This window comes from Pseudophryne corroboree, chromosome 5 (genome assembly GCF_028390025.1).
Source record: "Pseudophryne corroboree isolate aPseCor3 chromosome 5, aPseCor3.hap2, whole genome shotgun sequence".
NCBI classification, from domain to species: Eukaryota; Metazoa; Chordata; class Amphibia; order Anura; family Myobatrachidae; genus Pseudophryne; species Pseudophryne corroboree.
This window is the reverse complement of record NC_086448.1, coordinates 236,433,888-236,505,976: the sequence shown is the minus strand read 5'-3', so window position 1 is coordinate 236,505,976 and position 72,089 is coordinate 236,433,888. Positions and strand designations below refer to the sequence as shown.

General features: G+C 43.6%; 4 pseudogenes; 2 read left to right on the top strand and 2 right to left on the bottom strand.

Annotated features, from left to right (window-relative positions):
• Positions 1 to 17,522: 17,522 nt before the first annotated feature.
• On the bottom strand, positions 17,523 to 17,640 carry LOC134930890 (5S ribosomal RNA; annotated as a pseudogene).
• A 145-nt stretch (positions 17,641 to 17,785) lies between these two features.
• Positions 17,786 to 17,903, bottom strand: LOC134929826 (5S ribosomal RNA; annotated as a pseudogene).
• A 1,927-nt stretch (positions 17,904 to 19,830) lies between these two features.
• On the top strand, positions 19,831 to 19,948 carry LOC134930302 (5S ribosomal RNA; annotated as a pseudogene).
• A 145-nt stretch (positions 19,949 to 20,093) lies between these two features.
• LOC134930345 (5S ribosomal RNA) lies at positions 20,094 to 20,211 on the top strand (annotated as a pseudogene).
• Positions 20,212 to 72,089: the final 51,878 nt, after the last annotated feature.

The window sequence follows — 72,089 nt, the reverse complement described above, 5'->3', positions numbered from 1 at the left end:
CTAGGAGAGTGATGACCGGTAGTGAACAATAAACTGTTCCTGTCTGTGTCTTTCCTGAACAGTGTAGTACACAGACAGTTTTCTCTTTTATATATTGTGACATCAATGAAATCAATATTTAACCTATAAAACGTGGCTGATAATTTCAACGGTGTTTAAAGCACATTCAAGGTTGCTATCATCTGCCAGAATTCAATATCAGCACCACTCCACAACAAAAATATACTGTCAATAAATCTGTGGTACTGGACTATCTTATCACAAAATCTAGATAGTATGTGTGTGCTCTCAAAACAATGCATGTAGATATTTGCATAAGCAGGTGCCAGGTTCGACCCCATAGCAGTCCCTGACACCTGCTTAGAAAACCTTCCTGCATAAATTTTTTTATTTTCTTTTAGTACCAACCCCAACAGTTCTAAAATGAACTCTATTGAGGGTCCTGAATGGCCAAATAGTATGAGTGCCTCACATACTGCCTTCATCCCTGCTTCATGGGGAATCACCGTATACAGTGAAGTAACATCTAATGAGGCTAGAAAAATGTCATCATAATTAATCAACACATTTTGCTTCAACTTCTCAAGAAAATCACCTATATCCCTCAGGTAACTCGGGAATCTTCAATACAACAGGTTGCAAAAATGTATCAATAGATTTTGCTATAGGCTATAATAACGACCCTTGGGCCAAAATTAAAGGTTGGCCTGGTGGATCAACCAGCGTCTTGCGAACCTTTGGGAGTGTATAAATCTATGGACACCTTGGGTGATCCACACTCAAAAATTCTGCACTCTTGGGATCTATCCATCCATTTTGTATACCTTGTGCAATACATGCATCAATCCTAATCTCTCCCATAGGATTAATATCACATAACTTGTAAGTAGCCACATCTGACATTTGTCTTTTGATTTCTTTATCATATGTGGACCAATTTTATAACACAATCACCCCGCCCTTATCTGTCGGGTGTATAACAACATTTTTTTAATTCTCCCTCAGTGATTTCAAGGTGGTTCTCTGACCCTTAGGTAGATTATCATATCTATCAGGTACAGCATCCATGTTCACTTCAGTTTCCATAACTCTAGAGAAAGCCTTAATGCTGGAATTCATTGACGGGGGATCACATAGGCCTGGATGCTTAACTTTAACATTGGAGATATATATATATATATATATATATATATATATTTATATATGCACATCTTTTATATATATATATATATATATATATATTAGAGATAAGTGGGTTCGGTTCTCTGAGAACCGAACCCACCCGAACTGCACATCCCAAGCCCGGATCAGAGACCGGCTTGGGACTTCCCACCAGACTCGGAAACCAGAGCGAGTCAAAACGTCATCATCCTGCTGTCGGATTCTCGCAGGTTTGGATTCCATATAAGGAGCCGAACGTCGCAGCCATTTGCACTCCAGTCCTGGAGATTGTAGCGAGAGGACGTGTCTCGCTCCTCAGTGTCTGTCTGTGCGGGAAAGTGGTGTGGCGACCTGCTCTGTCTTATTTGCCATTCCAGTGCTGTCTTGTGCTGCATCAGTCCAGTCACAGTGGTGGTGTCCTCTGCTGCCATATGTCCAGTGATGTTGTATAAGTACAGTCCAGTGCAGTGGTGCTGTGTTGTCCTGCATCAGTCCAGTGGTGATGTCCCTGTGCTGCATCAGTCCAGTCACATTGGTGGTGTCCTCTGCTGCCATATGTCCAGTGCTGCTGTATAAGTCCAGTCCAGTGCAGTGCTACTGTGTTGTCATTCATAAGTCCACTGGGGCTGTCCCTGTGCTGCCATAAGTCCAGTGATACTGCTGTATAAGTCCAGTTGTACTGCCATATAAGTCCAGTGATACTGCCATATGTCCAGTGATACTGCCATACAAGCACAGTGATACTGCCGTACATGTCCAGTGATACTGCCAAATAAGTCCAGCAGTACTGCCGTGGAAGTCCAGTGGTACTGCCATAGAAGTCCAATGGTACTGTCGTATAAGTCCAGTAATACTGCCGTATAAGTCTAGTGATACTGCAATATAAGTCCAGTGGTACTGCCATATAAGTCAAGTGAAATTGTCGTATAAGTCCAGTGATACTGCCGTACAAGTCCAGTGATACTGCCAAATAAGTCCAGCGGTACTGCCGCGGAAGTCCAGTGGTACTGCCATAGAAGTCCAATGGTAATGCCGCATAAGTCCAGTAATACTGCCGTATAAGTCTAGTGGTACTGCAATATAAGTCCAGTGGTACTGCCATATAAGTCAAGTGATACTGCCGTATAAGTCAAGTGGTACTGCCGTATAAGTCCAGTGGTACTGCCATATAAGTCCAGTGATACTGCCATACTAGTCCAGTAATACTGCCGTAAAAGTCCAGTGGTACTGTATCTTAAGTCCTGTGATACTGCCGCATAAGTCCAGTTGTACTGCCGTATAGGTCCAGTCCAGTGGTGCAGCCGTGTAAGTTCAGGGGTTCTGCTGTATAATTCAGTGATACTGCCATATAAGTCCAGTGACACTGCCATATAAGTCTAGTGATACTGCCATATAAGTCCTTTGATACTGCCGCATAAGTCCAGTGGTACTGCCGTATAAGTCCAGTAGTACTGCCATATAAGTCCAGTCCAGTGGTGCAGCCTTGTAAGTTCAGTGGTACTGCTGTGTAAGTCCAGTGATACTGCTGTATAAGTCCAGTGGTACTGCCGTAGAAGTCCAATGGTACTGCCGCATAAATCCATTGATACTGCCATATAAGTAAAGTGATACTACCGTATAAGTCCAGTGATACTACCGTATAAGTCCAGTGGTACTGCAGTATAAGTCCAGTGGTACTGCAGTATAAGTCCAGTGGTACTGCAGTATAAGTCCAGTGGTACTGCCGTATAAGTCCAGTGATATTGCCAAATAAGTCCAGTGATACTGCCGTATAAGTTCAGTGGAACTGCCGTACAGGGGCGGATTGGGAACAAAAAGCGGCCCTGGAAAAATTTGTACTAGTGTCCCCACATGGGCAGCACCAGAGGTGTAATGTCTGGCCATGGGCCATGGCAGCAGCACCCTCCCCCCAAGACTTTCCAGATAGTGGGCATGTCCAGCTTCAAGGGGGAAGTTAAAAATAAATAAAATTAAATATTATGAGCACATTATATGATACACCTTCAGAATTTAGGAAACTATATCATTCTTTAGAAAAATATATTTTCTTGCTTATTACACCAACCGTATCCCAATCACTATTCACTCAATCTTATATGTCAGCCAAGCAGGCAGACAGAGCATACACTAGATCATCTGCAATCACAGGCTAAATGGCAAAGTAATTTTCATATATGTAAATTATTTTGCATCTTATTAATTATGTCTATAAAAAGCACCACATGTCCTCAAACAAAACAGGCCCCACGGGTGCGTCGGCCCACCGGGGATCTTCCCTGTAAACCCTATGGCCAATCCGCCTCTGCTGCGTATAAGTCGAGTGATACTGCAATATAATTCCATTGATACTGCCGTATAAGTCCCGTGGTACTGCCGCTTAAGTCCTGTGATACTGATGCATAAGTCCAGTGGTACTGCCATATAAGTCTAGTGGTACTGCCGTATAAGTCCAGTCCAGTGGTGCAGCCTTGTAAGTCCAGTGATACTGCCGTGTAAGTCCAGTGATTCTGCCGTATAAGTCCAGTGATACTGCCGTATAAGTCCAGTGATACTGCCGTATAAGTCCAGTGATACTGCCGTATAAGTCCAATGACACTGCCATATAAGTCCAGTGACACTGCCATATAAGTCCAGTGATACTGCCATATAAGTCCTTTGATACTGCCGCATAAGTCCAGTGGTACTGCCATATAAGTCCAGTCCAGTGGTGCAGCCTTGTAAGTTCAGTGGTACTGCTGTGTAAGTCCAGTGATACTGCCGTATAAGTCCAGTGACACTGCCATATAAGTCCAGTGATACTGCTATATAAGTCCTGTGATACTGCCGCATAAGTCCAGTGGTACTGACGTATAAGTCCAGTAGTACTGCCATATAAGTTCAGTCCAGTGGTGCAGCCATGTAAGTTCAGGGGTACTGCCGTATAAGTCCAGTGATACTGCCATATAAGTCCAGTGATACTGCCGTAGAAGTCCAGTGGTACTGCCGTATAAATCCAGTGATACTGCAATATAAGTACAGTGGTATCACTGCCATATAAGTCCCGTGATACTGCCGTATAAGTCCCGTGATACTGCCGTATAAGTACAGTGATACTGCCATATAAGTACAGTGGTACTGCCATATAAGTCCAGTGGTACTGCCGTATAAGTCCAGTCCAGTGGTGCAGCCATGTAAGTTCAGGGGTACTGCTGTATAAGTCCAATAGTACTGCCATAGAAGTCCAGTGGTACTGCCGTAGAAGTCCAATGGTGCAGCCGTGTATGTTCAGAGGTACTGCCGTGTAAGTCCAGTGATACTGCCATATAAGTCCAGTGGTACTGCCGTATAAGTCCAGTGGTACTGCTGCTTATGTCCTGTGATACTTCCGCATAAGTCCAGTGGTACTGCCGTATAAGTTCAGTCCAGTGGTGCAGCCGTGTAAGTTCAGGGGTACTGCTGTATAAGTCCAGTGATACTGCCGTATAAGTCCAGTGGTATTGCCGTATAAGTCAAATGGTACTGCCGTATAAGTCCAGTGGTACGGCAATATAAGTTTATTGGTACTGCCGTATAAGTCCAGTGGTACTGCCGTATAAGTCCAGTCCAGTGGTGCAGCCATGTACGTTCAGGGGTACTGCCATGTAAATCCAGTGGTACTGCCGTATAAGTCCAGTGATACTGCTGTATAAATCCAGTGGTACTGCCATATAAGTTCAGTGATACTGCCGTATAAGTCCAGTGGTACTGCTGTATACGTCCAGTGGTACTGCCGTGTAAGTCCAGTGGTATTATTGCCATATAAGTCCAGTGATACTGCCGTATAAGTCCAGTGATACTGCCGTATAAGTCCAGTGATACTGCCGTATAAGTCCAGTGATACTGCCATATGTCAGGTGATACTGGTGTATAAGTCCAATAGTACTGCCATATAAGTCCAGTGGTACTGCTGTATAAGTCCAGTGGTATTACTGCTGTATAAATTCAGTGATAATGCCATATAAATCCAGTGGTACTGCTGTAAAAGTCTAGTGGTACTGCCGTATAAGTCCAGTACAGTGGTGCAGCCGTATAAGTTCAGGGGTACTGCTGTATAAGTCCAGTGGTGCTGTCCTGTGCTGTATATTATTTGCTCCAAATAAAGGAGTTATTAATATTTAATCCAAATAATTTTTACAAGGTTTGCCCTGTGGGGTTAAGGGGTACGCTCTTCTGTGCCGCATATTGTAATATAACTCAGTCCAAATAAAAGGGTTATTATTAGACAAATTATTTTTACAAGCTTTGCTGTGTGTGTGTGTGTGTGTGTGTGTGTGTGTGTGTGTGTGTGTGTGTGGTTTAGGGTTACACTATCCTGTCACACCAACATTGTGCGTGTATTACATCTTGGCAAATTCCAGCACGTCCCAAGTTCTGCACATACAATTAATTTGGTAGTGCAGTATTTTTTGAGAAATGACAGGGGTGTGCAGGAGATGCTTATGGTGGCCTGAAAAATTGTGGCCCATTTTCGACATTCAGCCACTGCATGCCACTCCTAGATGGGCCAGGTGTTTGTGCCGCACACTTGCGCCGCTTAGCTTAGCCATCCAGCGACCTTGGTGCACCTCTTTTTTTCTTTGCATCATGTGCTGTTTGTGGACTAGTTTTTTAAAGTACCATCCTCTCTGCCATTGCAGTGCCACTCCTAGATGGGCCAGGTGTTTGTGCCTCACACTTGTGTCGCTTAGATTAGTCATAGAACTACCTCATTGCACCTCTTTTTCTTCTTTGCATGATGTGCTGTTTGGGGCCTAGATTTTGAATAGTGCCATTACTGTCTGCCACAGCAGTGCCACTCCTAGATAGGCCAGGTGTTTGTGCCGCACACTTGTGTCACTTAGCTTAGTCATCCAGCTACATCATTGCACCTCTTTTACTTCTTTGCATGATGTGCTATTTGGGGTCTAGTTTTTTTCAGTACAATCCTGTCTGCCACTGCAGTGCCACTCCTAGATGAGCCAGGTGTTTGTGCCGCACACTTGTGTTGCTTTGCTTAGTCATACAACTACCTCATTGCACCTCTTTTACTTCTTTGCATGATGTGCTGTTTGGGGCCTAGTTTTTTGGAAAGTGCCATCCTGTCTGCGCTGCAGTGCTACTCCTAGATGGGCCAGGTGTTTGTGCCGCACACTTGTGTCGCTTTGATTAGTCATCCAGCTACCTCATTGCACCTCTTTTACTTCTTTACATGATGTGCTGTTTGGGGCCTAGTTTTTTAAAAGTGCCATCCTGTCTGCCAATGCAGTGCTGCTCCTAAATGGGCCAGGTGTTTGTGCCGCACACTTGTGTCGCTTAGCTTAGTCATCCAACGACCTCGGTGCAACTTTTCAGCATAAAAATCATATTGTTATGTGTGAGGTGTTCAGAATAGACTGGAAATGAGAGGAAATGAATGTTATTGAGGTTAATAATACCGTAGGATCAAAATTAACCCCCAAATTCTGTGATTTTAGCTATTTTTATGTTTTTTTCATAAATCATCCAGATCCAAAACCAAAACCCAAAAGGGTGGTTTTGGCAAAACCTATCCAGATCCAAAACATGAGCGGGGATCACGATTCAAAACCAAAAACAAAACACGAAAAGTACCCACCGTACATCTCTAAAGTAAATAATATATATATATGATATGTTTGCGGCCAGGGCACTTTTGTTTAAATAATCTGCCCCATGTGAACTATGGTCAATAATGTATGATATAATCGTGTGATTTGTGGTCAGTAACATGTGGCATAACTATGTAAGCTGGGCACATTACAGTCTGGCATAATAATGTAAAATGTATGTCATAACCAAGTGAACTGGGAACAGTTTCTGCCCCCCCCCCCCATTGCCATTTGAAAAGGAAAGAATTTGTGCGAGCCTCCAAAAGGGGTGCGTGGCTTCACTGCAAGGAGCATGGCCTCACTGGAAGGGCATGGAGTTGCAGGAAAAGACAACCTTATACCCCAGTTTTGCAACCTGCATGCCCAGACATTGTAGAACAAATCCTGATTTATGCCCCTTACTTTATTTCAAATTTTCTTCTTATATTAATGCCCCTTACACACTATTCCACACATCATAATGCCCCTTAACATTATACCACACACCATAATGCCCCTTACACATTATGCCACACAATAATGGCCATTACACATTATACCATACACCATAATACCCCAAACACATTATGCCACACACCGTGATGCCCATTACACATTATGACACACACCATAATGCTTATGACACATTATGCCACACACCACAATGCCCTGACACATCATGCCACACTCCACAATGCCCGTAATACATTATGCCACACATTGTAATGCCTGTGACACATTATGCAACACACCACAATGCTCCTGACATATTATGCCCCACAGTAAGGCTTCTAATTACTTTTAAATTACCTGCTTGTTGCCAGGGGTTTCATGCTCTGGGTGTCATGCTCATTGCAAGGGGTGTAATTCTCATTGCAGGGGTTTTATGTTCTGGGTGCCATGCTAGTTGCCAGAGGTGATATGATTATTGCCAGGGGTTTCATGCTCTAGGTGTCATTCTCATTGCCAGGGGTGTAAAGCTCTTCAATTGTCATGCTCATTGCAGTGGTGTAATGCTCATTGCCAGGGGTTTCATGGTCTAGGTGTAATGCTTGTTGCCAAGGATGTAATGCTCTTGGTGTGTCATGCTAGTTGCCAGGGGTGTAATGCTCTGGGGATGTCATGCTTGTTGCCAGGGGGTAAGTGTTGGCACCACCGCTGAGCACTTCCAGCACGGTGGTGTTTATATACCCTTCGCTGAAAGACCCTGGTCCTTATGGTGAAGTGTCTATTTTTCAAACACGGAAAGGACCTTATTAAAATCCTACTAGTCAGGTTCTTACGGTGAAGGGAAAGCAGCTCTATTAATATATAGCTGGCTAGTTCCCCTTCACCATAAGGACCTTTGTACTGTGCTAGTTGTCAGTTCCTTATGGCGAATGGGGCCAATCCAGCTAATATAGAAATAAAACACTACAGACCCATCAAATCACCTGTACTGTGTCTTCAGCACTACACCTCCCATCATATCACCTGTACTGTGTCTTCAGCACTACACCTCCCAACATATCACCAGTACTGTGTACCCGGCACTACACCCCCCATCATATCACCCATACTGTGTCCCAGAACTGCACCCCTCCATCATATCACTGGTACTGTGTCTCTAACACTATACTCCCTCCATCACATCACCTGTTTCAGCTCCCTGCAGCTCTCCTTGTCCCTGCACATTGCCTTTTGCAGCTTAATGCAGTTTCCCTTGTCCATCCATGGGCAGACCATGCATCGCCATCACCAACACTATACTCCCGCCATCAGATTGCCTGTTGCAGCTCCCCGCAGCTCCCCATATCAATCCACATCACCTGTTGCAGCTCATGCAGCTCCCCTCATCCCTCCATTGGCAGACCATGCACCCCCATTCCCAACACTATACCCCCTCCATCACATCGCCTGTTGCAGCTACCTGCAGCTCCCTTTGTCCCTCCATGGGCAGACCATGCACCCGCATTCCCAACACTATACCCCCTCAGAGCCGGCCTTAACCAATTTGGTGCCCTAGGCAAGATTTTGTCTGGTGCCTCCTAGCAGATAATCCCACCACCAAGTGTTCAGCAGAAATTCTATAGCAGCAGCAAGCTGTGTACAGACACCCCACATTGTATAGATTCACAGTAGGCATCATTCAGGTGACCATTGGTGCAAAGTACCAATTTTCGGTACTTTGCGCATGCGCAAGACCTGTTCTGCACATGCGCAAATGGATCCTGCAGCATATTACGCTGTTCGGCATCAGACTGGTGACAGTCTGATGCCGTTTCATGGGTGGGAAGGAGCCAGCAATGGGCTCCCTTTGGAAAAATGGAGGCGTGTCTCCACCATTTAGGGGCTGGGAGGAGGCCAGGGATCTCTGTCGAAGGACTAAGATTTCCTGTCCTCTACAATGGCTGGCTTTTGTGGCACCAGATGGTGGGTGCTTTGGTCCAATTCTGCTTCCTAGGATGCAGCTTAGATCACTAGTGCACCAGGGTTTGTTCCTGGTCACATAAGTGTATAGTATACATACAGCAAACTCACTCCCCTGCTCCCCCAGCAGTACTGAGCTGGTGTCCGCCTTTGCCTTGGGATATTTACCTGGATTCAGGCTTCACTGGCACTCCACTCCCCTCAGCAGGGGTGCCAATCTCTGCTGCCGGGTATGTATGTGTGTGTGTGTGTGTGTATATATATATATATATATATATACATATGAAACGAAATAGAGGAGATGGCGCCAAGGGAGTTATATCAACGCCCTACCTAAAAAAGGACCCTTACAGTACTCTCCGGATAAATTACGTCAGATAACAAATACTAACATAAAAATTTATTAAAACAACATATAAACCCGACACAGATGTTCATAATATGTTCTGAAATGAAGAGATTTTACCCCTGATGAAGTCTTGGAACAAGACGAAACGCGTTGGTTTATTTATCTATCTATTATCTGATGTTACCTCCGAATCTACAATAAGGAGAAGGAGGAAATCGTAGTGATATATATACGCTTTTTCCTCATCACTACAAACTGATTGTTCAAATTGTGCGACAAATGTAAATGTATCAACTCTGTATACTTATGAACATTTGTGTCGGGTTTATATGTTGTTTTAATAAATTTTTATGTTAGTATTTGTTATCTGACGTAATTTATCCGGAGAGTACTGTAAGGGTCCGTTTTTAGATAGGGCGTTGATATAACTCCCTTGGCGCCATCTCCTCTATTTCGTTTCATATTTTCACACATTTAGTTCCTCCTAACAGGGAACTTAGAGGATACAGGCAGCCATATAATTAATTAATTTTAGTGTTTTATTTGAAATAGCGCAGTGGGAGAGTAATTCTTGTCATATATATATATATAAGAGATGTGCAGCGGACACTTTTTCCGGTCTTGTGTTTTAGTTTTGAATCCGGATACCCGCTCGTGTTTTAGATCTGGATAGGTTTTGCCAAAACCACCCTTTCAAGTCTTGGTTTTGTATCTGGATGATTTAAAAAACAACAACATATAAACAGCTAAAATCACAGAATTTGGGGGTAATTTTTAATCCTACGGTATTATTAACCTCAATAACATTAATTTCCACTCATTTTCAGTCTAGTCTAAACACCTCACACCTCACAATATTGGTGGTCATTCCGAGTTGTTCGTTAGCTGTTTTCGTTCACAGCGCAGCGATTAGGTAAAAAAGCGGCACTTCTGCGCATGCGTATGCGGCGCAATGCGCACGCACAATGTCCTTTCACAAAAGCGATGCAGTTTCACACAAGGTCTAGAGACGCTTTTCAGTCGCACTGCTGGCCGTAGAGTGATTGACCGGAAGTGGGTGTTTCTGGGAGGTAACTGACCGTTTTCGGGGAGTGTGTGGAAAAACGCAGGCGTGTCAGATACAAACGCAGGCGTGCCTGGAGAAACGCAGGTGTGGCTGGCCGAACGCAGGGCGTGTTTGTGACGTTAAAACAGGAACTAAATAGTCTGAAGTGATCGCAAGCTAGGAGTAGGTCTGTAGCTGCTCAGAAACTACACAATCTTTTTCTGCAGCAGCGCTGCGATCCTTTGGTTCGCACTTCTGCTAAGCTAAGATACACTCCTAGAGGGCGGCGGCTTAGCATTTGCACTTGGAATGAGGGCCTTTGTTTTTAGGCCAAAAGGTTGCATCGAGGTAGCTGGGTGACTAAGCTAAGCGACAAAACTGGGTGGCATAAACACTTGGCACATCTAGGAGTGGCACTGCAGTGGCAGACAGGATGGCAGTTTTAAAAACTAGGCCCAGAAAAGCACATAATGCTAAGAAAAAAAAGAGGTGCAAGATGGAATTGTCTTGGAATTATGTTATGTTATGTTGTTTAAACAGGACATGCACAGTTTAATAAACCCATCATTTCAGAGACAGGTGGTCTCCCTGGAAACAGCTTGCCAAGTTCTCAGAATCATAGCTAGCTACAATCATACCACCTCCATATTTGATGACTTTTCACATTATGAGAAGAGACAAAAGGAAGAGGACAGTGTCAAGAAGGTGATTAAAAAATAGAGAGGCACATGTAATCAGGAACAACACACAGGCTTTTACCTCCTTTCCTACATTGGTGTGGAACAGAAAGGACATTTACCAAGCAAATATATAATTATTAATTACCACATTACTAGACAAATTGAAAAACTAGGGGCCAAAGCCCCCAAAATTGTACACCATTCTCCATTTTCAGGGATTAAGATAATCTCAGATTTAATGCTGGGATGCAAATAAACTGGTGTATATGGGTGTGGTATAGCACATAGACAGTTAAAAGATAGTCATTAGGTAGATACGGTATGGTTGACAGTCAAAAGTCAGATAGGGTCAAAAGTCAGACAGGGTCAAAAGTCAGACAGGCCAATTGAGAAGAACCACTCTCTAATGCTCCGGCAGAAAATCTCACTTTTACCTTTCCAGCAGTTGCGCTGGATTATGATTCAGTCTCTTCTGAATCACACTGACTTTGGCCACAAATGTGGTCTCTCCCCACTTTATTTAAAAACACTTTTGCAATTTCCATTTCCACCTTTGCAGCTAGTTTTCACAAGTCTGTTTGTGACGTTGAAGCTTGTTTCATATCTGCTCTAGGCTTTCATTTAATCCTAGGATCAAGTACAGCAGCACCACTGGATTTATACAGCATAGGCAGCACCCCTGGAGAATTACACAGCACAGCAGATGGGCAACATCACTTCTAAAACAGCAGTAGGGCAGTACCCCTGGACTGATAGGGCAGAGGGGCAGCACCCAATATAGGGCAGCACCCCTGGAATGACGTGGCAAAGAAAAGACATGCAAGATGGAATTGTCCTTATGTTGTATAAACAGGACATGCACACTTTAACAAACCAATCATTTCAGCAACAGGCTCTGCCACACGACTGTGGCTAAAATTATTGGTTTGTTTGAGCTCCCACCAAAAAAACCCAATTAATCTCTCCTTGTACAAACTGGCTCTACAGAGGCAAGATGTCGTCCTCATCTTCAGATCCCCCCCCCCTTCAGTGTTTACATCCTCATCCTCACAGAGAAATAATATTCAAACAAAACCACATCATTTAGGTGTCAGTAGATTGCTTACGCTATTACCGAAAGTTTTTGAACTTGACAATGACTTATGATGAATGTGCTGCAGGTGACATATAAGGGAGGATGTTCATAGATGGTTAACTTCCTTACCCCTACTTATTATGGAATGAGAAAGGCAACAGATGGCTTGACACCTGTTGTCCGGATTTGTGGATAAATAATTCCACACCGAAGAGGTGGCTTTTTTGGTATTTTGCCCAGGTAAGACAATGGGCTTTTTCATCCTATGGCCAACAACTGTCTCCACTTGTGCCTTACTCAAACAAACCACATCACCATCAGAATCCTCATCATCAACTTCCTCCTCAGCTAATGGTGGTTGGAGCCTCCTCTTCCCATACAGTGTTGTGAAGGTCAGGCCTACACATTGCAAACGCGAACAGTGCCAGCACCCCTGTATTTTCACAACACCCCTGTAATTTTACAGCATACAAGGCCAGTTTACATTTATTTTCACTGCACCCTTGTATTTTTACAGCATACAGGGCCAGTGTACATTTATTTTCACTGCACCCCTAAATTTTTACTCCATACAAGACATGGCCAGTGAACATCGATTTTCACTGCACCCTAGAATTATTACAGCATACAAGACAGGGCCAGTGTACATTTATTTTCACTGCACCCTAGAATTATTACAGCATACAAGACAGGGCCATTGTACATTTATTTTACTGCACCCTAGAATTATTACAGCATGCAAGACAGGGCCAGTGTACATTTATTTTACTGTACCCCTGAAATTTGACAGCATACAGGGCCAGTGTAATGTTATTTTAACAGCAGCACCCCTATATTTTACAGCATACATGAGCAGTGTGCTTTTAATTTTTAACAACTGCACCCCTGAATTTTTATAGCATACAGGTCCAGTGTAATGTTATTTTAACAGCAGCACCCCTGTATTTTTACAGCATACAGGAGTAGTATGCTTTTAATTTTTAACAACTGTACCCATTAATTTTTATAGCATACAGGGCCAGTGTAATGTTATTTTAACAGCAGCACCCCTGAATTTTTACAACATACAGGGTCAGCAGCACCCCTATATTTTACAGCAAACAGGAGGAGGACAGTGCCCCTGCACTCTGTAGAACACAGTGACAGCCAGGACAGCAACACCCATGTACAGCTGCAGCACCCGGCCATAACAGGACATGAAACACCAGTGACAGCCAGGACAGCACCCCTAACACAACACAGGTACACCACAGTGACTGCAGCAGCACCCCTGCAGAGCACACACTAACCCACAGAAGCCACCACCCACAGAGAGAAACAGAGGTCTGTCTCCCTCACTCTCCAAGTCCGGAGTGAAAATGGCGGTGATGCGTGGCTGTTTATATGGAATCCAAAACCCACAAGATTCCGACAGCGGGATGATGACATTTTGCTACATTCTGGTTTCCGAGTTTGGTGGGAAGTCCCGAGCCGGACTAGGATCCGGGCTCGGATTGTGACATTCGGGGGGGTTAGTTTCTCTGGGAACCGAACCCGCTCATCTCTAATATATATATATATATATATATATATATATATACACACACATGGTGTACTAGGAACCCACAGTAAAATAATAACATCGATAAATACTGTGTATCAATTATATTAATATTAATAATATTCACAACAAAGAAATACAAAAAAACAACAACTATGTGTGGCTGGCTAATTAGTATGATTTTCAACACAATAACAGTTATGGAAAATTTGATATTTTTATAGATTTAACAGCATTTAGCATTATAGTGTCACTCTCAGTCAGTATGCTCTTCTCTTGCACAGGAGCTCTGCTCCTAATTCTTCTGACTGCATAGAAAACATAACGCCACCGCAACCTGCTTATCCCTCCCAGTCCACAGACCCTGGAGAAGACAGAGATTTATGGGATGATAACATCATCATCCCGTGAGATCTGAAGCTCCGCAGTGGCGCGTCTCCACAAGTAGGTAGGAGGCAAAGTTACTTGCACATTGTACTTCACCCTACCAGCACTTCCCTGTAGGGACAGGGGAGTCATTGTGTAGATCACCCTTCCAGCACTTCCCTGCAGGGACAGGGGAGTCAGATGATAGCGGTCAAGTATGTCTCCTCCAAGGTGGCGGGACATTAGCAGATTTACATGCAGATGGCTGCTGCATCCCCCAAGCCTCGCACCTCCAAGCCCCCGTAATGGCTGTGGGGGCTGTAGTAACACCATTGTGGGAACATCAAATATTGCTTTCATACTGATACTGAAGGGTAGAAATAAAATTTTCCTGTAAATACCTTTAAAAGAAGAGGAAGAAACATGGAAAAAAAGACAAAGGTAATATAATTAAATGTTATAGACCATGCGTCTATGCTATTTCATCTAAATGTATGTAATACACTTTGTTCACGTATACTGTACTTCTCTTTTTTCTTCAGATGCACTTCTTAAATATTTAAGCAACCCCACTCCTGCAGATCGTTTACCACAGCAGACAACTCCTGCTTAGCTAAGCCAAGCATCAAGCTGTACATTATACATATGTTACATTATATTGCACTGGACATTTATTATATTCTCTACAGTGCATTGCACCGAACTATGCTGAATTTCGTACAGTGCATTGCTGTTATTACTCTAGTATATTACTATGCATTAGCAGTATATATATATATATATATATATAAACAGGAGGGGGTGCACTCACCAGACTTGTAGAAAGACTGAAATTTTCAAACATAGGCATGTTCACAGTATATCGATGTTTCGGTCCCCACACGGACCTTTGTCAAGATGTCTTGACAAATTCTGTGTGGGGACCGAAACGTAGATATTCTATGAACATGCCTATGTTTGATTTAAAATTTTCAGCCTTTCTACAAGTCTGGTGAGTGCACCCCTTTCTGTTTTTTGTATATGGATCTCATGATGAATTTCTAATATGGGTAGCTACCCCAGCTGCTGTATATGTATATTTTTATAAAAGGGCCCATACCATAAATTATCTCATGGTTACCAAATCCTCTGTGGAGTTTGGCCACATTACCTCTGGGGGCTGAACACATCCCTAAGCACTAAGTATGGGTTCCTATCACTGCATGTCCATGATGGGTCCTTCATGCCCCAATCCAACACTGCCTTTACCTGCTTCCTTAGCACTGACCAGCACTTCAACATCAAGTTACCTTGTCATCACCTCCTCAGCACTGCCCAGCACTTCAACTACAAGTGACCTTGTCATTGCCTCCTCAGCACTGCCCAGCACTTCAACATCAAGTGCCGTTGTCATCGCCTATGTACTGCACAGCACTTTAACATCAAGTGATCTTGTCATCGCCTCCTCAGCACTGCCCAGAACTTAAATACCACTAGCCTTTGTCATTGCCACTTCAACACTGCCCAGCACTCCAATATCAAGTGCCTCTCTCATTGTCTCTTCAGCACTGCCCAGCACTTCAACATCAAGTGACCTTTTCATCGCCTCCTCAGCTTTGACCTGCAGTTCAATATCAAGTGCGATTGTCATTGCCTCCTCATTGGGCATTCCACTTCTTTTGAATCTCTATAGGCTTCTCTAATAGACCCTGCTGATGATAACATGAGAACATACTTAGTCATCAGACGACCATATAAGATCAAAGTAACTTTTACACCAGGTGGGAAAGCAGGATCAAAAGCATTGAGGCAGTAAGATACCAGGTTGAGCAAGTCAGAAAAGCTCTTCTGGAGTTGAAGGTGACTACTACAGACCCTGTGGTAAAAGTCAAAGCCCAGTATTTGGCTGGGGAGATTGGATCATATAGGTTTCTATTTGCACTGTGATATGAGAGGGCAGGAGCTGGTTCAAATTACCCATGCCCAGGCTGATGGAGTTGCCCGGTGGGGGGACCAGGTCCGTTTTACCCCGGTATACCTGTAGTGTGGCCTACGGTGATGGTGACATCTTCCCTGTTATATCTTTGGTAAAATGGTGCTGCACATAGAAAGCAAAGACTCCGGCACTGTGCCAGAGTCTTTGCTATCTAGTGGCCAGCATCATCTTCCCAAATATCACTGGGAAGAGTCGCTGGCCAAGGAGGAGTGACCCACTTCCTGTTCAGGTAAGTTAGCCCCCCTGCCCACACTGTGTTAAAAATGGACCCCTATTTATTATTTAAATATCTTTTTGGAACAAGCATCATCATGGCCCCTTTTTAAAGCCATGACCCCCTTTATCGGGGCCCGGCATGGCTTTCCACTCCTCTGGGAATGACATTCTCAACAATATCCAGCATGTGAGTAAACCAATGCAGTCAACCTCTATGCAGCTAGATTTGGATGTAAACTTGCTGAAGAGGACAAGATATTTCCTCACATTATACAGAAACATAGGGAGTAATTCCAAGTTGATCACAGCAGGAATTTTTTTAGCAGTTGGGCAAAACCATATGCACTGCAGGGGGGGGGGGGGCAGATATAACATTTGCAGAGAGAGTTAGATTTGGGTGGGTTATTTTGTTTCTGTGCAGGGTAAATACTGGCTGCTTTATTTTTACACTGCAATTTAGATTGCAGATTGAACTCACCACACCCAAATCTATCTCACTCTGCACATGTTATATCTGCCTCCCCTGCAGTGCACATGGTTTTGCCCAACTGCTAAAATATTTCCTGCTGCGATCAACTTGGAATTACCCCCATAGTTTTTTCTGATGTACAGACAAGTGCAAAGGAGATGTGCGAGGACATGAATATGGAGTCAGTGCTTAAACAAAAGCAAGTGAAAATAACTTAAAGGCACTTTGACTAAAGGAAAAGACAGGAGAGAAAGACAAAAAACCCTTGTTTGGGAGCACTCATTTGTTATGATAGGAATAGTATGTATAATGAAAAATATTAAAACATAACCTTTAATTAATCCTTGAATAAAAAAACGTATGGACAAGAAAATGGGACTCGTGTATAATGTTATCTGTTTGAGTAAAAAATCTTATTTAACCTTTTTAGCAAATGAGGTACAAGATAATTAGGAAGGTAAAAATATCAGAGGGATGGTGAAGGATACCAAATGGTTTCTTAGGATTCAGGGTATCCAAAAGATCACTGTGCATGCCTGAATTAAGGATATCAATGGTAGAACAATATAAGCAAGATTCTAAGGTTAGTCAAGGTAGAACTCAAGAGGAATGTGAGAAGGGTGGGGCATGCGGGGGCCCACTGCACCTGGTATTCTCAGGAGGTTTCCCGTCCTAGTACTGACCAGGCCATGCCTGCTTAGCTTCCGAGATCGGACAAGATCGGGCGTATTCAGGGTAATATGGCAGTGGGCCGTTAATGGAGGGAAAAGAGAGGTAGAAACACTTCTATTTTCTGTACTCTAATAAATCGGTACCATGATAGTCTGAGATGGTTTTTCCAGATGAGAGAGTGTATGGGGGTTTGTGGGGTATAGGGCAGGTTTTTTCCTTAAAAATGGCCCACTGCACCTGGTATTCTCAGGAGGTTCCCCTTCCTAATACTGACCAGGCCATACCTGCTTAGCTTCCGAAATCGGACAAGATCGGGCGTATTCAGGGTAGTATGGCCGTGGGCCTTCAATAAAGAAGAAGGAGAGGTCACACTCTGCTTACTGTACTTTACATGAATCAGGACTAGAATGGTCTGAAAAGGTATTTCCAGAAAAGAGTGTGTGTGGGGAATAAATGAAAATAGAAAAAAAAATAGAAAGAAAAAGGGAAATATCAATACACTGGAGAGGTATTGATTGTATATGTCTCCAAATGGGAGATCTGGTAGTAATAAGAGAACAACTCCAAAAATTTAAGGAATCGCTATGTCATGTTGTGGAAGATATACTGACAAAAATTCTATAGTATGTTCACAGAGAAAATATGTATGATTAAATGGCTAGATTATGCTCTTCAGATGCAGGGTTGCTTGCTTACTAGGAGAGACCCACACGGTAAATTAAGAGCTCAAGGCTGGCTCACAAAAAAAGTTAGAACACAAAAATGTGCATTATTGCTTGCTCCATAGAAACAAAAACCGATTAATGAATGAAAAGATATAGGTTTAGAGCTCAGGGCTGACTCACAATAGATGCATTAAACCTTATTTCATCCTCTTGAGGACCTACATAACATTAGAGAATAATAGAAAATAATTTACACTCAATTGCTGCTGTTAGTAAAAGATATGCAAATAGAAAAATACATTAATGTAAGGGATAAATAGCATAACTCTGATTGATATCCATTGGGGCATGAGCGGGGAAGTAGTAAGGTATAAATTGTAAATAGTCCTATAAGTACTACATACAATGCTCCTGTTGCTATACAATACTGCTGCAGGAGCAGGTTGTTTGGGGGAGAGGGAATGATCAAGTCCTGGTGGTCTGGAGTATATTACCACAACCGCAATGTGTGCGGACAGTTTTGTCCAGGAATCCCCCGGCGTTCACCCGCTGGCAGTGATGGACGCGGGGGATTCCTGGACAACACTGGCCACACACATTGCGGTTGTGGTAATATACTCCAGACCACCAGGACTTGATCATTCCCTCTCCCCCAAACAACCTGCTCCTGTAGCAGTATTGTATAGCAACAGGAGCATTGTATGTAGTACTTATAGGACTATTTACAATTTATACCTTACTACTTCCCCGCTCATGCCCCAATGGATATCAATCAGAGTTATGCTATTTATCCCTTACATTAATGTATTTTTCTATTTGCATGTCTTTTACTAACAGCAGCAATTGAGTGTAAATTATTTTCTATTATTCTCTAATGTTATGTAGGTCCTCAAGAGGATGAAATAAGGTTTAATGCATCTATTGTGAGCCAGCCCTGAGCTCTAAACCTATATCTTTTCATTCATTAATCGGTTTTTGTTTCTATGGAGCAAGCAATAATGCACATTTTTGTGTTCTAACTTTTTTTGTGAGCCAGCCTTGAGCTCTTAATTTACCGTGTGGGTCTCTCCTAGTAAGCAAGCAACCCTGCATCTGAAGAGCATAATCTAGCCATTTAATCATACATATTTTCTCTGTGAACATACTATAGAATTTTTGTCAGTATATCTTCCACAACATGACATAGCGATTCCTTAAATTTTTGGAGGTGTTCTCTTATTACTACCAGATCTCCCATTTGGAGACATATACAATCAACACCTCTCCAGTGTATTGATATTTCCCTTTTTCTTTCTATTTTTCTTTCTATTTTCATTTATTCCCCACACACACTGGGGTAAATTTACTAAGGTGGGAGATTTTTAGAACTGGTGATGTTGCCCATGGCAACCAATCAGATTCTACTTACCATTTATTTAGCTGCTTCTAGCAGATAATAGATATAATCTGATTGGTTGCTATGGGCAACATCACCAGTTCTAAAAATCTCCCACCTTAGTAAATTTACCCCACTCTTTTCTGGAAATACCATTTCAGACCATTCTAGTCCTGATTCATGTAAAGTACAGTAAGCAGAGTGTGACCTCTCCTTCTTCTTTATTAAAGGCCCACGGCCATACTACCCTGAATACGCCCAATCTTGTCCGATCTCGGAAGCTAAGCAGGTATGGCCTGGTCAGTATTAGGAAGGAGAACCTCCTGAGAATACCAGGTGCAGTGGGCCATTTTTAAGGAAAAAACCTGCCCTATACCCCACAAACCCCCATACACTCTCTCATCTGGAAAAACCATCCCAGACTATCATGGTACCGATTTATTAGAGTACAGAAAATAGAAGTGTTTCTTCCTCTCTTTTCCCTCCATTAACGGCCCAATACCAATCTACCCTGAATACGCCCGATCTTGTCCGATCTCGGAAGCTAAGCAGGCATGGCCTGGTCAGTACTAGGACGGGAAACCTCCTGAGAATACCAGGTGCAGTGGGCCCCCGCATGCTCCACCCTTCTCACATTCCTCTTGAGTTCTACCTTGACTAACCTTAGAATCTTGCTTATATTGTTCTACCATTGATATCCTTAATTCAGGCATGCACAGTAATCTTTTGGATACCCTGGATCCTAAGAAACCATTTGGTATCCTTCACCATCCCTCTGATATTTTCACCTTCCCAATTATCTTGTACCTCATTTGCTAAAAAGGTTAAATAAGATTTTTTACTCAAACAGATAACATTATACACGAGTCCCATTTTCTTGTCCATAAGTTTTTTTATTCAAGGATTAATTAAAGGTTATGTTTTAATATTTTTCATTATACATACTATTCCTATCATAACAAATGAGTGCTCCCAAACAAGGGTTTTTTGTCTTTCTCTCCTGTCTTTTCCAATTGTAGTATAACCTACAAAATTCCTGGGAGCACCGCCAATCATTAGCAGTTTAAGATTCACTTGATAACTGTATGCATATTGGTATTTCATCGTAACAATTATTTTGGTACTCTAGTAAAATTGTTTGACTAGTGCGGTTCCACACAAAACACTTTTCTACTTTGACTAAAGGCCCATATACACGGGATAGATGTGTGCTGAGCGGTTCGCTCAGCACACATCTCTCACGCCGCTCAGCACAGCGCGATGTGTGCTGAGCGATGCGGGGGAGGATGTGGGACCGCTCATTTCACCCAGCGGGTGAAATGAGCGACGTGCTAGATTGAGCCTGCATGCAGGCCAATCTAGCACAGGCGATAGCGATGTGCGGGGCCGCACATCGCTAACGCTGAGGGGGGTACACACGAGTAATCTGTGCTTAAAATCTAAGCAATCTAGTCAGCTTGCTTAGATTTTAAGCATGGATCTCTTTGTGAGTACCCCCCTTTAGAGGCTCCAGATGAGCCTATTGGTGATGTGCTGAGGAAAATGGAAATTGCTCTTTTAATGCCTTAGTGGATGAAACTCTCTCTCCACTTGATGAGAGATTCCAGACCTTGGGAGCAGTTAATGAAAAATTTGGAGTGCTTGTAAACGTTCCCCATTTGATGAAAACAGATGTTTTCGAGCAGTGTCAAGCATTCAGCACTGCTTTAAGTCTTGATGGACAACCAGATATTGGGCCTAATTCAGTAAGGATAGCGGTGCCTCCCCGTCCTTGATGAAGCAGAAATTGCAATCGCATCACAATTTCTGCTTCATCGTAGAAATTAGTGATGGCTCCTGCCAGCACAGCTTAGCTGCGCCCGCAGGAGCTCCGCTGCCATGTTCAAGATCGCGGCGGCTGCATGTGAGATCACGCAGTTGCCATGATCACACCCCCGACATGCCCCCGTTTGGGCGCCTTCCATTTGTGACGCACCGCCCTCGCAGCGCTCAGTCTCCTCCCTGGAAACAGAGTGTTGCCCCCCCATCCCGGCGACAGCCTCTGCCTGATTGCCAGGCAGAGGCAATCAGATTTTCTGCAGCCCCCCCCCCCAGAAAGTGCGGGCACATGCACAGGAAGGGCACTGCGCATGCGCCCATGGGGCGATCAAAAAAATTCCGGTTAGATCGCGATTTGTGATCCAACCTGATTTAGCCCCATTGTTTGCAACGGACTTGCTGGAGAAATGCAGAGCTTCCAAAATTTTCCATTACAAAGTATGTTGAGTTTGGAAATACTGGTCAATGGATGGTCAGAGGACTTCATCATAAGTATAAATCATGTAGTCTCACAAAAACTATCATATGGTGATGTAATATATGACTTTAGTGCTAGAAAGTCAAGGCAAGTACGGATGTAAAACAACACTACTGTACATTTAATCAGCATTATTTTTCTCAAGTTTTGCACTACGTTTATTTAACTTTTTGATTGAAGGTTACACAATTCTTTTATTTATAGTGTATAGTTTGTTCTGTGGTATTTATATTGCTCTGTTTGGTTCCTTTATATTTATACTGTAGTTGTATATTTTGTATGTTGAGCAAGTGTATCTTAAAGAATAAAAGTAAGCCATAAATCAATGTGTTATTTTTGGTATCCATGTACTGTATAAACGCTAAAGCTGGGTACACACTTGGCGATAATTCATCCGTTCACATAGTCCAGTGTGTATTCAGTATATCGTTAACAATGCACGACTTCAACTTGAAATCTAAAGATACTGTGCAAGACGGTGTGCACTTGGATTAGAGATGAGCAGGTTCGGTTCGTCGAGATCTGAACACCCCGAACTTCACCTATTTTACACGGTTCCGAGGCAGCCTCGGATCTTCCCGCCTTGCTCGGTTAACCCGAATGAGGCCGTACGTCATCATCCCGCTGTCGGATTCTCGCGCGATTCGTATTCTATATAAAGAGCATTGGAGATTGAACGGAGAGGACGTGGCTACGTTCTCTGCCTGAAAAGCTCCATATCTGTGCTCAGTGTGCTGCAAATATCTGTGCTCAGTGTGCTGCAAATATCTACGTTCTCTGCCTGAAAAGCTCCATATCTGTGCTCAGTCTGCTGCAAATATCTACGTTCTCTGCCTGAAAAGCTCCATATCTGTGCTCAGTGTGCTGCATTGTGGGGAACACCAGTATATAATTATAGTAGTACAGTACAGTAGGCCATTGCTGTATCTTGCAGCTCCATGTCAGACTCAGTTCTATACAGTATCCTGATCATCAGTGCTCAATATCTGCTGCATTGTTGTGTGACCAGTATATACTATATATATTATATATAGTAGTACAGTGCAGCATTTTGGTGACCAACAGTATATAGTTGTACAGTACAGTAGGCCATTGCTGTATCTTGCAGCTCTGTGTCACTGCAAGTATCCATTCCATATCTGTGCTGCATTTTTGTGAGCAGTATATATAGTAGTACAGTGCAGCATTTTGGTGACCAACAGTATATAGTTGTACAGCACAGTAGGCCATTGCTGTATCTTTCAGCTCCGTGTCACTGCAATTATCCATTCCATATCTGTGCTGCATTTTTGTGAGCAGTATATATAGTAGTACAGTGCAGCATTTTGGTGACCAACAGTATATAGTTGTACAGTACAGTAGGCCATTGCTGTATCTTGCAGCTCCGTGTCACTGCAAGTATCCATTCCATATCTGTGCTGCATTTTTGTGAGCAGTATATATAGTAGTACAGTGCAGCATTTTGGTGACCAACAGTATATAGTTGTACAGTACAGTAGGCCATTGCTGTATCTTGCAGCTCCGTGTCACTGCAAGTATCCATTCCATATCTGTGCTGCATTTTTGTGAGCAGTATATATAGTAGTACAGTGCAGTATTTTGGTGACCAACAGTATATAGTTGTACAGTACAGTAGGCCATTGCTGTATCTTGCAGCTCCGTGTCACTGCAAGTATACATTCCATATTTGTGCTGCATTTTTGTGAGCAGTATATATAGTAGTACAGTGCAACATTTTGGTGACCAACAGTATATAGTTGTACAGTACAGTACAGTAGGCCATTGCTATTGATATAATAATATTACTGGCATATAATTAATTAATTATACACATTAAAAAATGGAGAACAAAAATGTGGAGGGTAAAATAGGGAAAGATCAAGATCCACTTCCACCTAGTGCTGAAGCTGCTGCCACTAGTCATGGCAGAGATGATGAAATGCCATCAACGTCGTCTGCCAAGGCCGATGCCCAATGTCATAGTAGAGAGCGTGTAAAATCCAAAAAGCAAAAGTTCAGTAAAATGATGACCCAAAAATCTAAATTAAAAGCGTCTGAGGAGAAGCGTAAACTTGCCAATGTGACATTTATGACACGAAGTGGCAAGGAACGGCTGAGGCCCTGGCCTGCATTCATGGCTAGTGGTTCAGATTCACATGAGGATGGAAGCACTTATACTCCCGCTAGAAAAATGAAGAGAGTTAAGCTGGCAAAAGCACAGCAAAGAACTGTGCGTTCTTCTAAATCACAAATCCCCAAGGAGAGTCTAATTGTGTCGGTTGCAATGCCTGACCTTCCCAACACTGGACGGGAAGGGGTGGCTCCTTCCACCATTTGCACGCCCCCTGGAAGTGCTCGAATGAGCACCCACAGTCCAGTTCCTGATAGTCAAATTGAAGATGTCACTGTTGAAGTACACCAGGATGAGGATATGGGTGTTGCCAGCACTGAGGAGGAAATTGACAAGGAGGTATCAGATGGTGAGATGGTTTGTTTAAGTCAGGCACCCGGGGAGACACCTGTTGTCCGTGTGATGAATAAGGCCATTGACATGCCTGGTCAAAATACAAAAAAAATCACCTCTTCGGTGTGGAATTATTTTAACAGAAATGCAGACAACTGGTGTCAAGCCATGTGTTGCCTTTGTCAAGCTGTAATAAGTAGGGGTAAGGATGTTAACCACCTAGGAACATCCTCCCTTATACGTCACTTGGAGCGCATTCATCAGAAGTCATTGATAAGTTCAAAAACTGTGGGTGACAGTGGAAGCAGTCCACTGAAAACTAAATCCCTTCCTCTTGTACCCAAGCTCCTGCAAACCATACCACCAACTCCCTCAGTGTGAATTTCCTCCTTAGACAGGAAAGCCAATAGTCCTGCAGGCCATGTCATTGGCAAGTCTGACGAGTCCTCTCCTGACTGGGATTCCTCCGATGGATCCTTGAGTGTAACATCTACTGCTGCTGGCGCTGCTGTTGTTGCTGCTGGGAGTCGATCGTCATCCCAGAGGGGTAGACGGAAGACCACTTGTACTACTTCCAGTAAGCAATTGACTGTCCAACAATCCTTTGCAAACAAGATGAAATATCACAGCAGTCATCCTGTTGCAAAGCGGATAACTCAGGCCTTGGCAGCTATGTTGGTGTTAGACGTGCGTCCGGTATCCGGCGTTAGTTCACAGGGACTTGGAGAATTTCTTGAGGTAGTGTGTCCCCGGTACCAAGGCAGGCGATACTGAGAATGTACACAGATGTCAGAAAAAGACTCACCAAGTGTCCTAAAAAATGCAGTTCTACCCAATGTCCACTTAACCACGGACATGTGGACAAGTGAAGCAGGGCAGACTCAGGACTATATTACTGTGACAGCCCACTGGGTAGATGTATTGCCTCCCGCAGCAAGAACAGCAGCTGCGGCACCAGTAGCAGCATCTCGCAAACGCCAACTCATTCCTAGGCAGGCTACGCTTTGTATCACCCCTTTCCATAAGAGGCACACAGCTGACAACCTCTTACGGACACTGAGGAACATCATCACAGATTGGCTTACCCCAATTGGACTCTCCTGGGGATTTGTGACATCGGACAATGCCACCAATATTGTGCGTGCATTACATCTGGGCAAATTCCAGCACGTCCCATGTTTTGCACATACATTGAATTTGGTGGTGCAGAATTTTTTAAAAAATGACAGGGACATGCAAGAGATGTTGTCGGTGGCCCAAAGAATTGCAGGCCACTTTTGGCATTAAGCCACCGCGTGCCGAAGACTGGAGCACCAGCAAACACTCCTGAAACTGCCCCGCCATCAGCTGAAGCAAGAGGTGGTAACGAGGTGGAATTCAACCCTCTATATGCTTCAGAGGATGGAGGAGCAGCAAAAGGCCATTAAAGCCTATACATCTGCCTACGATATAGGCAAAGGAGGAAGAATGCACCCAGGGCCGGTTCCGGGGCTTCTTGCGCCCCGGGCGGCATTAGGGGGCGTGGCTTCATACAGGGGGCATGGTCAGTTACGCCCCCTGTACTGTAGTAGGATGTGCGGTGCGCAATGATGTCATCGCGCACCGCACAGCAAAGGTCCTCTCCACGAAGGAAAACTAGACGCTAAGCATCTAGTTCCCTGCGTGGAGAGGACCTTTGCTGTGCGGTGCGCGATGACGTCAACGCGCACCGCACATCATTACAGTTAAGGTCCTCTCCAGGAAGGGAAACTAGACGCGTAGCGTCCAGTTTCCCTTCACAGTGGGCAGCCTACGAAGGGAAACTAGACGCGTAGCGTCTAGTTTCCCTTCACAGGACAGCGGGACAGCGGGCAGCGGCAGCGGGGGGCACCACAGCAGCAGAGGATCTTGCCATGGTGCGGCACCCTCCGGAAGGCGGCGCCCTGGGCAAAAGTCCTGCTTGCCCGTGGCAAGATCCGCTACTGAATGCACCTGACTCAAGCGCAGTGGAGAATGATTTCAACGTTGTGCAAGGTTCTGCAACCCTTTGAACTTGCCACACGTGAAGTCAGTTCAGACACTGCCAGCCTGAGTCAGGTCATTCCCCTCATCAGGCTTTTGCAGAAGCAGCTGGAGAGATTGAAGGAGGAGCTGAAACGGAGCGATTCCGCTAGGCATGTGGGACTTGTGGATGGAGCCCTTCATTCACTTAACCAGGATTCACGGGTGGTCAATCTGTTGAAATCAGAGCACTACATTTTGGCCACCGTGCTCAATCCTAAATTTAAAGCCTACATTGTATCTCTCTTTCCGGCAGACACAAGTCTGCAGTGAGACACTTGTCAAGTCAAGCGGAACGTGACCCGCCAACAGCTCCTCCTTCATTTTCTCCAGCCACTGGAGCTGCCAGGAAAAGGATCAGATTTCCAAAACCACCCGCTGGCTGTGATGCAGGGCAGTCAGGAGCGAAAACTGACATCTGGTCCGGACTGAAGGACCTGCCAACGATTACTGACATGTCATCTACTGTCACTGCATATGATTCTATCACCATTGAAAGAATGGTGGAGGATTATATGAGTGACAGCATCCAAGTAGGCACGTCAGACAGTCCGTACGTATACTGGCAGGAAAAAGAGGCAATTTGGAGGCCCTTGCACAAACTGGCTTTATTTTACCTAAGTTGCCCACCCTCCAGTGTGTACACAGTGAAAGGGGTGAGGAATCAGAGGATGATGATGAGGTGGAAATCTTGCCTCTGTAGAGCCTGTTTGAGCAAGGAGAGATTGATTGCTTCATTTTTTGGTGGGGCCCCAAACCAACCAGTCATTTCAGCTACAGTTGTGTGGCAGACCCTGTGGCTGAAATGATGGGTTTGTTAAAGTGTGCATGTCCTGTTTATACAACATAAGGGTGGGAGCGCCCAAGAACAATTCCATCTTGCACCTCTTTTTTTTTTATTTATCTTTGCATCATGTGATGTTTGGGGCCAATTTTTTTAAGTGCCATCCTGTCTGACACTGCAGTGCCACTCCTAGATGGGCCAGGTGTTTGTGCCACCCACTTGGGTCGCTCAGCTTAGTCATCCAGCAACCTCGGTGCAAATTTTAGGACTAAAAATAATATTGTGAGGTATGAGGTGTTCAGAATTGTCTGGAAATTAGTGGAAATTATGGTTATTGAGGTTAATAATACTATAGGACCAAAATTACCCCCAAATTCTATGATTTAAGCTGTTTTTGAGGGTTTTTTGAAAAAAAACACCAAAATCCAAAACACACCCGAATCCGACAAAAAATTTTCAGGGAGGTTTTGCCAATACGCGTCCGAATCCAAAACACGGCCGCGGAACCGAAACCAAAACCAAACACAAAACCCGAAAAATTTCCGGCGCACATCTCTAACTTGGATCTAGTTGCATGCCATCACTGACGAGAAGCAAACAATATCGTTCAATGTGTATGAACAATATCATTTGCATGGGGGATCTTGCACGATGTCACATCTGATGTAACATCGGCAAGTGTGTACCCAGCCTAAGCTTGATGGTGGAATTGTCTGCCAGGGGGCACCAACAAAAATCTTACTCTGATTGCATATAGAATACAGCATCAATTCAAGTAAATTGATATCATGTTAGATGGAAAGTCACACATTCAATTGTACTGTAAAGGGAACATAATAAAAGACAACATAATGTAACAAAGATCTTTCATATAAGGTCCGAGCCTTACATATTTGCTTAATACACAAAAGGAAACAAAACATTTTGTGTTAATGTTCTTTGTTGTTTTCATCAGGATTTAAGCTGTATTATGAATGTGAACTGTCAGTCATAACTATATTTGCTGTAAAAACAAAATCCCAAAAGGTTATTCTCATTTTATTGTCTGCAGTGATTTAATTCTCAGAGCACCAGAATGTGGTTACAAAATACTGCTAAGAGGAATCACCTTAGGCCCCAAGCAGAAAATGTTCCTAATACAAATTGACTGATTTCAGCAGCTGAGCATTTATGGTGTGTCTCTTTGCCTTGTTTAACTACCCCTTATCATGTTAACCATGTAATTAAGAACCCTTTACTTGAATGTATTTCTCTCAGTTTGTTCCTAAGGCAACATACTAAGTGACTAGAGCTTAGTGGCTAGAGTACTAAATAATTACCCCCTGATGATTTTTGCTCTTTTGCAGAGTCAGTGACACTCAGTGGGAATAATTAGGTGTTAATTACTCAAATCTATAAGGAGGTAAAAAGAATGATTGAGAAAAAAAATGGGTCAGAGCTTGCAGGAAACACTGTAAGAGCAGAATACCCTTTGTCATAACATGTTAGTATGGTCCATATTTATGAGATCACAAAAGGATAAATATGGCAATAAACACATTATACAAATATCTGATTCTCATGGACAACTAGTGGCCTTTTTTTTCAATCAAAAATTATGTGATTACATTTTTTGAAAACCGATCGGATAATGTAGTTTCTGAAATAGATTTACCTACTTTTTTTATTCAGTATTGTTTGGCTGTAAGATAAAAGAATGTTGTTTTTAAAGATTATTTATGGAGAAAACAAGGGACATCATGATATGTATTGCTGTTTATTTAATTAGACAAAAATGCCATTTTCTGCTTCTGTTACTTTAATCAATACTGCTGGCACATTAAGACACACTGATTCACCCAAACCATACCTCTATCAATCCAAACCCTACCACAGTGGTTCTGAAACTTGGTCCTCGGCCCCAAAACAGTTCACGATTTCCAAGTCTCCTCACAAAATCGCAAGTGAAATAATTAGCTCCACCTGTGGATCTTTTAAAATGTGTCATTGAGTAATGAATACACCAGTGCACCTGCTACTGTAGGTGACCTGGAAAATTTGAACTGATGACCGAGTTTGAAAACCACTGCCCTACCACAATCAATCAACCACGTGCATTATGTTCAACATTGTTCCATGGAAGTAGAGACTGGTGATGTGTAGCCTTTAATGACAGCTGCTATATGTGAAGAACTATAATCACATGCTAAACATTATAATGTATATTTAAAAACACAACGGCAGCCATATAAAAGATACGGAAGTTCAAAGGAAGTAGGTACAAAAGGGAAACCACTGTGATGTCCCTACAACTAAACTCTGTTCAGTTTCATTGGCATTGGAAAAATGGAACTCAGATGTGACTATGAAAAATGCAGACAGCAAAGACACTGCTTTCATTTGTCAGTACTGTATTTAATTTGTCAAATCACCTAATGCTAGCTATTACAGTATGTCAGTATTGCAGTATACACTTAAACATGTCATTATACAGTGAAACAGCCCTCATGAATGGCGCTCAAGCCATAATAACTAATAGCCTCAGTGGGTGGGAAGATGGGTCTATTAGATTGGCTCACTAGCTGCTGCTCAGGGTGCCTAAAGCTGGATACACACTATAACATTATCAGTCCAATCTTTCTGATTGGAGCAATAATCTGGTAATGTTTGGGAACAAATGACAATCAACCATTTGATCCCAGAAGCCGATAAATGATAAAAAAAACGGTCATTTGGATAAATTGGTTAAATCAAAAGGATTTAACCATTTTGTCTAAATGTTCATTTTTGTTTTCCAGTGTTTGGGGGAAACTGGCTTATTGTCATTTGCTCCCATACATTATCAGATTTTTGTTCCAACCAGACAGATCGGACAGATATTGTTATGCTGGGTACACACATGCACCCACCCAGTGCAGCTGTCAGTCACCACCAGCATCTGCGGGAAGTGTACGGGCGGTCGGCTGACCACCCATACACGCAGCACAATGCGCCAATATATTGTTAGATATATTGAATGTCGGCTATGCTGCAGGCCAGACGCAATATGTCTGTGAACTACCACATTCACAGACATACAGCTTGTATACACTGGCCGATAGACCCGGGTTATGTTGGCCGTTCAATAGAACGGCCGATATAACAGCCAGTGTGTACGCACCTTTATAGTGTGTATTCAGCCTTACAGACACTCCAAGCAGCAGAACAGTTCCCACGGCACTAGGGGAGAAGACATACTGTAGTGTCTCTCCCCACACACTGCAGGAGCCGTGAGCTGGAGGAGGGTGCGGGCTGTAGCTTAGGTCAGGTATGGATGGTATGGCCCCCAAGATGTTCCACCCCTCATTACAGCCCTGATTGTAAATAATATGTACAGTACTGTACATTCATGTAGTATACAGCATTAATTCTAATTCTCATCACTCCAGTGAGTTCAGTGGCAAATCCCTGTAACTGAATAATAAAATTTGCTGTTATTATTAGTGGATAGAGAACTACTAACTAAGGGGATGATTCTGAGTTAGAATCAAAGTGGCTGTATTTGCAGGCATCTGCAGAAGCCAGAATACTACCTTATGCTAATGCAAGATTTCGTTCAGAATCTGTTCAGTTACTGCAGGTTTCCATTAGAGATGTGCGACAGGCACTTTTCGTGTTTTGTGTTATGAGTTTGGTTCTGGTTCCATGCTCTTGTTTTGGATCTGGATTGGTTTTGCCAAAACCACCCTTTCGTGTTTTGGTTTTGGTTTTGAATCTGGATGATTATTGAAAAAAACATAAAAACAGCTGAAATCACATAATTTGGGGTAATTTTAATCCAACGGTATAATTAACCTCAATAACATTCATTTCCACTCATTTCCTATCTATTCTGAACACCTCACACCTCACAATATTGTTTTTATGCCAAAAGGTTGCACTAAGGTCGCTGGATGACTAAGCTAAGCTACACAAGTGTGCAGCACAAACACCTGGCCCATCTAGGAGTGGCACTGCAGTGGCAGACAGGATAGCAGATTTAAAAAATAGGCTCCAAACAGCACATGATGCAAAGAAGAAAAAGGTGCAATTAGGTAGCTGGATGGCTAAGCTAAGCGACACACGTGTGTGGCACAAACACCTGGTCCATCTAGGAGTGGCACTGCAGTTGTAGACAGGATGGCACTTAAAAAAACTAGTCCCCAAACAGCACATCATGCAAAGAAGAAAAAGAGGTGCAATGAGGTAGCTTTATGACTAAGCTAAGCGACACAAGTGTGCAGCACAAACAACATGGGACGTGCTGGAATTTGCCCAGATGTAATACACGCACAATATTGGTGGCACAGGAGAGCATACCCCAAACCACACACACACATGGCAAAGCTTGTAAAATTAATTTGTAAAATAATAACTCTTTTATTTGGAGCTATTATAATAATATGCAGCACAGGCGAGCGTAAATTATTTGGATAATAATATAAGTAATGTATATAACAATTTTATTTGGTGTAAATAATATACAGCACAGGACACCACCACTGGACTTATGGTACCACAAGACACCACCACTGGACTGATGCAGCACAAGACAGCACCACTGGACTGGACTTATACGGCAGTTGTACGGCAGTGTCAGACAGGATGGCACTTAAAAAAACTAGTCCCCAAACAGCACATAATGCAAAGAAGAAAAAGAAGTGCAAGATGGAATTGTCCTTGGGCCCTCCCACCCACCCTTATGTTGTATAAACAGGACATGCACACTTTAACAAACCAAACATTTCAGCGACAGGGTCTGCCACATGACTGTGGCTGAAATTACTGGTTTGTTTGGGCCCCCACCAGAGAAAAAGCAATCAATCTCTCCTTGCACAAACTGGCTGTACAGAGGCAAGATGTTGACCTCATCTACCGATTCCTCACCCCTTTCAGTGTGTACATTCTCCTCCTCTTCACAGAGTATTTATTCGTCCCCACTGGAATCCACTATCACAGGTCCCTGTGTACTTTCTGGAGGCAATTGCTGGTAAAGGTCTTCCCGGAGGAATTTATAATTCATTCTGATGAACATCATCTTCTCCACATTTTGTGGAAGTAACCTCCTTCGCCGATCACTGACAAGGTTACCGGCTGCACTTAACACTCTTTCGGAGTTCACACTGGAGGCGTATAACTTAGGTAAAATAAAGCCAGTTTGTGCAAGGGCATCCAAACTGCCTTTTATTCCTGCCAGTATATATACGGACTGTCTGACATGCCTACTTAGATGCTATCAGTCATATAATCCTCCACCATTCTTTCAATGGTGACAGAATCATATGCAGTGAGGGTAGACATGTCAGTAATCGTTGGCAGGTCCTTCAGTCTGGACCAGATGTCAGCACTCGCTCCTGACTGCCCTGCATCACTGCCAGTGTGTGAGCTAGGAAATCTTATACTTTTCCTCGCAGCCCTAGTTGTGGGAGAAAATGAAGGAGAAGCTGTTACTCACCAGCAGGTCTTTGCACCTCCGCACACTTGTGTCTGCCGGAAAGAGAGATACAACATAGGATTTAAACCTAGGATCGAGCACGGTGGCCAAAATGTAGTGCTCTGATTTCAACAGATTGACCATCCTTGAATCCTGGCAAAGTGAATGAAGGGCTCCATCCAGAAGTCCCACATACTTGCGGAATCGCTCCATCTTAGCTCCTCCTTCAATTTCTCCAGTGGCTTCTGCAAAAGCCTGGTGAGAGGAATGACCTGACTCAAGCTGGCAGTGTCTGAACTGACTTCACATGTGGCAAGTTCGAAGTGTTGGAGAACCTTGCACAAGACGGAAATCATTCTCCACTCTGCTTGAGTCAGGTACATTCCCCCTCTTTTCCTATATCGTAGGTGGATGTATAGACTTGAATGGCCTTTTGCTGCTCCGCCATCCTCTGAAGCATATAGAGTGTTGAATTTCACTTCGGTAGCACCTCTTGCTTCAGGTGATGGCAGGGCAGGTTCAGGAGTGTTTGCTGGCGCTCCAGTCTTTGGCACACGTGGCTGAATGTCGAAAGTGGCCCACAATTTTTTGGGCCACCGACAGCATCTCCTGCACGCTCCTGTCATTTATCAAAAAATTCTGCACCACCAAATTCATTGTATGTGCAAAACATGGGACGTGCTGGAATTTGCCCAGATGTAATGCACACACAATATTGGTGGCGTTATCCGATATCACAAATCCCCAGGAGAGTCTTATTGTGCGATGATGTCCCTCAGTTTCCGAGAGTGGTTGTCAGCGGTGTGCCTCTTACGGAAAGTGGTGATACATAGCGTAGCCTGCCTAGGAATGAGTTGGTGTTTGTGAGATGCTGCTACTGGTGCTGCTGCTGTTGTGGCTGCTGGAGGCAATACATCTACTAAGTGGGCTGTCACACTCATATAGTTTTACTCTGCCCTGTTCCACTGGACAGTGGGTACAACTGCATTTTTTAGGACACTGAGGACACTTTTTCTGACGTCTCTGCACATTCTCTGTATTGCCTGCCTAGTGAAGTGGAACCTAGATGGGATTTGGTACCGGGGACACAGTACCTCAAACAATTCTCTAAGTCCCACTGAACTAATGGTGGATACCGGACGCACGTCTAACACCAACATAGCTGTCAAGGCCTCAGTTATCCACTTTGCAACAGGATGACTGCTGTCATATTTCATCTTCCTCACAAAGGACTGTTGGACAGTCAATTGCTTACTGGAAGTAGTACAAGTGGTCTTCCGACTTCCCCTCTGGGATGACGATCGACTCCCAGCAGCAAAAACAGCAGCGGCAGCAACAGCAGGCATGCCACTGAAGGATCCTCCGGAGGAATCCCGGTTCGGAGAGGACTCCTCAGTCTTGCCAGTGACATGGCCTGCAGGACTACTGACATTCCTGACTGAGGAGGAAGTTGACGTTGAGGGAGTTGTTGGTATGGCTTGCAGGAGCTTGGGTACAAGAGGAAGAAGGGATTTAGGTGTCAATGGACTGCTTATACTCTTATCCAAAGTTTCATAACTTGACACTGACTTCTGATGAATGCACAGCAAGTGACGTATAATGGAGGATGTTCCTATGTGGTTAACGCTCTTACCCCTACTTTTTACAGATTGACAGAGGCAACACACGGCTTGACACCTGTTGTCTGGATTTGTGGAGAAATAATTCCACACCAAAAAGGTGGCTTTTTTAGTATTTTGCCCAGGTATCACAATGGGCTTCTTCATCCCACGAACAACAGGTCTCTCCCCCGGTGCCTGATTTAAACAAACCACATCACCATCAGAATCCTCCTCGTCAACTTCCTCCTCAGCGCCAGCAACACCCATATCCTCATCCTGGTGTACTTCAACAGTGACAGCTTTAATTTGAATATCGGGTACTGGACTGTGGGTGCTCCTTCCAGCACTTGCAGGGGGCGTGCAAATGGTGGAAGGAGCCACCTCTTCCCGTCCAGTTTTGGGAAGGTCAGGCATCGTAACCGCTGACACACTTGGACTCTCCCTGGGGATTTGTGATACCATCTTAGAATGCACAGTTCTTTGCTGTGCTTTTGCCAGCTTAACTCTTTTAATTTTTCTAGCGGGAGTATGAGGGCTTCCATCGTCATGTGAAGCTGAACCACTAGTCATGAACATAGGCCAGGGCCTTAGCCGTGTCGTAAATGGCATATTGGCAAGTTTACGTTTCTCCTCAGACCATTTAAATGTATTTATTTGGGTCATTTTACTGAACTTTTGACTTTTTGGATTTGACATGCCCTCCACTATGACATTGGGCATCGGCCTTGGCAGATGACATTGATAGCATTTCATCGTCTATGTCATGACTAGTGGCAGCAACTTCAGCATTTGGAGGAAGTGGTTTTTTATCTTTCCATATTTTATCCTCCAAATTTTTGTTCTCCATTATTTTTCTGTAGTTATATAACACAATATGTGGCACAGGAGAGCGTACCCCTACACCACACAGGTCAAACCCTGTAAAAATGATATTTGGATTTAATGTTAATAACCCCTTTATTTGGGGTAAATAATATATAGCACAGGACACTACCACTGGTCTGATGCAGGATAACACAGCGACACTGTAAGGGACTTATTATACAGCAGCACTGGACATATGGCAGCAGAGGACACCACCACTGTGACTGATCACTGGACTGACTGATGCCCAGGACACTACCACTGGTCTGATGCAGGACAACACAGCAACACTGTAAGGAACTTATACAGCAGCACTGGACATATGGCAGCAGAGGACACCACCACTGTGACTGGTCACTGGACTGAGTGATGCAGCTAAGACACTACACTGGACTGAGCAGCACAAGACAGCACTATAATTGCCACCCCACTTTCCCGCCCGCACAGACACTGAGGACAGAAACTCGTCCTCTCACTACACTCTCCAGGACTGGAGTGAAAATGGCGGCGATGCGTGGCTCCTTATATGATATCCAAACCCCGCGAGAATCCGACAGCGGGATGATGGCATATTGCCTCATTCTGGTTTCCAAGTAAGGCGGGAAAACCCAAGCAGGACTTGGATCCGGGCTCGAGACGTGAAGTTCGGTAGGGATCGGTTCTCTGAGAACTGCACCCGCTCATCTCTAGTTTCCATACATCTGTAAGCAGAAAGCACAAGCTGTGCTGCCCATTGATTTTTACACTAACAGCAGCATTATTAACAGCACTGAAACCAGTCCCATGCTAGAAGCAGCGATCTATCAGAAATTACCTTCTCTTCCACTGTGAATGACTCACAATCACAGAGAGTTATTGATTCCTATGACACTCCTACAAGTCAGGTTTCATGCCTCGCATTGTTGACATGCAGTTTATGCCCCAAAATCTCCAATTACATGGAAAGACAATATCTGGCCAAATTCCAGCCAACTCAGGAGGTATGCAACAATATGCATCTCTGCATGCGGTTGGGTTCGTCTGACCGGCGGTTGGGTGACTGACGGTCACCATACCAACGGTGGGATCCAGGCTTTTAGATGGCCAGCGGGGTGGGTGAGCACAGCGAAGCACCTTGCGGGCTCACTGCGCTCACCATGCAGCAGGCTTGGTGGCAAGCTGTGTCCGCCACAGGTTCTATTCCCACTCTATGGGTGTTGTGGACACCAATGAGTGGGAAAAATCCCTGCTGGCCGGCTTGCCAACCATCAGGCTGTTCACTGCTCGGAATCCCGGTGTTGATATAGGGACCGGCGGTCAGGAACTCACCATTTGTGTCAATGGAATCTGTCTGAGATTTGCATCAAGTGTTAATAGCCTTAAGTTTGTCCTTGGATTTTTTTGCCTTAAGGAATATTAGCATATTTTTATCTGCGTATTGCTAATTCTGTAGCAAAATGGAGGTATCATTATAGACCAAATTCAACAAAGTAGTGGTTGAAAAAATATAGCAATAAGCAAATATTTATAGTCTCACCTGCATGCTTGTGGCGGCTGTAGTATGAGCTGCCGGCGGCCGGGTCCCTGGCGGCCAGCATATTGGCGCCGGTATCCCGACCACCGGCTTGCCGACAGCGGGGCAAGCGCAAATGAGCCCCTTGCGGGCTCACTGCACTCGCCATGCTGCTGGCACGGTGGTGCTATTTATCCTCCCTCCAGGGGGGTCATGGACCCCCAACAGTGAAAAAAGGTGTCAGTATGCCGGTTGTCGGGATCCCATCAACCGCTATACTGAATACCATGCCTCGTGGCTGACATAAAAAATACATGGACTGACGGTTAGGTTGGAACACTGCTCCTAGTGTTAGGATGTTGCAACTACCCATTTTGAGTCACCTCTTCTAGGAGTAACCTATTATACCCAAGATAATCCATCGTAGTGCACCCAAGATGGCTGCCTCATCTGGTACCTTTTCGTAGGTGAAAAATCTATAAGCTGTGCTATTTATTGTCTAAAATTTCTGCACCAACCCTGCATGATTCTTATTGTGCACTCTAGGGTTTTTTTTTGTTGTTAGTTTTTTAATTATTTCTGTGTAATGCTCTACTTACTGTACTACTACATTCTTGTGCTAAGTACTATGGCCCTCATTCCGAGTTGTTCGCTCGTTGCCAATTTTCTCTATTTTGCGATTAGTCGCTTACTTTGCATGCGCAATGTTCGCAGAGCGCATGAGCTTAGTTATTTTACTCAACAGTTAGGTATTTTACTCACGGCATTACGAGGAGTTTTCTTCGTTCTGGTGATCGGAGTGTGATTGACAGGAAGTGGGTGTTTCTGGGCGAAAACTGACCGTTTTATGGGTGTGTGTGAAAAAACGCTGCCGTTTCTGGGAAAAACGCGGGAGTGGCTGGAGAAATGGGGGAGTGTCTGGGCGAACGCTGGGTGTGTTTGTGACGTCAAACCAGGAACGAAACTGACTGAACTGATCGCAGTGGCAGAGTAAGTCTCGAGCTACTCTGAAACTGCTGAGAAATGTCTATTCGCAATTTTGTGAATCTTTCGTTCGCAATTCTGCTAAGCTAAGAATCACTCCCAGAGGGTGGCGGCTTAGCATGTGCACTGCTGCGAAAAGCGGCTAGTGAGCGAACTCGGAATGAGGGCCTATGTTTTTGATGTCTGTAAAGCAACTTTGAGTCCTGCTGGAGAAAAGCACTTTATAAATAAAATGATGAGGAGATGATGATGATGATGATGATGATTACTATTATTGTTAGATAAAATGTTAATGCAAAATGTACCAACTTAATCAAACCATTGTATCTTGAGTTTTTTCATTTTTATTTTGATTGTTTCAAACATGAATTTAAATGAATTTTATTTAAAAACACATGTACTAAGTTCATATGGATATGGAAGGCTTGCTGTGCACTTAGAAAACACATAGTAGAAACAAATGCCCAGCAGCAAAGCGTGCCTGTAAAATGATATCTTAACTCTGTAAGTAGATATCACAAATGCATGTTTGTATTATTTTAATGTATACACCTGCACATCAATACATGAGTAAAGTTACGAATATGATAGTCAATGTAGGTCATCAATGGTTAGGTGGGTATGTGTGGGAGGTAGTGAAGGGCTCCAAGCCCGAATCTTACTTTCCTCTATCCACCTGTTCGCAGTAAAAGCACACAGAACAGGGCATATCTAAAGGAACTCATATATGTTTTTTTCTTTAATTCTGATGTTTTATCATCTACATATAGCATTTAATCTTAAACTTCGGTTAGTGTGTGTATATGCGTAGGATGAAGCATTCGTAAATCACAACTATGATATGTTTGCCGACCTGATTGTTGAAATGATTACTTTTTCCACTACTAAAGATTTTGCTCTTACAATAACATTTTCTTTGAAACATCTTTTCTCACCTTGCAATCTGTTAAAAGATGAGAACAAGCTACTTTGTAGATGTAAACTATACTGTATGTTTCAGAAAACATTGGAAATGTACAAGTTTTTTAAGAACAATACTATATGTGTATTTTATCACCGGAATTATTACGATCGCCCCCACAGGCGCATGCGCAGCGCCCGTCCTTCGCATGTGCCCGCACTTTCAGTCAGTGGTGGTTGCAGGGCGGTGGGGAGCAACGCTCTGTTTCCAGGGAGTAGATGAAGCGTTAAGGGGGCAGTGCGGCGCGAACGGGTGGTGGAGGCGGCCAAATGGGGGTGTCGGGGGCATGATCACGGTGGCTACGTGACATCATACACAGCTGCCGTGATCGAGAGTAAGTCTTATCGGACACTGGAACATGGGATTGCAGGATGGGGCTGGAGTTTGGCACTTAAATTGCTGTAAGTTTATTATTTATTTATTACCAGTTATGTAAATAGCGCACACATATTCGGCAGCGCTTTACAGAGAATATTTGGCCATTCACATCAGTCCCTGCCCCAGTGGAGCTTCTTACAGTCTATATTTCCTACCTCATGTTCAAACACACACATTCACAATAGGGTTAACCTACCAGTATATTTTTGGATTGTGGGAGGAAACCGGAGCACCCTGAGGAAACCCACGCAAGTACTGGGAGAATATACAAACTCCACACAGTTAGGGCCATGGTGGGAATCAAGCCCATGACCTCAGTGCTGAGAGGCAGTAATGCTAACCATTACACCGTCCATACTACCCTACATTTAAGTTAAGTTCCTCCCCTGTGCAGCCCCATGAAGCCAGTCTTCTTTAGGTGCCTTTGGAGTAAGAGCACATTTTAGAAGGACAATTGTTTAGAATTTTTCATTTAATTTATTTGAAACTTTCTAATTTTATTTTATGGTTATGTGCTGTGCACTGCTTGTAGTGTGAGAGTGAGTGCAATGGCTGCGGAAACTGTCTTCAGCTTGCTGGATGCAGGTGGTGTAGCGGTGTCCCCCCACAGCACTCCAGTCTCTGCAGAGACCTATGGGACCTGGGGACAGTGCGTACCCTTACCCTTTTAGAGGGTGCTGGGCAGCAGCACTGTCCCTGATGGCAAGCGCCAGTTTTATTGTCTAAGGCGGCTCCCTTGGATGATTGCACAGACACAGGACCTAACTCAGCATGTAACTCTGCTGCAGTGTTGTGGTAGGGGCGCGGTCCGGACAACACAGGTGTGTCCAGACCGTTTGCGGGGCAGACTGCGGCTGCAGCGCGACATGCAGCTGCTGCGTCCCGAAACATGGCACGTAGCCATCTGCCTTAGCAGCTATGCTACGTAGGCAGAGCGCTACCCTAAACATGCAAAAGCTTTACCACTGTGCAATGCTTTTGCATGTGTGCAGGGTGGGCTGGATCCGGAATGCGGGGTGGACTTGCCTGTGGTGGGCATCCCATGAATGTCAGTGTAATGGATCGTAGATATGAGATTTTGCGCACATCTACGATCCATGCTGAATTAGGCCCACAATACATCGGCTGTTAAAAAAAAAACCTGTACCACATACCCTTTCCCCTCACCGGGAGGGCAGTAGCACCTAGGATGGAAAGTGAAGCCATAGAGTGAGGGGTAAGAGACTGGTGCTGCTGGTCTCACCTCCACAAATCTGCAAAGTGGACCAGTCCTTTTTACTATGTATCACTTCACCATCTGTCAGAGGTCTGAACCTTTTTACAGGGTATGGTGCACATTCAACCACCATGGCATCCACCATAGCACCGTGAGATCTTAATCTAGTCCTATCACCTCTCAAACAGGGTCCTTTTTAGCCTTTAGCTTCAGCATATCTACAGTTCCTTAATTGAAAGCTGGTCTTCCATATGGCTATTGCCAGTGGTCGAAGTGGAAATTTTGAAGTGGGGGTATGCAAAGTCAAGGACGTAATTATGCGCGCACTTTGGGCGTGGTCACCCAAAAGGGCCATGGTCACCCAAAAGGGGCATGTCCAGTGTAGTAGAACCCCTTAAACTATCTAGTACTGGTGTCCCTTTCACCTTATAGCACACGGTACGAGCTGAAATTCACATTGTAGCACACGGTACGAGCCGAAATTCACATTATAGCACACTGAATGAGCTGAAAATCACATTGTAGCAAACTGAATGAGCCGAAAATTCACATTGTAGCACACTGAATGAGCCGAAATTCACATTGTAGCACACTGAATGAGCCGAAATTCGCATTGTAGCACACTGAATGAGCCGAAATTCACATTGTAGCACACTGAATGAGCCAAAATAGCACACTGAATGAGCAGAAATTCACATTATAGCACACTGAATGAGCCGAAATTCACATTATAGCACACTGAATGAGCTGAAATTCACATTGTAGCACACTGAATGAGCCAAAATTCACAGTATAGCACACTGAATGAGCCGAAATTCACATTATAGCACACTGAATGAGCCGAAATTCACATTGTAGCACACTGAATGAGCCAAAATAGCACACTGAATGAGCCGAAATTCACATTATACACACTGAATGAGCCAAAATTCACATTATAGCACACTGAATGATCCAAAATTCATTTTATAGCACACTGAATGAGCCAAAATTCACATTATAGCACACTGAATGAGCCGAAATTCACATTATAGCACACTGAATGAGCTGAAATTGTGACAGCAGGGACAGCCAGAGTGACGACAGGGAGAGAGAGAGTGACGACAGGGAGAGAGAGAGTGATGACAGGGAGAGAGAGTGACGACAGAGAGAGATAGTGACGACAGTGACGACAGGGAGAGAGAGTGACGACAGGGAGAGAGAGTGACGACAGTGATGACAGGGAGAGAGAGTGACGACAGTGATGACAGGGAGAGAGAGTGACGACAGGGAGAGAGAGTGACGACAGTGACGACAGGGAGAGAGAGTGATAACAGTGATGACAGGGAGAGAGAGTGACAACAGGGAGAGAGAGTGATGACTGGGAGAGAGAGAGTGATGACAGGGAGAGAGAGTAACGACAGGGAGAGAGAGTGACGACAGTGACGACAGGGAGAGAGAGTGATGACTGGGAGAGAGAGTGACGACAGGGAGAGAGAGTGACAACAGGGAGAGAGAGTAACGACAGTGACAACAGGGAGAGAGAGAGGGACGACATTGACAGCTGGGAGAGAGAGTGAAAGTAGGGACAGGGAAGGTAACGACAGGGAGAGAGGTGACAGCAGGGGAACATTACCTCATTTGTTGCTGGTGGCTGGCAGCGGTGAGTGGTGGGCTGCTGGCGGTGGTGAGCGGCTGGCGACGGTGAGCGGCGGGCAGCTGGTGGCGGTGAACAGCTTGCGGTGGGCGGCTGGCAGCGGTGAGCGGCTGGCGGCGGTGGGCGGTTAGCGGCCGGTGGCTGTGAGCTCGTACAGCGCTCTACACAGCCGCCGGCTGCCACGCAGGGACGGGTAGCAACATGTGCAGCAGGTTGGCAACTTCCCTCACCTCCTGCTGCACTTTCAGTTCCTCATTTCCGGGTCAGTGGAAGAAGTGGCGGTATACCATACTGCCGTATACTGCCCCACTTCGACCACTGGCTATTGCCCCAGCTCGGCATGTTTCTAAATTAGGGGCTTTGCATTGCAAGCTGTCTTTTCTATCCATAATGATAGAACGGTTCTACGTATGGTTCCTACGTTCCAGCCAAAGATTATTTCAGCTTTCCACTTAAATGAATTATTTGTTTTTCAGTATTTCATCCTTCAACGACTTCCTGGGACAGGGGTGATATGGCTCTGCTAGATGTAGTCCAAGCCTTCTCACTGGTAAGTATATGTATACTCACCTCTTTTCTCTTCAGCCTGGCGCCGCACCAGCGGGCACTGTGTGCTGGCTAACTACATGCTACTGCTCTCACTCTAATCCCTCCTCTGCCCTCAAGCAGCGTTTCGTGCTCTCCGGGGTGGGGGGCAAAGGATGCTGTGCTTCAAGGGGGACAATGTCCTCCTCAATTGACCCACAGCCCTGCCCAGCTGCAGAGAAAGCTGCTTCTTGCATCAGGGCAACTCGGACCAAGGGGCCCATGAGAGGGGGGGGGGGGTCTGGAGGTACAGTAATTACCCCCTGTTCCCACCCCCCATAATCAGGCTCTGCTATTATAGTTATAACTTTTTTTTGTTTTGCTTTATTAGCTTGTCAAAAGAAAAAGATACATACACAATGACATAAAGCAAAGGACTATAAATGTACGGAATAAAGTGGTAGGGGGAACTATAAATGTAATGTATATAGGGGTAGGGGGGACTATGCACCTGTTTCTGTCCCCACTGGCTGCCAATGCTGCTGTCTAGTTCTCAAACCCTGCCATGGCTCACTCCTGCCAGCAGCCAGGATCAGCAGCTGCTATAAAGCAGGCTTTGGTGCCTCCCCCTTCATGACTGCTGGGAAACTGAAGCCTCTGGGACCTGGCAGCAGGTAGCCCCTTAGGGAAGAGAGGAGGGAGTGTAGGCAGAAGGAGGGGTTATTTGGAGTGACCCCTCAAATCCGGTGCCAGGGGAAAATACCCCCCCTAGTTGTGACCCAGGTTGGAAAGATAATCTTTAGATGTGTGGACAGCTTTGCAAAAGCAGTTGTCTTTGAGCACAGGGAAATGTTTGACACAACTTGCAAATAAAAATCAATTGTAGAAAAAAAGAACCCTATGGATTCCCAAGCATTTGCCTCATTAGGCCTTGTAATGCCAAGTTCTTCAATTTAAAATATTTACATGTTCAGCATTGCTACTGTAATTATCTGCTGCCCAATTGTTGGTCAAGGATTATATGGTGATTAGTAGACATGTGCGGCTGGCACTTTTTGTGTTTTGTGTTTTGGTTCTAATTCCACTTTATTTTGACTTGGTTTTGCCAAAACCACCCTTTCGAGTTTTAGTTTTGTTTTTGGCTTTGGATCTTGATGATTTGGGGAAAAAAAGCATAAAAATGGCTAAACTCACATAATTTGGGGGTAATTTTGATCCTATGGTATTATTAACCTCAATAACATTAATTTCCACTCATTTCCAGTCTATTCTTCACACCTCACAATATTGTTTTTAGGCCAAAAGGTTGCACCGAGGTTGCTGGATGACTAAGCTAAACGACACAAGTGGACAAAACAAACACCTGGCCCATCTAGGAGTGGCACTGCAGTGTCAGACAGGAGGGCAGATATCCAAAAAGACCCCAAACAGCACATGATGCAAAGAAGAAAAAGAGGTGCAATGAGGTAGCTGTATGACTAAGCCAAATGACACAAACAATTGGCCCATCTAGGAGTGGCACTGCAGTGGCAGACAGGGGGGCAGATATAAAAAAGGCCCCAAACAGCACCTCATGCAAAGATGTAGAAGAGGTGCAATGAGGTAGCTGTATGACTAATCCAATCGACACAAACAATTGGCCCATCTAGGAGTGGCACAGCAGTGGCAGACAGGAGGGCAGATATCCAAAAAAAAGGCCCCAAACAGCACATGATGCAAAGAAGAAAAAGAGGTGCACCGAGGTTGCTGTATGACTAAGCTAAGCGACACAACCTCCTGGCCCATCTAGTAGTGTCACACAGTGGCTGAATGTCGAAAGTGGGCCGCAATTGTTCGGTCCACTGACAGCATCTCCTGCATGCCCCTTTCATTTTTCAAAAATTCTGCAATTGGTGGACTTATACGGCAGTACCCCAGGACTAATACAGCAGTACCCCTGAACTCATACGGCAGTGTCAGACAGGATGGCACTTTTCAAAAACTAGGCCCCAAACAGCACCTCATGCAAAGATGTCGAAGAGGTGCAATGAGGTAGCTGTAGGACTAAGCCAAGCGACACAAACAATTCCCACAGGAATTATATATCTAAATCACTGGAAAATTATATGTCCAAATCACTGGAATTATACATCCAAATCACTGGAATTGAATAGCAAAATAACTGGAATTATACGTCCAAATCACTGGAATTATACTGCAAAATCACTGGAATTATACTGAAAAATCACTGGATTTATACGTCCAAATCACTGGAATTATACGTCCAAATCACTGGAATTATACGGCAAAATCACTGGAATTATACTGCAAAATCACTGAAATTATACGTCAAAATCATTGGAATTATACGTCAAAATCACTGGAATTATACATCCAAATCACTGGAATTAAACTGCAAAATCACTGGAATTAAATGGCAATATCACTGGAATTAAATGGCAAAATCACTGGAATTATAGGCCCAAATCACTGGAATTATATGGCAGAATCATCTGGAATTAAATGGCAGTACCACTGGACATATACGGAAGTGTCAGACAGGATGGCACTTAAAAACAATAGTTCCCAAACAGCACATGATGCAAAGAAAAAGAGGTGCAAGATGGAATTGTCCTTGGGCCCTCCCACCCACCCTTATGTTGTATAAACAGGACATGCACACTTTAACAAACCAATCATTTCAGAGACAGGGTCTGCCACACGACTGTGGCTGAAATGACTGGTTTGTTTGGGCCCCCACCAAAAAAGAAGCAATCAATCTCTCCTGGCACAAACTGACTACAGAGGCAAGATGTTGACCTCACCCTCTGATTCCTCACCCCTTTCACTGTGTACATCCCACTCCTCACAGAGTAATAATTCGTCCCCACTGGAATCCACCATCATAGGTCCGTGTGCACTTTCAGGAGACAATTGCTGGTCAAGGTCTTCCTGGAGAAATTTATAATTAATTTTGATGAACATCATATTCTCCACATTTTGTGGAAGTAACCTCCTACGCCGATCGCTGACAAGGTTACCGGCTGCACTAAACACTCTTTCGGAGTACACACTGGAGGGGAGGGGGGGGGGCAATTTAGGTAAAATAAAGCCAGTTTGTGCAAGGGCATCCAAATTGCCTCTTTTTCCTGCCAGTATACATACGGAATGTCTGACATGCCTACTTGGATGCTGTCACTCATAAAACCTCCACAATTCTTTCAATGGTGACAGAATCATATGCAGTGGCAGTAGACATGTCAGTAATCATTGGCAGGTCCTTCAGTCTGGACCAGATGTCAGCTTTCGCTCCTGACTGCCCTGCATCACCACCAGCGGGAGGGCTAGGAAATCTTGTCCTTTTCCTTGCAGCCCCAGTGGTGGGAGAATTGAAGGAAGAGCTGTTGACGGGTCATGTTCTGCTTGAGTTGACAAATTATTTACCAGCAGGTCTTTGCACCTCTGCACACTTGTGTCTACCGGAAAGAGAGATACAATGTAGGCTTTAAACCTAGGATCGAGCACGGTGGCCAAAATGTAGTGCTCTGATTTCAACAGATTGACCACCCCTGAATCCTGGCAAAGTGAATGAAGCGCTCCATCCACAAGTAGTCCCACATACTTAGCGTAATCGCTCCATCTTAGCTCCTCCTTTAATTTCTCCAGCTGCTTCTGCAAAAGCCTGATGAGGGGAATGACCTGACTCAAGCTGGCAGTGTCTGAACTGACTTCACGTGTGGCAAGTTCAAAGGGTTGGAGAACCTTGCGCAATACAGAAATCATTCTTCACTGCGCTTGAATCAGGTGCATTCCCCCTCCTTTGCCTATATCATAGGTGGATGTATATGCTTTAATGGCCTTTTGCTGCTCCTCCATCCTCTGAAGCATATAGAGTGTTGAATTCCACTTCGTTACCACCTCTTGCTTCAGTTGATGGCAGGTAGGGTTCAGGAGTGTTTGCTGGTGCTCCAGTCTTCGGCACGCAGTGGCAGAATGTCGAAAGTGGGCCACAATTTTTCGGGTACAGACAGCATCTCCTGTACACCCCTGTCATTTTTGAAAAAATTCTGCACCACCAAATTAATTGTATGTGCAAAACATGGTACGTGCTGGAATTTGCCCAGTTGTAATGCACGCACAATATTGGTGGCGTTGTCCGATATCACGAATCCTCAGGAGAGTCTAAGTGGGGTAAGCCAATGCGCGTTGATGTCCCTCAGTTTCCGTAAGAGGTTGTCAGTGGTGTGCCTCTTATGGAAAGTGGTGATACACAGCGTAGCCTGCCTAGAAACAAGTTTGGATTTTCAAGATGCTGCTACTGGTGCCGCTGCTGCTGTTGTTGCTGCGAGAGGCAAAAAAACTACCCAGTGGGCTGTCACAGTCATATAGTCCTTAGTCTGCCCTGTTCCGCTTGTCCACATGTCCATGGATAAGTGGACACTGGATACAACTGCATTTTTTAGGAAACTGGTGACACTTTTTATGACGTCTCTGTACATTCTCGGTATCGCCTGCCTAGTAAAGTGGAATCTAGATGGGATTTGGTACCGGGGACACAATACCTCCATCAATTGTCTAAATCCCACTGCACTAATGGCAGATACCGGACGCACGTTTAACACCAACATAGCTGTCAAGGCCTCAGTTATCCGCTTTGCAACAGGATGACTGCTGTCATATTTCAACTTCCTCACAAATGACTGTTGGACAGTCAATTGCTTAGTTGAAGTAGTACAAGTGGTCTTCCGACTTCCCCTCTGGGATGACGATCGACTCCCAGCAGCAACAACAGCAGTGGCAGCAACAGCAGGCATACCACTCAAGGATCCTCCGGAGGAATACTGGTTAGGAGAGGACTCGTCAGTCTTGCCAGGGACATGGCCCACAGGACTACTGACGTTCATGGCTGAGGAGGAAGTTGATGTTGAGGGAGTTGGTGGTGTGGCTTGCAGGAGCTTGGGTACAAGAGGAAGAAGGGATTTAGGTGTCAGTGGACTGCTTACGCTCTTACCCAAAGTTTCAGAACTTGACACTGACTTCTGATAAATGCGCTGCAGGTGACGTATAAGGGAGGATGTTCCTAGCCGGTTAACATCCTTACCCCTACTTATTACAGATTGACAGAGGCAACACACGGCTTGACACCTGTTGTCCGGATTTGTGGAGAAATAATTCCACACCATAGAGGTGGCTATTTTTGGCATTTTCCTCAGGCATCACAATTGGCTTCTTCATCCCACGGACAACAGGTGTCTTATTTAAACAAACCACATCACCATCATAATCCTCATAGTTAACTTCCTCTTCAGTGCCAGCAACACCCATATCCTCATCCTGGTGTACTTCAAAAGTGACATATTCAATTTGAATATCAGGAACTGGACTGTGGGTGCTCCTTCCAGCACTTACAGGGGGCGTGAAAATGGTCGAAGGAGCCACCTCTTCCCGTCCAGTGTTGGGAAGGTCAGGCATCGTAACCGCCGACACACTTGGACTATCCTTGGGGATTTGTGATACAATCTTAGAACGCACAATTCTTCTCTGTGCTTTTTCCAGCTTAACTCTTTTCATTTTTCTAGCAGTAGGATGAGGACTTCCATCGTCATGTGTAGCTGAACCACTAGTCATGAACATAGGCCAGGGCCTTAGCTATTCCTTTCCACTTCGTGACGTAAATGGCATATTGGCAAGTTTACGTTTCTCCTCAGACCATTTAAATTTATTTTTTTGGGTCTTTTTACTGAACTTTGGCTTTCTGGATTTTACATGCCCTCTACTATCACATTTGGCAACGGCCTTGGCAGACGATGTTGATGGCATTTCATCGTCTATGTCATGGCTAGTGGCAGCAGCTTCAGCACTAGGAGGAAGTTTATTGATCTTTCCCTATTTTATCTTCCAAATTTTTGTTCTCCATTATTTTTCTGTAGTTATATAACACAATGGGGGTCATTCCGAGTTGTTCGCTCATTGCCGATTTTCGCTATGCTGCGATTTGATGCTAACTGTGCATGCGCATGGTACGCAGAGCACATGCGCTAAGTTATTTAACTAAAAACTTAGATTTGCAGGTGTTCGAATGACGATTTTCATTCGCACTGCTGATCGGTGAATGATTGACAGGAAAGGGGCGTTTCTGGGTGGTAACTGAGCGTTTTCCGGGAGTGTGCTAAAAAACGCAGGCGTGTCAGGGAAAAACGCGGGAGTGTCTGGAGAAACAGGGGAGTGGCTGGCCGAACGCAGGGCATGATTGTGACGTCAAACCAGGAACTAAACCGACTGAGCTGATCGCAATCTGTGAGTAGGTCTGGAGCTACTCAGAAACTGCAAAGAATCATTTAGTAGCAGTTTTGCTAATCTTTCGTTCGCAATTCTGCTATGCTAAGATACACTCCCAGAGGGCGGCATCCTAGCGTGTGCAATGCTGCTAAAAGCAGCTAGCGAGCGAACAACTCGGAATGAGGGCCAATATGCGGCACAGGAGCACTGGACATATGGCTGCAGAGTATACCACTGTGACTGCCTGGTCACTGGAATGACTGATGGCTGATGCACAGGACATTACCGCTGGTCTGATGCAGGACAACACAGCAACACTGTAAGGGACTTGTTCTTGTTATTATTATTATACGGCAGCAGTGGACATATGGCTGCAGAGTATACCACTGTGACTGCTTGGTCACTGGAATGACTGATGGCTGATGCACAGGACACTACCATTGGTCTGATGCAGGACAACACAGGAACACTGTAATGGACCTGTTGCTATTATAATTTGTTATTATACAGCAGCAGTGGACATATGACTGCAGAGTATATCACTGTGACTGCATGGTCACTGGAATGACTGATGGCTGATGCACAGGACACTACCACTGGTCTGATGCAGGACAACACAGCAACACTGTAAGAGACTTGTAGTTGTTGTTGTTGTTGTTATTATTATTATTATTATTATTATTATATGGCATCAGTGGACATATGACTGCAGAGTATACCACTGTAACTGCATGGTCACTGGAATGACTGATGGCTGATGCACAGAACACTACCACTTTTCTGATGCAGGACAACACAGCAACACTGTAAGGGACTTATTATACAGCAGCACTGGACATATCGCAGCAGAGGAGTCCACCACTGTGACTGGTCACTGGACTGACTGATGCACAGGACAATACCACTGGACTGATGCAGCACAATACACCACCACTGAACGGATGCAGCGCAACACAGCAGCACTGGACATATGGCAGCAAGAGAACACATCCACTGTGACTGCCTGGTCATTGGAATAACTGATGGCTGATACACAGGACACTACCACTGGTCTGATGCAGCACAGTACATTACCACTGAACTGATGCAGCACAACACAGCAGCAATGTAATGGACATATGGCAGCAAGAGGACACAAAAACTGTAACTGCCTGGTCACTGGAATGACTGATGGCTGATGCACAGGACACTACCATTGGACTGATGCAGCACAATACACCACCACTGAACTGATGCAGCACAACACAGCAGCAATGGACATATGGCAGCAAGAGGACACAACCACTGTGACTGGAAAAATACAGCACAAGACACGGACACTGAGAGAACGGAGACACGTCCTCTCTGTACACTCTCCAATGCCGGAGTGAAAATGGCATCGACGTGCGGCTCCTTATATGGAATCCAAACCCCACGATAATCCGACAGCGGGATGATGATGTTTTGCCTCGTTTTGGTTTCCGAGTCAGGCGGGAAAACACGAGCCTGACTCGGATTCGGGCTCGAATGGTGAAGTCCGGTACAGTTCGGTTCTCTGAGAACCGAACCTGCTCATCTCTAGTGATTAGTTAATCAATTCAGCAAAATGTCACATTCTCTGTCTACAGTAGCAGCAACTGAGCAAGTGATTGTTAATCTTAAAGATTTAAGATAGTGAAACAAAATATTTCTCGCAAACTATATTTGAATAAAATGACAGCTGTAGCACTAGCCATGTTCATCCAACCTATGGCATTAGCTGCATCGGCACATGCGCCATGCAGAGGTGTGGGTGTGACTTAATATGCTGAGCTGCGGCTTAGAATGCCTCTCATGTATTTCTATTGGTATACATACTTAGACGCACGTGCACATCCTAGTCGCGGGCATAGTTGCCACACGTGGATTGCAGCGAATACAGTGAGCTGCAGGCTAGATGAGCATGGCTACATCTGTATCTTTTTACTACATATATCTTTAGCCATGTTGCAAATACAATAAGTAAATTGAACCTAGGGCCGGTGCTAGGGTGTTTGGCGTTCCCCTGCAAACTATAAATTTGCACCCGCCCTACCATACTTTACAAAGGGACAGCGCGTGCCAGGCATTGCTTCCTTACGTGCCTGAGATGAAGGTTGACATAGCGGCGTGGAGGGGGAGGGGGGAGGCACCTGTACCCTCACTGATCATTGACACAGTGACAGAACACAGGGGGGGTGACACCATGACTGCGACAGGACACAAAGAGCGGGTGACGCAGTGACTGGGACAGAACATAGGGGGTGTGTGACACAGTTACAGAACACAGACGGGGTGACACAGTGACTGGGACAGAACACAGAGGGGGTAACACAGTGACAGAACACACAGGGGTGGGGGGATGACACAGTGACAGGGAACAATCGGGAATAATTATTAAACTTTGGGATCTGTCTGGGAAATTAATTTTCCTCATTGCCATATATCGCAGACCACATTTTATTTTTTTACTTTTTTGGGGAACAGAACACAGAGGGGGGTTACACAGTAGCAGAACACAGAGGGGGACTGACACAGTGACAGAACATGGTGGGGGGGACACAGGGGTGGCCGATGCTAGGGTGTTTGGTGCCCCCCTGCAAACTATAAATTTGCACCCTCCCTCGCATACTGTACTTCACAAAGGGACAGCGCGTACTAAAGGGACAGCATGTGCCAGGCATTGCTTCCACAAGGTGCCTGAGAGGCAGGTTGAACCAATCAGCGTGGAGGGGGAGGAGTGAGGCACCTGTCCCCGCACTGATCAGTGACAAGCAGGAGACTGGCAGTAGGAGACCTTAGCACACCACAGAAACAGAAGGGGCTGCAGCTGCTGCTGGTCTACTGGTTCAGGTAAGCAGTGCAGATTTATGGGGAAGCTGCATTTAGAGAACATGGACGTGGAGGCTTTGACACAGCACTGGGTGATGCAGTGACTGGGACAGAACACAGAGGGGTGGTGTGACATAGTGACAGAACACAGAGGGCGGAGGGTGACACAGTGACTGGGACAGAACACAAAGGGCAGGGTAATAAAGTGACTGGGACAGAACACAGACAGGAGAACAATTGGGCATATTTATTAAACTTTGCTGTCAGATAAATGAATTTTCCTCATTGCCATATATCGCAGACCACATTTTATTTTTTTATTTTTTGGAGGGACAGAACACAGAGGGGGGGGGGGGGGTTACAGTGACAGAACACAGGGGGGTGACAGTGACAGAAAACCGGGGGGGGGGGGAGTGACAGCGGTGGCACAGTGATAGAACATAGGGGGGGTGGCGACACAGTGACAGAACAATGGGGGTGTTGCCCAGTGACAGAACATGGGAGGTGACACAGTGACTGAACACAGGGGAGGGGGTGACACAGTGATAGAACACAGGGAAGAGTGAAACAGTGACAGAACACAGGGGGGGTGACACAGTGACAGAACACAGAGGGGTTGTGACACAGTGACAGAACACAAGGGGGTGATACAGTGATAGAACCCTTGGGGGGGTGACACACTTACAGAACATGGGGTGGGTTACAGCGAGACTTCTGGTTGTCTGCAATATCGTGAGATCCCAAGCCGCTTGCAACCTCGTGCCCTCCCCCTGCTCTGTGAGCTGAACTGCTGCACAGCCAGGGCCGGTTCTACCATTAGGCAGCTTTAGGCAGTTGCCTAGGGTTCCGTGATCTGGGGGGGAGGGGGGAGTAGATGGATTGGTAATTCCAATCGTACGATTTTAAGTCAAATCGTCATAATACCCCTGAAGAAGTCATCGTGACGAAACACGTAGGGTTCACTAATCTACAACATACCGTGTCTCTGTATCTGTATCGTCTCACCCAGAGCTCACACCTTTGCAGAGGTGAGGGTGGGACTTATTAACAACTTCTGTACATAGACATGTCCATTGTAATATTGGTGTTAAGACAAATTTTATATATTTTTTTAAAGATATACATTGTATCAATAAAACAATGTCTGACTATTATTATTTTCTTGGGTGATATTTTTTGGTGAGAGGGTCCATTTCGGGTATTCTAAAATTATTCAGCTATCAAAGACCCTTGGAACATCTAATATCGGGAACAGTCCACATCTACAGTCCTGAAGTGAATTCAGTATCGTATATACTAGCGCACTTGGATATCTTTTGTCTTCATGTGATTTGTATAGGTTCTCACTAACAGGGGTTCCATCCTAAGTGCTGCTTTATTATAGCACAAAAAAGGAGTATTTTTTTGTCTCTCTCTCACTCTCTCTCCCTCTCTCTCTCTCTCTCCCTCTCTCTCTCTCTCTATATGTGTGTGTGTGTGTGTGTGTGTGTGTGTGTGTGTGTGTGTGTGTGTGTGTGTGTGTGTGTGTGTTGAGTATCCCTTATCCAAAATGGGCATGTGCCTTATGTCTATATTGGAAAAATGGGGGGAGATTCTCTTTCTGGCACAGGGGGCACCAATGAATGTAGTTACAGGCATCAGAGGGTTGCAGAGCAGGGAGAGCACCTCTCCAGCCCGGCGCCTCCCTGCTTTGCATCCCTTTGCTGAGTGGGTAGCACCGGATCTTGTTAAACCAATGGTGTGCAAGTGAAAATGCATAAAATTGCTGTGTGTTTGAAACACTGTTCAGATGAGGTATAGCCTTGTTTCATATGTACTGGATTCATTTATATGCAGTTTTGAATGTGCCCAGATTCAATATAAAAAGATTTTGCCTTTCATATCAATAGCCTGTTTATTTAAATGGGGCTCCCAGCATATTAAATCCCTATTGATATAAAAGGGATAAACTCTGCTAGCAAATAAATACATTTAAAAAAATGTCCAGTATAGAATTTGACAGCAGATCAGAACTACTTGTCACATCTAGTATGCCCTTTTTACCATATTACTACCTTAATCCTTATTTGATCCTTATTTCTTTGTAAGGATATCCATATGTCTATGCCATGCATGTTTAAATTGCTCTACTGTCTTAGCCTTTACCATCTCTGATGCAAGTCTATTCCACTTGTCCACTACCCTTTCTGTGGAGTTATTTTTCCTCAAATTTCCCATTAACCTCTCTCGCTCCAGTTTCAGTGCATGTCCTCGTGTTCTAATACTTCACATTTGAAGAATGTTTCCCTCCTAGACTTGTTAAAACCTTTTATATATATAAAAGTTTTTATCATGTCCCCCTTTTTCCTTCTCTGCTCCAAACTATACATATTGAGATTTCTTTGGTCTTTCTGGGTATGTTTTTTAATGTAGACCATGCACCATTTTAGTTGCCCATCTTTGTACAGTATCTAATGTATTAATATCCTTCTAAAGATATGGCCTCCAGAACTGTAAAAAATATTCTAGATGAGGCTGTACCAATGACTTATATAGTGGCATTTTAACTTTTTTATTTCTGTTGCTGATTCCTCTCCCTATGCAACCAAGCATCTGACTAGCCTTCCTCATTGCTTTGTTACATTGCTTATCTGCCTTTAAGTCTCCTGAAATAGTGACTACTAGATCACTTTCCTCCTCAGTAGTTTCTAGGGGTTCACTACGGCTGGCCGGCGGTCGGGCTCCCGGCGACCAGCATCCCGGCGCCGGGAGCCCGACCGCCGGCTTACCGACAGCTTGGCGAGCGCAAATGAGCCCCTTGCGGGCTCGCTGCGCTCGCCACGCTACGGGCACGGTGGCGCGCTATGCGCGCCACACTATTTTATTCTCCCTCTATGGGGGTCGTGGACCCCCACGAGGGAAAATAAGTGTCGGTATGCCGGCTGTCGGGCTCCCGGCGCCGGTATACTGAGCGCCGGGAGCCCGACCGCCGGCAAACAGAAGACCACCCGTTTCTAGTATGGTGTCATTAATACTATATTTAACCTTTGGATTTTGAGACCCAAGTGCATGATTTAGCATTTTTGGGGCATTAAACTGTAATTGCCATGCTCTTGGCCATTCCTCCAGAATACCTAGATCCTCAGTCATTTGTTTTTCCCCACCTGGTGTATCTATCCTGTTGCATACATTTGTGTCATCTACAAAAAGTCATACTTTCCCTTTAATTGCATGTGCAATGTCACCAATAAAGATTAAAAAAAAAACACTGTTCCAAGTACAGATCCTGGGGTACTCCACTGGTAACATTTCCTTCCTGTGAATGCACTCCATTTACTTCAACTAGATCTTATCCATTCAACCATCTTAGTATCAAATCCATCAATTTTCCTACTACTGATGTAAGGCTCACTGGTCGGTAGTTGCTTGCCTCTTCCTTGCTTCTACTTTTGTGCAGTGTGACTACTTTAGCTCATTTACAGTCCTCTGGAATTACTCCTGTAGCTAGTGACTGGTTGAATAACTCTGTTAATGGTGCTACCAGCACCCTTTTAAGCTCTTTTAGTATCCTTAGATGTATCCCATCTTGAGCCATTGATTTATCCACTTTCAGCTTTGAGAGTTCTGTTAGGACCGTCTCCTCTGTAAATGTACTTGTTTAATTTTTTTTTAATATCCCTGCAACTTAACTGTGACCCCTTCCCCTCTCTTTAAACAGTGAATACTGAGCTAAAATAATTATTAAGATGATCTGCTATTGCATTGTCTACCTCAACAAGACTCCCAGTCTCTGTCTTTAGTCTTATTATTCCACCTTTTCTTTTTCTCCTTTTGCTTATATACCTAAAAAAAATTGCATCCTTTACCCACTGACTGGGCCATTTGCTCCTCAGCTTGTGCCTTTGCACATCTGATTTCCTTCTTAGTCTCCTTCTGTCTAACAAGATATATCTCTTTGTCTTCATTATTTTGTATTTGCTTATATTTCCTAAAAGCCATCTTTTTTTGCTTTCACAATACTTGCTACTTCTTTTGCAAACTACACTGGCTTCCTTTTCCTTGTGTTTTTCCTAACACTTTTGATACAAAGGTCTGTTGCCTTTAATATTGCACTTTTTAATGTTTCACACCTCTCGCCTATGTTCCCACAAATACTGTACCTCTACTTGGACAAGTACCAGATAGCCTGGGCTGGTTCTTACTACATCAGGGATCCTCCTATTACTATAAAAGCCCAAGGCTAGACAGTCAGAGTTGGTTCACAGAAACCAGCAGCACAGGCAGTTTAAAAACACACTATAGTTCCCACACCCAGAAGCCACTATTTCCACGCAGAAAGAGCAATGTCACTTTCCAGCACTCCTGTAATAATGAGATAAATTTGGAACCACGCAGTAGCAATTTAAGATATCACTAAGACACAGCTTATTATACAAATATAGCCTAACCTAAATAAAATACTGTCAGATATTTGTAAAAATAAATCTTAATTAAACAAAGTAAAATCTGATATAATTATTTAGAACTCTCATAATTCAATACAAATGAAATGCCATTGATTTGAAATTCAAAGGGAAATCCCCAACATACAGTATCATATTTTACCTCAAAGAAATAAAGTGTAATACCGAAAAAAAATATCATTGCAGTAAAGGTTCGCACAACTTCATTGAAATGAATTGCCCATTGGAATGAATGGTCTATAGAAATCAATGGGAAAATGAATGCACAAATGGGTAGGTAAACAATGTGCTTGTTTCAAGTGTGGCTTGGGACACATTGGGTGGTATTCAAATGATTTATCATGCCCAATCTCCTTTCTAAAGTGATCCCGATTAAACCACATATCACGCCCATAGTAATCAGGTTTAGCTTTCAGCGAGCTGAAAAGATTATGCCACACCCATCAGCAGAAACAGAATGGATGTGGAAGGGGGTGAAAAGAATTGAATACCGCCCATTGAATCTAATCAAGTAGCATTCAAAAAATCCTTGCCACATCATAAACACATCTTTGATAAATTACCTGCAAACTGTACATAAAGTGCACATAAAGATCCCACCACACCCAAAACCTTGGCCTCCTAGGGAAGAACATTAACAGGTACTGTACTTATTAATTAACTCGCAGCTATCTCTCATCAGTGGCTTTCCTGATACACCACCTTGCACTACACCAGCATAAGGGGTTCTATTACAGGGTGTGCCTGAAGCTACACTTTTCTTATTTCACTGTACCCCTAATTGAGGACTCCCATAACAAGCCCACTGTAAAAAGCAGATCATCTTGCACCTAAGTGCACAAACTTTGTACTTCCCATTTATACTTGTGGGGCCATTACAGCCCCAGTTTTCCCTACATTCAAAACTGAGGAATACCTCATTAATTTTTTTTTTTTAATATATTAGGTTTAACGATTAACCATTATTACTTTGGCTATTATTGATCCATGGTGTCATTTTAAACAGGGTGTATTTCACCTGTATATATTACACAATTTGCCTTAAACACAAGACACTTCCTATTACATAGGGATATGTAGTGAACTCTATGTCTACTCTTACTGTGGTAGTACTTATTTTGGATTTATAAATATACTATTGGAATTATTAGAACACTGTTGTACTCTAATAGTGTGGATAATATTGATGTTTGATTATTTTTTAATCTGCTGTGCATTAATCTCTATCGCTATACCATTGTTCCAGCCCCAAATACACCTCACAACTATTAGCAGACACAACAATAAACCTGAATAGGTATAATCAAATGGAATAGAATGGGTTTTAATCTTTATTAAATGCTATTGTCTGCATTACACTTGTGTAGAAGAAGAGCTCAACAATTAATGCCATCTCTAACCTTAGTATTAATTTTGTAAAAATGTTTAGTTTCAAACTGAAATAGAATATCCAAAAATTAATTTCCTGAAAACAAACTTTTTGCCGTCTATTAAAAGTCACTCTGCAAGACTTCCGGTTCCGGGTTCATGCTGTAAGCAGCGTGTCCGTGCAGTTCCCGGGACTCACCCACCGCAAACAGCTTTTTACGGCTCCCCGGAGCCTCCACCAAGCAGGGACGAACTCCCCCTCCTCTCCCCCAGTGTATGGAGAAGTTTCTGGCTCCGACCACCTCCGCCTGCACGCAGTTGTTTCGGCAGGAGAAGCGACGAGCAGATCCAAAGATGGCGCCGGACACAGACTCGCCGCCAGCATCTCCGGCACACAAGAAAGCCGCTTCGGAAGCAGATAAGTCTGTCTCACAGAGACACCCTGATTCTCCCATCACACACGCTGATTTGGCCCAAGCTATAACGGCCATGATGGGGCCCCTTTTGACACAGGCTGTCACTGACATTTCCACACAGCTCAAAAATCTCACTCATAGAGTGACCACAACTGAGACGCAAATGGGGAAAATAGCTCATGACATGGCAGATGTACAGCACGACATTATCCGCCTCCAAAAGGAAAACTATCATCTTTTAAATAAGCTTGATAATATTGAAAATAGATCCAGGAGAAACAATTTGAGAATAATTGGCATTCCTGAATCAGTGAAAGATATAGCCCTGGAGCGCTTTGTTAGTAACACACTACCGCAGCTGCTGCATGTCTCTGACACTTGTAAAGACATTGTCATAGAAAAGGTGCATAGAATCGGCCCCAACCTGCGTCCTGCAGACACCCGTCCCAGAGTGGTCATTTTCCGCTGCTTAAATTACCTTCACAAGCAAGCCCTTTGGACTGCTTCTAGACAAGTACGCCCACTGATATGGGAAAAAAATAAGCTACTTATCTTCCAAGACTTCTCTCCTGAACTCACACGGGCCAGGAAGGCTTTCTCACATATCTGTGCTCAGCTGATACAGATGAAAAGGAAATTTGCCCTCCAATATCCAGCAAAACTACGCATATTTATAGGAGATACATTTTATGATTTCAACACCCCTGGCGATGCTGACGCATTCCTCAAAGAAGAAGCTCAAGGGCACCATGATGACATTTCTGACACCACATAACAATCTAGATAGCCTTCATGGTCGGCTATTCACCTCCCGAGCGCAAATACTGAATGACAGTTCTGTTGATATTTACCAATGTTAATTGTCACGGTTGTTTTACACTTACAACCAGTGCTAGCAGGCCTTTCTTAGCTATTGTACTAAAATACCCCTAGGTATAAGCTCTCCCTTGCCTCATTAGCTTTTATGACATTATTATAAACGTAACTAGGTATCTCATAGGTTGATGTGATGTCCCTTGTGGTCATTAATGACATGCAGTTTTCAGTTATGGCATACACTCATATGCCCCTCTCAGCATCCCACTCTTCTCCCCCCCCCCCCTTACCCTTTCCCCCACCCCCCCACCCCTCCTCACCACTCCCCACCCCTCCCCACCCCTCCCTTTCATTCAATTATTTTTTTTGTTTTTATGACTACGATTGGTTTGTTCCCTCTGCTCTGTTATAGCCTGGTGGGTTCGCCCCGGGTAGCTAAGGCCCCCCCGAGGTTATACCTTCCTCTATTCCGATGAATCGGAAGTTGGTATGTTGGTCATGCCGCAAATCAACTAGGTTGCTCCCTAGTGTTGTCCTACGCAGGACATTTTTGCATTGTGTTTTGTTTATCTCCTCTTTGTTATCTCTCCTCTGTCAAATCTATCTTCTCTCCTTCTACCTTTCCATCTCAACATACTCAATATATGGCCTACACAGTGTCTTATCTCTGTCCCCTCTTCACATGGTAACTCTCACATATGACACCCTCCCGCCTTAAGGTGGGCTCTCTGAACGTGGGCGGCATAAATTCCCCAGCTAAGCGTCGTAGAATCTTGCAATACCTAACTAAACAACACTTAGACTTAGCATATCTACAAGAAACTCACCTAACGGATCTGGAGTCGAAAAAACTAGGAGCCCTGGGCTGGTCAGTCATAGCGGTAGCTCCTTTTTCCTCCAAGGCCCGTGGAGTTATACGTTTGGCCAGATCATCTATACCACTTAAAGTGACCAGGATTACACCTGACCCTAATGGCAAATTTATCATAGCACATGTTACCTTACAAGACATTTCATATATACTGTGTAATATATATGCACCCAACAACTACAATAAATCTTTTTTCTCCACACTGATAGCCAAATTATCCCCTTTTCTCCAAGAAAGACTAATTATTGGAGGAGATCTCAATCTAATTTCCTCCTTGCTCCTTGATCGCTCTAACACTACCTCTAAACCCACCTCTCTACCAAAATTTGGTATACCTCACTTCGCTTCCTCCCTCTAAACCACCGATGTCTGGAGAGCCTTCAATCCCATTGACAGAGAATACACATGCCTCTCTGCCGCACATGGCACCCTATCCCGAATAGATTATTTTTTAATTTCCCATATCTTGATTCCCGATATCATTTCTACCACTATAGAAGCCATCTCTCTCTCAGACCATGCCCTCATCTGGTTTGATCTCCAACTTTCACATGATCCTTCTGTCACAAAAATCTGGAGATTCCCCACTCATTTATCACGCTAACAATTGTTTTGTGAAGCAATAATAGCGAAATGGGATGAATTCACATCCAACAATATATCTCACCTCACTACCAACCCCCCAATATTCTGGCAAACAGCCAAATCAGTTTTACGAGGCATGATCATCTCATATGCATCTAAATCTAAAAAACATCTGGCCTCAACTTACCTACAACTACAGTCAGAATTAACGTCCTCATTCCAACAATTCAAGACATTACCCTCACCTGCAAAGATTTGTATACAAAAGCAAAAGATTACTTTGAAGTGCATCTCCAATCTTTAGGTGACAAACATCTCTTTAACATAAACTATAAATATCACAAATTTGGCAACAAGACAGGCAAGCTCTTGACCAACTTACTCCATGGTTCTCGCCCTCCTTCCCTCATACACCCTCTAAAAACACATGATGGCAAAATAACAACCTCTAACCAACAAGTCTCGGAGGTGATGAGATCATTCTATGAATCGCTGTACTCCGCACCTTCTTCCCCCCCTCATACAAACACCTCATCACAGAATACATCCTCTTCCTCGCCTATATGGGAATATCCCTCACTCCCTACCATTCCGCAATCCCTCTCTGACACTCTAATGGCTCCCATTACGGCCAAGGAGATCCTTTCAGTTATCCAGCACCTCCATCGAGACAAAGCCCCGGGCCCTGACGGATTTTCAGGCGAATTCTACAAATTACTAGCCCCCAAAATTATAGACACTCTAGTTTTACTATATAATCACCTCCTTACAAACCTCAATCCCCCGCTCTACTTCACCTCAGCAATAATAAAAACTTTACCCAAACCAAATCGTGACCTGTCTCTCCCTAGTTCATATAGGCCCATATCTTTACTCAATCTTGACTACAAAATTCTGACTAAAATTCTATCCAATCGTCTCCAACCGATATTGCCTCACATAATCCACCAAGACCAGACTGGCTTCATTTCTGGCCGTCACTCGGTGATAAATTTAAGGAAGGTCTTCTCGGTCGTCCAGAGTATGAACATCTCTCCTCCCACCAAGCCAGCTATTATTTTATCACTGGACGCCGAGAAGGCTTTCGACTTAGTGCTATGGCCCCACTTATACCACACACTACATAAATTTGGTTTCCCTAAGTCGTTTATTGATATAATAACAGCCTTATACTCCAACTCCACCTCCCAAATCTCCTGTAATGGGTCTCTCTCCTCCCCCATCCCTATAGCTAAAGGCACCAGACAAGGGTGTCCATTATCACCCTTACTATTCAACATAGCCATTGAACCTCTCGCAATAGCCATTCGCAACTCGACCAATATACCTGGAATTGTTTTAGGGCCACTGGAATTAAAAATTTCTCTGTTCGCAGATGACATGATTCTATTCCTTTCTGACCCTTCCTCCTCAGTTCCCCAAGTTATGTCCCTCATCTCATCTTTTGGCCAGATTGTAGGCCTTAAAATAAACATATCTAAATCCGAAATCTTACCCATTAATGGCCCTCCCCCCATCACTCAAAACATCCCGTCCCTTTCTACTTTTCATATAGCCAAGGAAGGCATAAAGTACTTAGGGATCAAAATCCCACCGTCCACCGCCTACATCTATAAACTTAACTACACTCCCTTATTAACAAAAATAGCCACCCTATATGATAACTGGAAGGATCTCCCATTGTCACTCTTGGGACGCCTCGCTGCTGTAAAGAGTATCATATTTCCTAAAATTTTCTACCTCATCCAAATGTTGCCACTCTCTTTGAAAACCTCTGACTTTGCCACCTTTGATAAATTAACTTCTAGATTTCTATGGAAACATAAAAAATCCAGAATTTCTCTAAACAAACTGCAAAATCCCATTAAACACGGAGGCCTCAAAGCCCCCAACCTCCGTATGTATACACATTCTGTCATGTTCCGGTACATCTCAGACTGGATTTTAGAGTCCTCCACATACACAGATGTAAATCTTGACACGGCCATGTTTACCCCATACTCCCCATGTGCATTACTCCACTCCAGAAAGCAAGAGATCCCACCACATATCTACAACAACATAATTTTCACAGATACATACAAATCATGGATCTCCATCAACAAAATCTTACACCGAGACCACTCTTCGTCCATATACATCCCGCTTTGGGGCAATCCAGGGTTCCCACCATCCTTAACCAATCGCCTGTACCTTGAATGGAAGGCAAAAGGACTATCGTCAACTGCAAACGTTTTTGACCCAGGGGGAATACCACTCCCTTTCTCCGCCCTTCAACAGACTTACCAACTCCCTAATAACCAATTTTTTATGTTTCTACAAGCCCGCCATTTCACAATATCTCTACATACACACACTTTCCATCCCGACAAACAGGATCTTATACTAATATTACTCCAATCCCTAACACACAGACCATACAAGACTAATCTTCTATATTCTAAACTTATGCTAGCCAGACACCCTGCCTCCCCATCAGCAAGTGCCACTAGCTGGTCACAAGATATACCCACAGTAGCCAAAATCTCTGATCTATGCTCTACTTTTAATTTATCCATGAGTTGGCTCAACTCCTCCTATTTACAGGAGGTTCACTTCAGAACTATCCATAGGGCCTACATTTCCCCTGCACAGAGAAGCCATATGGTTTTGGGGACTGTCCAAAATGCTCAGCACACCAGGCCAAATTCTTACATTGCTTTTGGTCGTGTGGGAAGATCAAAAAATTCTGGCACAAAGTTATAGCCTACATTAATAAACTATTTAATGCCAGGATACAACCTGACATCCTAGCATGCCTATGTGCAAATTTCACCAACTGGAGAACTGGTCCGAACTCATCTCAGATCCACCCTCTACTTACTATTATAGTGACGATTGCAAAAAAGATAATCCTAATCCATTGGACCACCAAATCCGCACCATCCCTTAATGAGGTATTGCAGAAAGTTAGACAGCTATTCCTCTTTGACAGAAGATCTATGATTCTGGCCAGAGGAGAGAACCTTTCTAAATTTCTGAACAAATGGCACTACTACCTTCTGTCCCTACCAGACAAAGAGAGAATCTCGCTAACCAAAATGTTTGATATCGCTCAATGGTCTCTCCATTAATGTTCTTCAATTATTCCTCTATACTCTCAACTGACAGATTCCATTGTATACTTGAGGGCACCCCACCCTCTTCATAGTATCCCTCCTCACCCCTATAATGCAGCGCCCAGGTTCGGAGAGTCCACCCCCCCCTTCTTCATTTTTTTCCCTCATACTCCCATTTACTACTTTTTGAAGTATTTGTTCTGATAGAGATAGATTTATAGGATGCGCTATTACTGTGTTATCATCAAGACTATCCTCTCGCGCAATTACACTCTGGTAGAGCTGTATTTTTTTTCAATCTTTGTTTCATCTTTCCAAGCCACTTCTTTTGCTCTCTTTATTTCCTTTCTTTCTTTTCCTTCTATCCTATCCTTTCCTTCGGCTTCCCTCTTGACTTTCACTCTTCCTTATCTCACCTCCTCTTTCTCTATATCTATCCTTTCCTCTTTCCTCCCCCTCTATATTGGTATACTATTCTTTATTTAGTATTATGGAGTAACATTTTATGGTTAATACGACATACAAATGCCTTCTACTATTGGGTGTTCCACTCCTTCTATTCCAATATTCCACTAGCTCTTCTTCGGGAACAAGCAGCATTACTTAGACATGACGGCTATTAATAAAGACAATTGAATAGTTCCTAACACCGTTATAGATTACCCTTTGTTACACAATATTGTTAAACGGGTTCAAGTTTAAGATGTTATGATGCTACTTTGTTATGTGGATATTTCTTCAGTATAGCATATATTGATCTGTTCCTCCATTATACAGTGCTACCAAGGCACATATTCGATCCAAAGATGACTAGATAAGATTAGTCTACATTTTCAGCATCTGAGTAACTCATGCTCCATGTCTTATTGAATACAAATGTTGTAATTTGGAAGTATACCACTAATAAAAATTGTTATTTAAAAAAAAAAAATCACTCTGCAAACAAACCTTGGGAGGTTTATCTCCACTCATTAATAAACATTGCTAGGCTGTGACCTTACTTACAGCAAGGACTAAGAAGTTTAAGTTCCTTACATGACTATATACACAAAAACCGCTGCCTTACTGAAAATACAGTATGAGCAAGTAAAAATCATTGTGCAGAATACTAATATTGCAATTTTAGAGATCCAATCTAATCTTTGTGAAACATTTTTTAAAACAATCAACATTCAGTTAACTTTATCCTTTAAATCTAATATACTTTTTTTTCTTTTTGCAGAGAACAATGTTGGGACCAATCTGTTAATAAAAAAAGTAATAATATATAATTAATTCTCTCTGAACATGCATCATTTCATATATTTGATAATATCATTCTATCACATGATATGTTAATTTGATGGAACATTTCGCTTTTAAATTGCTTGCAAGTTATGAAATTATAAAGTAAATAGGCCTTGCACTTGGGTGTAATTGACTGTAGGAAGGATTCTATTTTATTGAATGTTAGTACAGTATACTGTCATTGAATTCATTTTTCTATAAACCATTATATACAGCTATTCCTAAAGCAACATTTATTTAATAAAACTTAAAAATTGATGCTAATTGCAAATATGCCTTGCGCTATTTGGCAGAAAAATTAGATGGCAATGTAACACAGAACATTTAACTTAGATTTTCAAAGTATGTAATACTTGAACAGAAGTTTAGCAAAGCTAATGTTAGGTCTCTGATACTGAATTAATTCTTTACTGTAAGAGCAAATCGCTCAGCAAGCAAACTCTGTTTTTATAAAACCTCAGCTTTATATTCAAATATGATAACACAAAAATATTTACTGTTTCGTAAAATGGCGTGTTACATATTATTAATTGCAGTAAAAACTTCGAGTTGGTTGATGATATTTTTTATTATTATCAAAATTAAATACTAATTATATGTGATTATCTAATAAATAAGCTAAGTACACATCTGACAGATATGTATGGTTTGCTGATATGAAAATAGTAAATGGACATAGGGGGATATTCAGGCTTGTTAGACAACTAAAACTATTTCTGAACATGTTGCATCTGCCCCACCTGCTGTGCAACTTAGTTTTGTCCATTAGTGTGCTTTTTTGGTTTTCTAACAAACCTGAATAAGGCCCATAATCCCAACAATGTAGATGATTAGGCAGTCCGCAATGCTCCCCACTCCTAGTAGAAAAATGAATAGACAATTGTCCAGTATGGTATGACCAAGAGCCAAATAAGGAAACTGTGTTCTGGCTTGAATAGACCTCCATCTGTATGGGTCAGGGTCCTCAATGACAATCTATTGCCTGCATGTTTACTCAAGCAGAATGAGAGATAGGGCAGCCAGAAAAGTTTACAGTTGCAGGGAGGAGAATCAATTCAACACTGACAGCAGCAGTCAGATGTGTGAGCAGCAATTTGGCAGAATGAGAGTTCTAACCATACTATCCAAGGTGCATGTTGTGTATGGCAGGTGAGCAAATATAGAGATCTAGAAAAGTCCATTAGTAAACATCTAATCCTCAATGAATTTCTCTGACCTGATGTCGTTTCTTTTTGAGAAATCATGGGTTGACGTCCAAAAGACAGCCTATATGCCACTAATGTCCACTCAGATGATGGTCCAAATTAATTACACCTGTAGGCCCCTCTGTAGTGATAGAATTCTGATCACATGTAATGGCTAGGTGATCTTATAATATAGTAAAAGAGGGAGGCGATCATGAGACCACCTGTCACAATGCCGATGCCAGAATCTCGACAGGCAGAGAAATCCAGCCATCAGAATGCCAGCACTAGGGAGGCCAATCCCGGGGCATTTTTTCAATCCCGGGATTCAGGATTGAAAAATGCTCAATCCCGGGATTCCCGGGATCCCGGGATTGCAGTGGGGATCAGTGTAGGGAGCAGAGAGAGTAAATGAGGAGGGCAGCGAGGGGTGGAAGGCAGCGAGGGAGGGAGGGTGGATGTAGGGAGCAAGGCAGGGTGGGTGTAGGGAGAATGTAAGGAGCAGGAAGGGAGGGTGGGTGTAGGGAGCAGCGGGACAGTGGGTGTGTAGGGAGCATGTGAGGAGCAGGAAGGGAAGGTGGGTGTAGCGAGCAGGGAGGATGTCAGGAGTAGAGAGAGAGAGGGAGGGTGTCTGCAGCAGTGAGGGAGTGTGGGTGTAGGTAGCAATAGTACTTACTAGTTGGGCGGCGGGCCGCGGGCAGCAGCCATAGACACACACACACACACTGACCGCGCTGGTCGCATTTCAAATGTAGCGCTGGCCGCCAGCCAGTCAGAACTGGCAGTCCGGCAGCCAATCAGGGGCCGCGGCCACTGCCGCGTCCCTGACTGGCTGCCAGTCTGCCAGCTCTGATTGGCTGGCAGCCGGCGCTACATTTGAAATGCAGCCAGCGCGGTCAGTGTGTGTGTAGAACTACCTCGCTGACAGCCTGGCAGCACTGAGCTATAGTGCTCAGCGCTGTCCGGTAAAAACTGCGCATGCGCACTCTAATCCCGTGAATCCTGGGATTGGAGGCTCCAATCCCGGGATTCAAATCCCAGCATTTTTGGGCCCAAATCCCGGGATCCCGCCGATCCCTGGATTGGCCTCCCTAGCCGGCACCACAGGCTTTTCTCCCTCTGTGGGTGTACACAACACCCATAGAGGGAGAATAGAAACTGTGGCAAGCCACCGTGCCCACAGCATGGTGAGCACAGCAAGCCCACAAGGGGTTTTCTAGCACTCGCCCCACTGCCGGCACACTGATGGCTGGGATCACGCTGTTGGGATCATGACAACCGGTATCCCGGCCACCAGTAAAAAATATGTTTTCCAGTAAAAACACATACATAATACTTAAATTAATAAAACTAATGGTCTCATGTTTCAAAGAATGTCAGAATAATTTAGACAGTATTACCTGGTGTGCATCAGACTCAAATTCTAACTCATTTGTAACATAATAAAAAGAATTAGCTAGATATCACAGTGGCTGACAAACTAGGTGCCATGGCAACTCTACATTCATGGCACCATGTGCATTTACTATCTTCTTATCAGGTTGTTCAAGACCAAAATAAATTAATTATGGTCAATCTGTTAGGCATGGCCAGTTCAAGTGGCTGCCAATCATAAAATATGTGGACAAAAAGAAGCATAAACATGTGCACCACCACATGACTGAACCTAAGGATGACAGGTAGGCACTCAGGTAAATTACCTTAATTTTATATTTTGAAAAAAAATTAAATATGAAATTTTTGGCCTATGGGTGTCATGAAAAAAATTCTGATACTCAAGGGCACCTTGATTCAAGAAAGTTTGATAAACACTGATATAACACATACTGTGCAGTATAAAGATAGATAAAAATCTAAATAAATTCCAGGTCTTAAATGTCATTCAGACCTTCTTTTTTTGCATAGGGTTCTGAAACAGTCCCCTCCTCTAGGGGTCATTTTAATATGTTCAAGACCTATCACTTTAAGACATTCTGTCATTCATAAAAGTGCTGACGTGCATGTTTTAGCAGTGGATTACAAATATTTATGTTATGTAAAAGTAATCATAGTTTAGAGCAGGCGTGTCCAAACTGCGGCCCTCCAGCTGTTGTGAAACTACATATCCCAGCATGCCCTGACACAGTTTTGCTGTCAAAGAATGCTAAATCTGTGTCAGGGCATGCTGGGATGTGTAGTTTCTCAACAGCTGGAGGGCCGCAGTTTGGACATGCCTGGTTTAAAGGCATCTATAGAACGGTCAATGTACTGTTGGTTACATGAATATTGTAACTTATACAATGTGTTACATTTAATAATAGAATCTATATGAAAGACCCATTTAGAGACTGTGGAACATGCAGTTTTGAATAATAAACAAGTAAGTGATACATCTTGTCATATTGTATCTGAAGCAACCAGTCATTTTTTCTCCTGTCGGAGTCATTACTTTATCATATTCTTCTTTGGTTGAATGGAAGAAACTTGGGGCTTGAATAGGTTTTAAGTTTCTAACTATTTTAAAGATAACTGAATATTTTTTTCAAATACCCTTACTGAAATTGATATCTAATAATAATAAAGGTTCATTTTCTTAATAATATTGTTTTTTTTTCTTAATAATAGAGGTTAATTTCATTATAGCTATTTTATTATAGCTATTTCTGACAACAAATGGTTGAATTTACAAATAAAGACATATTCCTTTTATAAAACGTCTCTCCTTTTTTGTTATCATTCCAATCTAAAAACTTATGCTGCTTTCACATCGCAAAACCTGCTTTTGAAATGGTATTTGAAACGGTTCTTAAAACGGGTCTGAGCAGTTAAACCCCTTTCACATCTCATGTTGTAACCAGTAAATTACCATTTCATTCCCGTTTTGGTACCTTTCACACTGAACCCGTTTCACCCATAGAAAACAGTGGTTGTCATTATAAATGGACTTTTCTGGCCCACACATTATTATTAATCACTAATTAATTCATTATTAATAATTTGGATAGTCGTACGATGGAACCCAGCAGCTTGAAGCATATCTATTTTTATTAGATGGGATTAGGTACTTGGTTTGTCTTTTTTGGAGGCACAAGTATTATTTATATATTTTTTAAAATTATTATTATTTTTTTTAGATGGAATGGTTAAATACAGGAAAAAAATGGCGTGGGGTCCCCCCTCCAAAGCATAACCAGCCTCGGGCTCTTCGAGCTGGTCCTGGTTCTAAAAATGCGGGGAAAAAATTGACAGGGGATCCCCCGTATTTTTAAAACCAGCACCGGGCTCTGCGCCTGGTGCTGGTGCAAAAAATACGGGGGACAAAACGAGTAGGGGTCCCCCGTATTTTTCACACCAGCATCGGGCTCCACTAGCTGGACAGATAATGCCACAGCCGGGGGTCACTTTTATGCCGTGCCCTGCGGCCGTGGCATTAAATATCCAACTAGTCACCCCTGGCCGGGGTACCCTGGGGGAGTGGGGACCCCTTCAATCAAGGGGTCCCCCCCCCAGCCACCCAAGGGCCAGGGGTGAAGCCCGAGGCTGTCCCCCCCCATCCAATGGGCTGCGGATGGGGGGGCTGATAGCCTTTGTTGTAAATGAAAAGATATTGTTTTTTCCAGTAGTACTACAAGTCCCAGCAAGCCTCCCCCGCAAGCTGGTACTTGGAGAACCACAAGTACCAGCATGCGGGAGAAAAACGGGCCCGCTGGTACCTGTAGTTCTAATGGAAAAAAAATACCCAAATAAAAACAGGACACAGACACCGTCGACAGTAAAACTTTATTACACACTGCCGACACACACATACTTACCTACCTATGTTCACACGCCGACATCGGTCCTCTTCTCCATGTAGAATCCAGGGGTACCTGAAAATAAAAGTTCAATATACAATATCTTTTCATTTACAACAAAGGCTATCAGCCCCCCCATCCGCAGCCCATTGGATGGGGGGGGACAGCCTCGGGCTTCACCCCTGGCCCTTGGGTGGCTGGGGGGGGGGACCCCTTGATTGAAGGGGTCCCCACTCCCCCAGGGTACCCCGGCCAAGGGTGACTAGTTGGATATTTAATGCCACGGCCGCAGGGCACGGCATAAAAGTGACCCCCGGCTGTGGCATTATCTGTCCAGCTAGTGGAGCCCGATGCTGGTGTGAAAAATACGGGGGACCCCTACTCGTTTTGTCCCCCGTATTTTTTGCACCAGCACCAGGCGCAGAGCCCGGTGCTGGTTTTAAAAATACGGGGGATCCCCTGTCAATTTTCCCCCCGCATTTTTAGAACCAGGACCAGCTCGAAGAGCCCGAGGCTGGTTATGCTTTGGAGGGGGGACCCCACGCCATTTTTTTCCGTGTTTTTCACATTTAAACGTTTATAAAGCCACTCTCTCATGTGTCTCCTGTGTTTTCCAAGCTGTTTCCTGGTTGTGGCTGCTGACATCACACATGGAGACAGCCTATCATCTTCTGGGGCTTGCAAATACCGTTTCAGACCCTTTCACACTGCACAGTGAAATGGGACTGAAACGGGTAGGACCCTTCTTTTTTACCATTTCAAAATACCGGTATTTTGAAAACGGTAAATTGAAGGGGACCCTTTCACATCGCAGCTTGACCCGTTTAGGAAGCCAGTTAAAACGGCAAAATACCGGGTATAAGTTGCGGTGTGAAAGGGGTATTAGATTGAACTACAAAATGTGTACAATGCAGGCTCATCATTGTCAAAAAATGTCATGCAGCAGTATAAATGAGAGCCAATCAAAACCATAATCATCCCTCGGTGCTGCACACACACTATGCAATAATCAGACCCAGCAGCTAAGATTTTAATGTTCTGTCCAATTATTGTACAGTGTATACCCAACTTACAGTAAGTTAGTCAATCTTTGTCATATTTTTAAAGAAAAACTGTCTCTTGTATTCATTAAACCCATTTTCCATCCAAAGAAAATATTTTATTTACTGTATTGATCTAGATATCTATGTATTATTGAGTGCCATACACTTTACTACAAAGCAACAAAGAATACATGTTGCTAAAATCTGGTCTTTCTCCTATATCTGCATATTGATAACAGTAAATTAGGGTTGCACTGGAAACTACAGCAAAGTGGAATGTGATGAAAAAATAAAGTCTTAGACTTGGGTGCAGATTTACTAAATGTCAGATTTACATAGCCACCAATGATTGGTGGCTTTGACCAATGTTTTTCATACGCCAATACAGGTTGAGTATCCCTTATCCAAAATTCCACATTTTTGTGTCCTCTACTGAGATAATGACATATATATTATATATTATGTGTATATATAGATATATTATATAGATATTTAATATAATATACATATATTTGTGTCATTATCTCAGTAGGGGAACCAAAAATGTGTGATTTTGAATTTTGGATAAGGGACACTCAAACTGTACTAATTAATTTAAATCAGGTTGATTTAGCATTAAATACTATTGCCCTATAAAAATGTATCAGTCAAAGCTGCCAGTGGCATTGTAAACCTAACAGATAGTAAATCAACCCCTGAATTTATATAATATTTTTAAAATTAAGTAAATATAAAATCATACATCAAAATAGAATAAACAAAATGTGATGACTATGACTAGAGACATACAAACTGAAGCTTAGTGAACATTTTATAAAAGTCAACAGAGTAACCTATTAAATTAAAATTAATTTCTATTAAATGCCCCGAATACAGACCCCTTGAAGTTTGAATCTTACACGTTTTTCTGCACTTATGTAGAGGAGGTTGCTATGACTTTTCATTCATGGTTTTTTAATTTGTAATAAAAAAATAAACCATGTTAAAAATCATGACCAAGCTACAGTACATACCAAGTTATGCATCAAGTTAGGACACAAAATAGAAAACACAGAGCTAATGTCCTGCTTATAAACATTGTTATTCCAATGCCCAAATCTCACAAGACAACAAACTGGAAGATGTTCCAGAAGTAGCAGCGTCAATGCAAAATAAGTGAGTGACATAATCTGACCCTGACATCTCATACCAAGGATGCAGTGTTTCAAAAGACAACCAAACTGGTCCATCTTCATGGATCAACTATACACCACAGACTCAAGACCTAGGGGTCATTCATCAAGCAGTGAAAAGAATAGAGAAGTGAGTTAGTGGAGAAGTTGTCCATGGCAACCAATCAGTACTAAAGTAACATTTATAATTTGCATACTAAAAAATTGTATGGAGCAGATGATTGGTTGCTATGGGCAACTTCTCCACAGGCTCACTTCTCCACACTTTACACTACTTCATGAATAGACCCCCTAATCCATAACAGAAGCCAATGACACCAGACAAATCCTCATGTCATCAGAAGCTGCCATGTATCTTTTATTTTCTCAATTTATTAGTCTTGGATCATTGAGTCCTACATAAAGGAGAATATTTACTAACTAAAACTTGGGGAAAAGCAACAAAAAGGGTAGCCTTTTTTGACGATTCCACCAACTCACTCACCAGTAGAGCACCGTGAAAGACCATGCAAAACGCTAACTGAAATAGTAAAACCTAATAACAAAACTAGAGAAATAACTAAATAAAAAACAATTAATTGAGTTAATCGGTTGCTTTGAATCAGGAGAAGGAGCTAGCATAATTCAAAATGTCAAAGCTTCAATAAGCAGAAAACTCAGAGTAGAATTCTGCAA